Source organism: Solanum lycopersicum, chromosome 10, assembly GCF_036512215.1.
Source record: "Solanum lycopersicum chromosome 10, SLM_r2.1".
Classification (NCBI taxonomy): domain Eukaryota; kingdom Viridiplantae; phylum Streptophyta; class Magnoliopsida; order Solanales; family Solanaceae; genus Solanum; species Solanum lycopersicum.
In genome coordinates, this window is record NC_090809.1 from 12,536,430 (window position 1) to 12,608,518 (window position 72,089).

General features: G+C 34.1%; 1 pseudogene; it reads left to right on the top strand.

Annotated features, from left to right (window-relative positions):
* Positions 1 to 25,766: 25,766 nt before the first annotated feature.
* On the top strand, positions 25,767 to 36,360 carry LOC101268520 (grpE protein homolog 2, mitochondrial-like; annotated as a pseudogene).
* Positions 36,361 to 72,089: the final 35,729 nt, after the last annotated feature.

The window sequence follows — 72,089 nt, forward strand, 5'->3', positions numbered from 1 at the left end:
TCTATCGTAGAGGAGAAATTGGATATTGGAAGATTTTTTTTACCACAAAATTGAGTGATAAACTCAATCATACCATAGAAGAAATGTTTCAAGAAGATGGATTAAAGTTTTCATATGTCTGATTAGGAATTAATATGCTATAATGTCAATTGAATACAAATATTTATTTTGAAAATCAATGTTGCAGTAGTTGTTTGAAAGTAATATAACAAGAACAAACAACAAAAGTCCTATTGTTGTAATACTATTTTGACTATTTAATACTCAAACTTATTGAAAATTAGTATTAAATTCATATTCTTTCTTATATTTTTTGTACCAGTAGTCATGTTTTTCTAGAACTACGGGGTGTCAATGAGGTTAGAGGCATTTGTTTTTTATTTTGAGATTATTTAACTCCCAATGCCAAGTAAATGATCAAAATTGATCAAAATGATTTATAGAGAAATACTAACGGAAGAGTGACTTTTCTATGATAAAATAATTATGACTTTATTACATAATTTAAAACAATTGAATGACTATTCAAGTAACAAAATCATTTTAAGTACTCGTATATGTGATAATCATTATAATTTATGACAGTTAATTATGACATTAATAGTAAAATAATGACAATTATCATCATCATTATATTTGTCTCACAATTCTCTCTCATTTTCTTTTACCTTTGATGACAAAAAGTGCTTCTTTGTTCCTAAAAATTTTTCAATTTCATTTTCACGTTTATTGGATCACTAATTATTAATATCATATTAATCTCTTTGTTTCATATCATAATGTGATATTATTTGGTTAAGTATAAAATTTTAGTAAAAGAAATATAAAAGCATAAAACAAATTATAAAATTATATAAAGTTACATATACATCTCTTATAAGGATAAATCAAAAAATTTAAAATTAGTTTATTCTTTCAGATATAAAAGCATCATTCTGTTTCTTAGATGGACCGATATATGTATACCAATCGTGTTGGTTGTCTAGTATAAATGGACTCATAAGTCCATATTTTGGGGTCAACTTAATTTTTATCCTCATATATGATAAGTATTAGTTTTTATCCATCTTTTTAAGTAAAAGGTATATGATCAAATATATCTTTGAAACCAAATAACAACAAATAAAAAAAAATATTCGGTATAAGTTTCTAGTTTTCTATCATAATCTACCACAAGGTACACCCTAAAAAAATATAACAAGTTGTATTGTAATGCATAACTCAATTCCTAATAGCAAAGCGAGATAAACATTCAAATTCAGAATCCACGAGTTATGTATTAAGAAACATATACCTTAATTTTTATCGAACTTATTTTGAGAAAGGAAAAAAATTTGATTTAAGAACCCACAATTTATGTCGCAAGAAACATAACTTATTCTCTATAAAACTTATGTCAAGTGAGCCAAAAGTTCTATGAGCTTTTGTCGAGTAAATTATAACCTAAAAAATACTACATAATTTATATTGAATAAATTAATCTTTGACTCCGCCACTACACTCTATTAGTATGTTGATACCAATTTCTCAAATTTAAATGATTTTTAACCAATGATATAGAACAAAGAGAGTCCGCATATATGAAACAGATAAATATATGTTTTAATTTAAATGATTTTTAACCAATGATATAGAACAAAGAGAGTCCGCATATATGCAACAGATAAATATATGTTTTTCTTTTAAACTACATAACTTATATTACTACGCGGTAATCTATGACCTCATTAAGATTATGAATGATCATTTATTGTCACATATATTAAGAAGTTGAAAGATTCTAAAATTGTTACTCTTTAATGGAGTTTATCTTGTACATATTTGCAATTATAATATTTGTTCTTTGATACAATTGACTTCCCAATATTGAATGATTTTTCATAGATTAATCAATTATCACTTTGTGTATTGTTTAATACATCTGCAATGAAGTATAAGATACTCAATATGATGGTATGCTATTCAATCTTTAGCTAGTAGCAACCAGGTTTCCTTCCATGTCATTTTCCATAAATATCCCTAAATATACCATAATATATTTATCATGTGAATGATATCAACCTCTCATATTCTCAAATGTGTGTTTCTTGATTATCCTAAACCTAGTAAATCATTAAAAAAATATGATTATGGTTTCAAAATATTTTAAATATATTTCAAAACAAAAAAAAATTGAAATACATTATTATTGTTTTTTTTTTAAAAAAAGAACGACTAAAGAATTATGAAAAACGAAGTCACATGTTTGTAACTTTGGCGAGGATCCACTGGAAAAATATAGAAAATAAAACAATTACAACTAATTAGGAGAATCAAGAAAAGTTACAAGTAGAATAGCTTTAATAATTGGGATTCTTCAACCATTTCTTGAATTAGTTATTAAAGTGAAAACTACAATAATATACTACTTAAGATTTTACTGAACAATATATACACACACTTCTATTTAGTCACAATATAGTTTTAAAATTACATACATTCCAGATTAATTAATTTTTTAATTTATTATTTTTAGTTTATTTTCTCCTACTTTTTGGATAATGTGCCTCTTTCTGTCTAGATAATAATTATGGTATAAAATTTTGTCAATTTTGATCTCACCTGGTACAGTTCAAACTATATATTTCTTACTTTTTATTCTCTCACCTTTTACGTTAAATCCTTAAACTTTATCAGATTACTTTCTTCCTTTCTGATACAATCTATACAAAAGTAAAACTTTTTATGTTACCAACAAGTTGTCCATAGTTACTCCCTATGTGGTTTATAGTTTCTATGTAATTAACTTTTTCTCTTCCCTTCCATCAAACTAATTCCTCACCTTTCATCTTCTTCCGTCCGAATTGTTAGGATAGAATTCACGCACACGCACTAGATGAATGAAGAACACAAGAATTTTCAAGAGAAAAAGATGAGAGATCTAGAGAGAGAAAGAGAAAATCCAATAATTCGTGGTAACACCCCGTGAGTAAACTTCCACGGCGGTGAGGTATATTTATATTAATAAATTAGAGTATTTTTGGTTACAGAGAATAAATAAAGAATAAATAGGAAATCCTAAAATAGAGAATAAATAGGAAAGCCTAAAATTCATCAGACTCCACTACCTAACAATTCTCCACTTGGAGACTGACTCAGTCATCCAAAAAATACATTCTAAAAAAAAAAATCTCTTCATCAACAACATCTTTACCGCACCGCAACATCTGTAGCAACAACTATAGAAGACAAACCGAGGTTTTACATAACCTCAGTTTACAACATCAACACATTTCGTCAACATGTCTGCCGGGTTCTTTGCACCCTCTATCTTCTCCAAGCACATATCACCATCCTCCACTGCCCTGCGAGTGAAATGGTATCGCCTTCTGATGTGCTTTATCTTCAAATGATAGATTGGATTTTTCACCAACTGTATGACACTCTGGCTATCTGAGTAAAGAATCTTCTCGCTCTTCTTCTTGCCCAATTCATCAAGATAATCTGCAAGCCATATCATCTCTTTCCCAGCTTCAGCTATTGCCACATACTTAGCTTCAGTCAATGAAATAGAAACACACTTCTGAAGCCTGGACATCCAACTCACTGATGTTCCACCTATGGTGTAAATGTACCCGGATGTACTCTTGATCGAGTCAACATCCCCACCAAGATCAGCATCCACAAAACCCTGTAGAGTCACCTTGCCTTTGCCAAAATAAAGTGAAGTACTGGATGTACCTCTCAGAAATCTCAGAAGCCACTTCAAAGCTTCCCAATGCACCTTCCCAGGGTTCGCCATGTACCTGCTAACAACTCCCACTGCATATGGTATATAAGGTCTAGTGAAGACCATAGCATACATCAAACTACCAACTGCTGAAGCATATGAAACAAGTGCCATGTGATCATGCTCCTCGGTAGTCTTGGGTGACTGCTCCTTTGACAATTTAAAGTCATTTGCCAATAGAGTAGTCCTGGGTTTAGCATCATTAACCCTGAATCTGCTCAGCACCTTCTTAATGTACAACTCCTGAGATAGATTTAAAGTGCCAGCAGATCTATATCGAGAAATCTTCATCCTCTAAATTTGTTTGCTGGACCCAAATCTTTCATCTCAAATGCTGCAGACAACCTTGTCTTCAGATTGTTAATTTCCCTCATACTAGATCCTGCAATCAACATATCATCCATATACAAGAGTAGAAAGACATATGAATCAGTGTATTTCTTGAAGTACAACAAGGATCCTTTTCAGCTTTGCAGAATCCACTCTTGGTCATGAAGGAGTCAAACTTCTTGTACCACTGCCTTGGTGCTTGCTTTAGTCCATACAAGCTCCTGGTGAGCTTGCACACCATGTGTTCTTTTCCTGGAACCACAAATTCTTCCGATTGCTGCATATAGATCTCTTTGTCCAGATCTCCATGTAAAAATGCTGTTTTTACATCCATTTGCTCTAGATGCAAATTCTCCGATGCAACAACACTCAACAGAATTCGAATAGAGGTTAACTTCAGAACAGGAGATAATATTTGAGCATAATCAATACCTTTCCTTTGTGAATATCCTTTAACCTCTAAACGAGCCTTGAACCTTCTTTTGCCATATGGTTCAGTCTTGATTCTGAACACCCACTTGTTCAGCAATGCTGTCTTCCCTGCAGGTAGCTCAGTCAACACCCATGTGTCGTTCTTCTCAAGTGACCTCATCTCATCATCCATGGATTGCTCCCACTTGATCGAATCCTCCACCTGTAGGTCCTCATCAAAAGACTCTGGTTCCCCCTCATCAGTCGGCAATAGATAGTGTAATGAAGGTGAATACCTATCTGGTGCCCTGATGGATCTGGATGATCTCCTTAGCACCTGCTCAGGTGTAACTTGCTCCACTTTAGATTTTTCAGTAGGAGTTGGTTGAGTATCTTCTTCGACATCTCTGGGGTTACTCTTCTCCAACTCAACCTCAACTCCCACTTGCTTTGTAATCTCTATAACCTTCTGCTCTCTATCCTTGCAAAGGACACACTCATCAAATGTCACGTCACAATGTCTCAGGATCTTTCTGTTCTTGTCATCCCAAAACCTATAACCAAATAGATCAAAACTATAGTCTATGAAGTAACACTTCACAGCCTTGGCATCAAGCTTGTCTCTCTTTTCTGGATCAACATGAACATAAGTAGTGTAACCAAAAGTCCTCAAGTGTGAGTACTTGAGTTCTTTTCCTGTCCACACCTCCAATGGAATGTTAAACCCTAAAGGAACTGATGGTCCCCTGTTGATCAAGTATGCAGTTATGCTCACAGTATCCGCCCAAAGTGTTTTGGGAAGCCCACAGTGTATCCTCATACTCCTTGCACGCTCATTCAATGTTCTGTTTATCCTCTCAGCAATTCCATTTTGCCTTGCCAGGAACTTTTCTCATCAATCCGATTCCCTCAGCTGCACAGAATGCCTTGAACTCTGATTTGTCATACTCTCCTCCATTGTAAGACCTTAGACATTTGACTTTCAAACTGGTCTGATTCTCAACTTCAACTTTCAACTTCTTGAAAGTTGCAAACACATCTGACTTATGCTTCAAGAAGTAAACCCATACCTTCCTGCTGAAATCATCAATGAAGGTAACATAGAATCTGGATCCTCCAAGTGATGATACTGGAGATGGTCCCCAAACATGTATGGACCATTTCAAATCGCACTTTTTTTGGCTCTCTAGGAGTCTTTGTGAAGCTTACTCTTTTTTGTTTGACCATAACACAACTGTCGCAAAGACCCATATCATCAGACTTCAGACCCTCTAATGCTTCTTTTGCAACCAACATCTTCATTCCTTTAGTACTCATGTGTCCAAGTCTGTTATGCCACAGACATGAACCGAAATCACCTTCAGCAACAACGGCCATGTTTATACACCCTGCAGTGGTGTACAAGGTTCCAGATTTGGTGCCACGAGCTACTACCATTGCACCTTTCACGATCTTCTACGAACCTTTCCCAAACTCTGCTGCATATCCCGTGCTATCCAACTGACCAACAGAGATCAAACTTTTCTTGATCTCGAGAATTTATCTGATATCCTCCAATGTCCATTGGTTTCCCGAGGTGGTCATTATGCAAACATCCCCTTTCCTTCAATCTCTAAGGCTTTATTGTCAGCAAGATATACTTTTCCAAAATTTCCAGATTTGAAGTTTTGGAACAACTCCTTGCTTGAAGACGAATGGAAAGATGCACCAGAATAAAAAATCCATGATTCAACTGGGTTGTTCGCACTAAGGATTAGAGCATCCCTAATGTCCTCTGCTGAATTTACAAAATCATTGTCATCTCCAAATTTCTGGTTCTGTTTCTTCTTTGGCTTTGTATAGTTCGTTCGAAAGTGCCCTTTTTCTCCACAGTTCCAACAAGTCACATTTGATCTATTCAGTGATTTTTCTCGATTCTTTGATTTTGATCGACCATGTTGATTTTGGCCTTTCGTCTTACTTCTCCCCCTTCGATCAACGCTGAGAGCACTGCCCGATGAATCTCCCACTTCTCATTTGCGAATACTTTCGCTAAGAACAATATCACAGATTTCATCAAACTTCAGTTTCTCAGAACCACGGGAACTGCTAATCGTAGCAACAGCAGTATCCCAAGACTCGGGCAGAGATGACATCAAAATCAATGCCTTAATTTCATCTTCAATATTAATTTTTACATAATTGAGTTGACTCACAATCATATTGAACTCATTTATATGATCAGAAACGAATCCAGCTTCAGACATCTGTAAATTGAACAATCTACGCATCAAATATACCTGGTTCATAGCCGATGGTTTTTCATACATAAGTGACAGTGCCTTCAACAGACTGGACGTAGTCTTCTCTTTCACGATGTTGAACGCCATATTTCTTGACAAAGTCAACCGGATCAACCCTAGAGACTCATGATCCTTGAGTTTCCACTTCTCCTCCGTCATGGATTCCGACTTCACCCCGGTCAACGGTTCGTGAATATCTTTCTGGTGCAGATATTCTTCGATCTACATCTTCAAGAAACTGAAATCGGATCCATCAAAGTTCTCGATTCAAGGCTTTGAACTATCCATCTTCTGTGATTGTGTTGAATCTCCTTAGCTCTGATACCAGCTGTTAGGGTCGAATTTACGCACACACACTAGATGAATGGAGAACAAAAGAACTTTCAAGAGAAAGAGATGAGAGATCTAGAGAGAGAAAGAGAAAACCCAATATTTCATGGTAACACCCCGTGAGTAAACTTCCACGGCGGTGAGGTATATTTATATTAATAAATTAGAGTATTTTTGGTTACAGAGAATAAATAGAGAATAAATAGGAAAGCCTAAAATATAGAATAAATAGAAAAGCCTAAAATTAATCAGGCTCCACTACCTAACTCGAATTGCCTCTTGCACCCAGTGGCGTAGCAACATGGGGTTAGGGTGTCCATTCGGAAACCATTCGCCGGAAAAACATATAACATATGCAAGTAAAATGATACATAAAATGATTAAATAAAATATTTTGGGCACCCTTAACACAACAAGCTATTGTATCCAAGTGATTTCACATCCTTGAAATGAGGTAGTGATTATTTGTTCAAATTTCATTAGTTTTACCTTTTAAAAAGAACTTTTATCGTCTTATTTCTTGACACCATTTTTGAAATTCCTGGCTATGCCCCTGCTTGCACCAAAATCTTAACTCAAGTTCATATTTCACCATTTTTTACCCTTTATTGATTAAATAAATCAGCTGTAGTGCTTGATAGTCCGTCCATTATATGTTCAAGACCTTTCTTTGAGTTTAATATGTTCACTCAATCGCATGCCAACAAGGTATAAAGGACAACAACAAATTTGTTAAATGATTCAATGAATATGTTGCCATTAATTATTCTTCAACCAATAAGGTTCAAGAAAAAATGGATACTATGGTTAATAATAATAGGAAGGGTAAAAGAAAGGGGTTGAAAAATCTAGGTCAAAAAACTTTACTCGAATAGTTTTAATATATTTATTTTAACTGAAAATCATATGGTCAAATTGTTGTGTATTATATTGGTGGTAAACAATTCATATTGTCATAATGTTGTGATTTATTATGTTGGTAATCTGTCATTTCGTGTTATTGTAATGACCCAAACCGTCATTTTTAGGAAGGATATATCCGCAAAAAACTTGGTCCACTGTCCCATCGAAGCAGGCCAGATGACGATGGAGCAACAACACCACAACGGGGTAGTCGACACCAGAGCAGGATTAGTGAGGCAGAACGTAATAACAAGAAATCATATTTTCTCCATCTCCCAAAAATACCTAAATAAGTGGTAAATTACCCTAGAACCTCCAGAAAAATTTCTCTAAGATTGGGAATGGAAGAGAAGGAGATTTGTATAATAGGGAATGAAAAGACTCACGGATTCTTGGGCAAATCTACCATCAAGAACCTAGAAGAACTTAAATCAAAGTTAAAACTCCATTCAATTGTATGGCACCCAGGTAGACTAGGTTTTTACAATTGAGTAGTTATAAATATGTGTTTACTTTGTGATATATGTAAGTCAATTGTAAGGATTATGCGTTGACCTTCAAATACCGAGTAAATTCAACAAATAATCCATAGAATTCAATGTATGTAGATTTTATGCCTAGTGTAAGAATTGGTGAATTATTTGGAGCCTTAGATGATGAACTAGGGTTATGTCACGATCCAAAAGTACCCCCTAGAAATAATACGAAGTACTTGGCCTTTCGTAGTTCTTGTACAAGTCTCTTAGCTTTCATCACATAGGTATGAAAAGTAGTGTGGAATTAAAACTTTTCACAATATTGTCAATAAGAAAATCTTTTATAAAAACTAAGAAGAACTAAGTCTTATCATTACAAGTCATCTTAGAGACATCTTGTTATCATAGGGTCAATACCCTTACGTAGAAAAGAAACTCATGTCTAATACAAAGTATTTCATCGAAAGGAAACAAAGAATAACATCTATGTCCTCAAACATATGAGGACGTACGAAGAGTCTTGAGAGAAAAATCTACTTACCAAGCTTGAACTCTAAGATCCTCACTTCCTTCCACCTAAAATTGTAGAAATAGAGAAAAATACGGAGTTAGTACAATTAAGCACTAAGTATGGCAATATGCAAGAACATGCTTCAAAGAGGACATTTTAGTTTAGATATGCGTTCCATGCTATTTTGGGAAAACTTCATGAATCAAGTGTACAAGACATCATTCAAGTCATCATTTAACTTACAATGTAATACTTCCATACTTCTCAACATATAGACATATTCATTAGGTAACCCATAAATCATTTAGACCCTCTATACAAAGTTATCCTAAGACCTACCTAGGTAAGATATGAAGTCACTGCCCATACAACCTCTTCAATACATATCTAAGTATTCAATAAGACTACTAAGGATAAAGATACTTCCTTTTCATCAAAACACAACAAGTCAACATTCATTACTAGAGATACAAGAGGAAATATTCATGCATCTAAAAGCTTCACATAAGGACCACCCACTAAGATAACTCAAAGTTACACTTGTGTAATGTGAAAGTAGCATCCATCCTACTACTCCCACTTAGTGCTCCTTAGAAACCACCTAAACTAGGCACATCACATTCAATCATTTACATAGCCTTCATCAACATTAGACACGTTAGAAACATGCATGCTTCATTAACATTAGACACAATACCAAAATATTTCATTAAAATTAGACATAATACAAACATGCTTCATTAACATTTGACATAAAGTCAACTTACTTCATTAACATCATAAAGTAACCCATTAATTCATTAACATGACCATGACACACCAAGACTCCCTCCAAATGCCTACTTGTGCAATGCATAGATGTCGTACCATTCCACCGCCTACCCTAAGAAGTACACCTTTAGGAAGACCTAGTTTATTGAATTCATTTGTGGGGGCTATATTTAACCACCATAGACAATGAGATCTTAACATGGAATGAAGGTATTAACCCCTACCTGATGAGGTATCCCCACTTGCCTAAGGTAGGGTCATTCTTTTAGCCTTTACGTGGAACACTACTAGCTAGTCCTATGCGGGCGCATAGTTAAGGGATAAGGAGATTGCTTATAAGTACTACATCTCAACTAACGAAGAGTACCTATCTCAAAAGCAGTACACCCTTAGGATGACCTAGTTTATAGAAATCATTTGTGGGGGCTATCTTTAACCGCCATAGACCATGAGAGCTTAACATGGAATGCAGGTATTAACCCCTACATGATGAGGGATCCCCACTTGCCTAAGGTAGGGTCATTCTTTTAGACTTTACGTGGAACACCACTAGCTAGTCCTATGCGGGCGCATAGTTAAGGGATAAGGAGATTGCATATAAGTACTACATCTCAACTAACGAAGAGTTCCCATCTCAAAAGGAAACATGTTGATACTAAATATCTACTTACGAAGAGTATCTACCCCTTTGTCAAATCCTCTCGGTGCTAAGCATTAATCCCCATAGAGTTTTAGACTTCCATTACATTCATTAGCTACAGGTTAAGAGATTTCTTCTAAGTACTACATCTCAACAGGTTATTTTTGGATACTATATCTCTACTCACGAACAGTATCCACCCCTTACCTATCATTCATTCATTTGAAATCTCTTAGGAATATTGAGGTTGATACTAGACACTACATCTCAACTCACGAAGAGTGTCCCCCGAAAATACCCCCCTTTTTTTAATTCATTACAGTTCTATTGAGAAAACCTTCCAATAGACTCTCATCCATTACATTTTCATTAGCTTCATTCATTCATTCATTCATTGTGTGTATATGTGAGACAAACTTTCATATAGACACCATCATTCATGAAATTGTCTTCTAAACATGATCATACTAGATTCATCATAATCCACACACAATCATCATTCACCTTCACACCATACTTGAATTAGTCATAGTATCTTCAAGACATGCATTCATAACTTCATACGACATCTCTATAAATATACACCATAACATCACTTTACTTCATATTGAATGCCTTCAAGATCATAATCACAATTCACATATATCTTCATATACATTAACTAAACACCGCCACCATAAGTGAACCATACTCCACAAGATAAATTCAATAAGAACTAGGACACTTTAGGTCAACTTACCCTTTATCGAAGCCTTAATAAACTTTTCAAAATTCTCCAACAATTCGTCATAATTAGTAATAATTTATAGTATATAAAGATAACATTACATCATCTAAACACAATTCTAACAATATCCAATCAAATTCATCAAACACACTTCATAAGTCAAAATTAGAGAATTAGGATGTTCATGGATCCATCGAGTTTATGATCATAAAACCATAAATTAACATAGAAAATATCATAATTCATCCATTAAAACCTTTATATGAAAGAACCCATGCTTATAATTTGAAATAGGAATTTTAGGATTTTGAGATCTTTTGAAAAAGCCTTTGGATTGGCTTCTTGAATGATAGAAGCATCAAGGATGAAATAACCATACCTTATTAGTCAAAATACCATGATAATTGATTAAGTAAAGAATGAAAATATCAATCCTAGTTTCATTTTTTATTCAAGCTCCCATGGAGTCTTGAGAGAACTTTATTTGGGAGAGGGATTTTGATTTTGAAAACTGAAGTCTAATTCTAGGTATAGGTGTTAAAAATAACTTAAAATAAATTAAAACACCTAAAATAAATTTCTATAACTTAATTAAAATTTGGTGAAGTTGGTCGAGACCGTACAAAAAATTACAGGTGTCAATAGACGGACACCATTGACGGGGCGTCAACTTGACGACAAGCCGTCCTGCTGCTCCATCATTTTGTTCAAAGACTCGCCATTTGTGGGATAATCTCCCACAAGTCAATGTGGAGACAATCCACTTTTGACGGGGTGCTCATTGATCTATGAGGCGTCAAGTTGGTCCGTCAATGAGGCTATCTTGGCAGCTTCTTTGCAAACATTTTTGTCCTCCTCAAGGTCCCTTAGGATGGTCCTTGGGGAGTCGTACTCAGATGGTTTGACCCTAAACATGACCATCTAGATTCTAGGGTCCCTTCAACTCATTTTACACTCTAAATGACACATCAAAACACATAAAACATGCTAAAACATTGTAGAACACACAAGACTAGTTTCTGAAGGTGTTGCTCGTCCTTTGATGTTTGACTTCCAAACTCTTTAGAATTGGATTCTAAAGCTATAATTAATAATTATAACACATTATTAACTAAAGAAACACATGTGAAGATATATCTTGTCCTATTTCATTTTGAGGGTTGTCGTAGGTTAAGCATGACTTAATTTTAAATGAATGACGGGAACTGTGGAGTAACTAGTAGGTGATGGTTGTGATTCTATGAACGGGTGATGTAAATATGTTCTGGCGTCATTATGATAGTTGTATATGTATTCATGTTACAATGTTGATCTCGCATGTTGTAAATGAGATATAAAAATTATCAGTGCCATGAAATCATGACTTAAATGTACGATCTTGATGATCTGTTTGTGCTTGTGATTGTGGTATGTGAATTAGATCAGATTGGCACATTGCTATATATTTATAGGATCTGATTATCAAGTTCTGGCATAAATATTTAATCAACTTACATGTTCTGACATTAATATGGGATCGACTTCCACGTTCTGACATAAATATTGGATTGGATTGCCATGTTTTGGCAAGCTAACTAGTTACGTTTTGTCACATAAGAGAACGAATGATGTGATAAAAAATGTGAAATGTGTCTTTGTTTGTAAGTTGATAATATTGTACATGTTTGATATTCACTAGTTAGTATAGTTTTGCACAAACTTATATATGTTGTACTAGTGGATACTTGTCGGGTGATTGATACTTTGTTGTGCATGAGTTATCACAGTGAGAGTAGAGATAGTGTATACGAGGAATTAATTTAGGTGGATTTCACCTTGGGGTAATATATTGGGGTAGTGCTAAGGAATCTTGAGTTAATATCTTAGACTACGATAGGTAAGATGGCTAAGAAGCAAGGGTAATACATGTATGGTTAGTTAAAGGGAAGTAGTTGTACTTGAGAATTTTCTATGTTGTTAGAATGGTTAAGCTATAATTTAAGAAACCGGTAAGTGGGATTGATCCAGAAAGGGGTTATTACTTAGGGTTCTAGTATGTGATTGGGGCATAACCAAGAGAGAACAATGGCGGAGAAGCCAGTGGTTTATACCATGATTCGTTCTAGTTGATTTGTTATGTTATGTGGTGAGAGTCGGGTTAACCAATGATGTCTACTAGTACGCGTGTTTATACTGATACTACTCTTGGTATGTCTTTTTGACATAGTTTAAATGCTAGATTGGTAATTTTTTATTAGGTGGGAACGAAGTACGTCCCCATCAACTTCTATTTTTTCTTTCGCATAGTGGGAATTGTGTCTTTTTATTTTGTTGTCCAGTTGTACTCTTAGTATCTCTTATTCCTTTTTAGACTATATCCATGGGAGTTGTTTCAACTATTTTTCGAATTGTATTAAAAAGTGTGCCTAGAAGTATTATATTATTTCAATTTCTTTAAATTTTCGTAGATTTAAGTATTGAGATATGAGGGTTCCCCTACTTATGTTTTAGAGTGGATGCCTGCACGGTCCAGTGGGTTGTGTTGTGACTAATTGGTATCAAAGCCTAGGTTACCAATATCTTTGTATAAGAGCATAAGGTGAAATAGACTCGTGTTGATTGGTGTGTTGACGTCCACATTTAATATACAAGGGGATAGGGAGCATTGTAGGATGTCATTCCACTCATTCTCTTCCTTCGTGTTAGGGGTCACTTGTATTATGAGTTGAGTCCAATTGGTATCTCAACGAAGTGAACAAGGCGTTGTTAATACGAACGAAGGGACACCAACAAGTTAATTGGAACTGTAAGGTCCAATTCGTATCTAGCCTGAGGGGCTATAAGTAGCATCGATGACCAATAATGGTCATTTATGGAACAATCTAACTAATAAATTTAAATTGTTTGGGGATTGTATTTTTTATGTATTATTTATTTATTTGTTTTTGGAAATAGTGAATGTGTGCTTTTTGTTGCCTTAATTAACTGAGGTGGTGTGATTCTTGTTGTTGAACTCACTACAAATGTGTGTTGTTTGTTGAGTGAAGTAAATGTCAATGGAAGTACTGTTTGGTTGTCTGATTTTCTGAGGAGGTGAGGACATTTGGTCAGTGCAACCAGAGACATCATATGGGGTGTTCTGACAATTGTAAGTAAAATTCTAGTCGAACTGATTGTAAGTATAATTCCTTGAATATCATGTAATCCGTTGAGATAAAGTATGACTTGGAATCATGTGAGTGTCTTGAGGTATCTTGGGAATGTGTGGTGGTATCCTCTGATTAATAAAAACTTGCATAGTACCGTCTCATTAGGATTAATTTAGAGTAGTCAAAAATTTCCTAGCTTGGAGATTTAGCTTAGATTGATCGGTTAAGCTGGAACCTTAGGAAATTTTGGGAAATGAAAAGAACCCAAAAATTATCTGTATGGGCTTTGGACCCATCCTGACTAGAGGCGTCGAGAAATCTAATGAAGCGCAAGTGTTCATAATTTTGTCATACTATTTAGAAGACTGCAATAAGTGAACATAACTTAGAACATTATAGGACCATTATTTAAGGCAGAAAATTAAGAAAGAGAAAATTTGGGTGTTAGGGGCAGGCCACTAGTCTGGAAAATCCCACCACAACGGCAATCGTCCCTCAAACTGCGATGATGAAGCTTGCCACAGTGGGCTAAAGGGCGCCACATCAGACTTCATCTGGGATGAAGTCCAGGTGCGACAATTGCATATTTTGTCCTAAAATCCATGTTTTCATCAAATTTTTTGGAAATAAGAGTACATCAACTACCTAGAATCAATTTATGCATTTAATTTAACAAAATAACCTCTAAATATTGCCCCATTTTGGTTTTTATGTCAACACAACTTTTCAACTTCCTCCACCAATTTTGTATCAATTGACCTATATATATATCAAAATTCAAGAAACCTAGTTCATTTTCTAATATAACAACCCAATACCCTTTATAAGAGATTAAACAATAGTATGAAATTATTATTAGCATGGTAATGAAGAGGTGTAAGGAATGCACAAAATACCAGAGTTTTGATGTTCAAAGCGAAGTGATTCAAGAGAGTATTTGGAGAGTTGAGTTTGAAAATGAGGAGAATCTAGAAAAACTTTTCTATTGCTGACGTCCTACTGCACAAGGAGAATCTTCTCCAAAGTGGGAGGGGTGCTGCCCTGGCATGCCCAGTTCCGTAGTTTGAAATGCTTTCGATTTCCGGGTGTTGCATCAGAATCTCTTATAGCCAAGGAGTATAGTATATTTTGGTATGTTAATTATCTTAAAGGTCACGACTTGTCATGACTTTTTTGTTTGATCATTTTTGTAGTTAGGGGTGTCTGAGTCTTTAATGTGTGATAACCATGCACTAGTCGTTCGGGGAAGAACAAGGAATAAATTTGTATTTCTTGTAATGAACCGAACAATCAATATGTAGAAAGGGAAGTATCTGCGAAAAACTTAGGCAACTATCCATCTAGAGCGGGCCAGATGCCGATGGAGCGACAACGCCACTACGACGTAAGTTTGCGCCAGATCAGGATTAGCGAGGAACAACGTAATTACGAGAAATTATATTTTCTATATTTCCAAAATGCCTATTTAATTCATACATTACCCTAGAAACTTCAGAAAATTTGCTCTAAGCTTGAAAATGAAAAAGAAGGATATTTCTTGATATAGGATGGAAAAATCTCGCAAATTCTTGGGAAAATCTACTATCACAAACCTTGAAGAACTCAAATCAAGTGAAAACTCTTCCATCGAGTGGCGACAAGGTAGGCTAGGTTTTTAAAATAGAGTAGATATAAATCAGTGCTTACTGCCTGATATATGTAAATCAATGGTAAAGGCTATGTGTAGACCTATCGTGGACTGATTTGATTGAACAAATAATCCTTAGAATTCGATATATGTGGGTTTTATGCCTAGTGAGAAGATTTTTTTAATTTTTTAAGAGCCTTAGATGATCAACTAGGGTTAAGCATGGCCTAATTTTGAATGAATTAAGGGATTTTGGAGTAACTAGTAGGTGATTGTTCTGATTTTATGCATATGTGATGTGTTCTTGTTCTTGTGTCATTATAATACTTGCTATGTATGCATGTTGTAATATTGATCACACTTGTTGTAAATGAGATATATGAATTATCATTTCCATGGAATCATGAATTAAATGTATGATTTAGATAATGTGATTGTGGTGGGTGAATGGAATCGGATTGCCACATTCCGACATACTTATTGGATAGGATTGAAATATTCTAGTATAAATATGGGATCATCCTTCACATTTCGACATAAATATAAGGTTGGCTAACACGTTTTGGCATAAATATGATATCACCTGCCACGTTTCGGCATAAATATGGGATAGGTTACAACGTTTCGGCAAGCTAACTGTTTGGATTTGGGTCCCATGAGAGGAGCAATGATGTGATATAAAATGTCAAATGTGTAGTTGTTTGTAAATTGATAATATTGTACATGTTTGATATTCACTTGTTAGTATAGTGTTGCATAGAATTATATATATTGTACGAGTGAATTCTTGTTGCCAATTGGTACTTGGTTGTGTATTAGTTATAATAGCTAGATTAGAGTTCGTGTATGCGAGGAGTTATACTTAGGTGGATTTTACCTTGGGGTAAGAGATTGGGCTAGTGCTAAGGAAGCTTGTTTTAATGTATCCTATCGCTACGATGGGTAAGGTGATGAGGAAGCTAACCAGGACTCACTTAAACTCATTCTTAATGAGCAGTGCAGCAGAAACAAAATTATTCCTAATAGTAGGGACATGTAGAACGTTGTTCAAAGTCAACACCTTGTCGGATGTCATTATCAACATTACTTTTCCATTTCTTGCAATTCTTGTTGTTGTATTTCCCATTGTTAAATTTCCATTGATCTTAGTAGAAGTGTAAGTTGATAAGGCTTCTTTTGCAGAGAAAATATGTCTAGTGACACCTGAGTCGAGAAACCACTCCTTGGGATTTCCAACCAAGTTACACACTAAGATTATTGCACACAGGTCATATGCATCTTCCATCTCTTCCACTATGTTTGCTTGACTTTTGCTTTTGCCTTTGTCTTTATCTTTATACTTTCTTAGAAAATAACAGTCAGAAGACTTATGACCAGCCTTACCACAAGTGTTACAATTGCTCTTGCATTTCTTTTTCGCCTGTTCTGAGTACTATTCGTTGGACTTCTTTCTCTTCTTGTCTTTGGTAGGAGCTTTTTGAACAATATTAACTCTAATTGCTGTCGAACTTTTATGAGACTTCTTTTTGATGGTTTTGTTATCTTAATAAATCTTAAGCCCAATCATAAGATCTTCAAGCTTCATTTTCGACGCTTGTGCTTTACATAATTCTTGAAGTCGATATTAAAATGAGGTAACTTCTCGATCATTGCAGGCATTTGAAAAACTTCAATTACTACTATATCTTTAATAATCATATCATGGAAAATAAGTTGAATTTCCTTCACTTGTGATCCAACACTATATGACATTTTATAGTAAAAAAACTTCGCGATCATAAAATTTTTTAAGCATGCATCTTTTGCCTTGTATTTCTTCTCAAGTGCATCCCACAATTATTTTGAAGTTTTCATTGCACTATAGACATTATATATGTCATCCTTTAAATCATTTAGAATGTAGCATGTACGTAGAAAATCTGTATGTTTCTATGCTTCAATAATTATGATTTTTCTCCATCTAGCTTTACATATCTCTATTTTCTACAAAGCTAAGCACTGACATCAACACATACACCAAACAATTCATCCTATGTGATTCCATGTGCTCGGTCCCCCGCCTTGAAACTCCAATTTCTTGTTTTCACCCATTTCCCTCTAAAACGTAAAAGAACAAAGAAAACCCTCCTTCCTCATTTTCATCTCTTCTCCATTTCTGGTGATCATAAAATGATTTTGCCATCATCAAACGATTTAGCTGTGTATTGTAAACTTCATTTTGTAGTTTATCAACAAATGATTTTTCCATCATCGAAAGGTTAGTTCTTTATCCCGTAATTTTGAGTTTGTGATTTATCCCTTGTAGTTGCTGTTGATTTATGAAATTTCGAGCATTATTGTGTGAAATCTTATGTGTTGCTTACAAATATTGTCTAAGGTGTTCATTTACACCATAATATACCAATTTTTTCATGAAATTTAGTTCTTCCCATGCTCGTCTATGTCACATAAGTTTTGTATTTAGTTCATCTTAGTATTATGTTCATTGAGTGTTCTATTTATATACTATTTTTACTATTATGTCCATACAGAAGATGCTAGTTTGCTGTTGCGCTGTATTTATTTTCATAGATTATGTTCATAGAGAAGCTAAATATTTTGTTGTATTCAGTTTGGTTGCTACTGTTTTGTATTCTATTCGTTCTTAAGTACTATTCTATTTTTTGGATTGCGCTCAAGTTAGAGTATGTCAGTAATTACTATTCTGCTTTTTTATTACCTTCAGGTAATAGATGAGTCGGTTTTCTTTGATAATTCTAAGGTGTTACCACGGTGGCGTGGTGTATTTAAGTAGTGTGGAACCAATATATAATGGTGGAAAAGTTATATAATTTCTGGATATTGATGTCGATAAAATGTTATATTTTAAGTTGAAAGACTATATTAGAGAATTTAGACATAGTACAACTTGCACTTTTACTATTAAAGCAACTAAAATTGGCATTTTGGTAGATATTGATAATGATAAAGATATTTAAGACACGATGTGTGTTTTGGAAGATAGGATGAAGTGGAGGTAATTGTTAGGCATTTGGTTTATGAGACAATTGTGGGGCCCATCTTAATAGAAAAAGGTAGTTATGTGGATATGGGAGAATTTTGTTCATCTTTTATTACAAGGCCTAGTGAAAGTGAAAACCTTAACTTTAGGGTAGGTGAAGACCACTTAAATAGTGAGGACCCTATTGCTACTTTTTCAACCACACCTCCTTTCACTACCACACCTCCTTTCAATACGTCTACTGTAGATTGTGCTAGTGCAGATGGTGAAATAGATGTTTGTATTGTTGGACCTTATTTCTTGGATGAAAGAAGTAGCGGATTCTAATTATTCAACTGAGGATAGTGTTACGTCTAAAGCTTAATTAGTTGGAGATTATAATGGAGAAGAGTATGGTAGTGATGTACATGAGAAGGTTAGGGAGTTGAGGGTTGAAAAAAGGAGATTTTAAAGGAGGAAAAGAAGGAAAAGAGTAGCAGCTGACAATGAAGAAGTATTAGTAGGTTAAGTTGGACTAGATTTATGTTTTGATGAAATTGGAACAGGTAAAGTAATTCATAAAGGAAGGGTAGGAGTTGATGAGTCTTACTTTACATGTTCTGATTAGGGTAGTTTTGAGTTAGATGAAGATGAATGTTGTAATAATGATGAACATGAATCTGGTAGATCCATTGGGGTAAAGTTTTCAAGAAAGAGGAGTTCAAGACCTCAAAAAATCATTCATGATCCTACAACAAAGAAATTTGTGTGGCAGTTGGGAATGGTTTTTAAAGATGTAAAAGATTTTAGACAAGCAGTAACTAAATATGTAGTTAAAAGGAGGATTCAATTGCAGAAGTGGGTGAATAAGCAAAAGAAAGTTAGAGTTAGATGTAAAGATGGTTGCCCAGGGATTTTGTATGGATGTCTTGATAAGACGACAAATAATTTCATGATAAGAACTTACAATCCAAAGCATACTTGGAACAAGACAACTAGAAATTACTTATGCAATGCAGAGTTTGTTTTGATGCTTTAACGAAGGCATTGATTCATCCAAGGAAGTGCATTGGATTAGATTATTGTTTCCTAAAAGGTATTAGTAAAGGCCAATTTTTAGTTGTTGTGTCCAGGCATGGTAACAATCAGATGGTGCTGCCACTTTCTTGGGCAGTAGTTCAAAAGGAGAACAAACACACATGGACCATGTTTCTCAAGTTCATAAGGGATTATTTGGGGCTTGGAGATCGTGAAGGTCACACCTTGATTACAAAAATACAAAAAGTGAATTTATTTTGCAATTTTCAATTTATATATGTAATTGTGGCCTAATAGTCATTTATTGCAGGGAGTATCTTTAGCAATTACAAATGTATTACCTAAGTGTGAACATAGAATGTGGTATAGGCACATATTAGCTAACTGGGCCAAGGATTGGAGGGTCTTCAAGGAAGATAAGAATTTTGAAATATAGCTAAGAGTAAAATTGACTCTCAATTAAGGAACAATATATATAGAGAAAATGAAGTTGTTAGGCCTAGAAATAAATGATAGATGACTTAATGTACTACAACATCAATTTTTGGTGCAAAGTTTACTTGGGATAAGGCATAAATACCCTCTTAGACTAGAACTGAAATCTCAGAGACACACTTAAACTTAACTAAGATCCTATTGCCCGAAACTCATTTTATTCGTATTTTGTGCACTTTTTTGCTGATGTGGCACGTTCAACCACCCAAGTTTGTTCTTTTTGTATACACTCGCCCGCCACGTGTGTATATGTTATTTTTTATTATTTTTTTTTAAAATAAATATTTTTATTTAATTTTAAAATATGGTATTTAAATTAATTAATACACATTTTTTTACCTTGTATCAAAACTTTTTTTTGTTACCTACGTTCATTATTTTTTCTCTTTTATTTATCTATTGATTTTATTTTATTGTCTTTGATTTTGATTTGATTTCAAATGTCTTATATTTAGAATAAGTTAATTTTGAAATGTTATCAAAATAAGAGAATAAAATAAAAAAAACATATAAAATTCAAATGTTAAAAATAGAGGAAACTTTTTCAATTAACTTTTTTTTCAAGAAAATACACGTAATTTGTTAAGTATAATTAAAAGTGAAAAAATAATAAAATAATTAGAAAAAGTTTAAAGTGAAAAGATATTAAAAAATATATTCCACAAATAAATATATAAAAATAATTAAATTTATATATACGTTTTATTGTCAGTAAATATGTACTAACTAATTATAAAGTTACCATTAAAAAATGACATGTCTCAAATTTGTGCACTCATCACTTGCCTTCACTAGAATGTGCACACTCTCTATGGTGTATTAATTACATTTTAAACTAGTTTGGTGGTGGTGGTGGTGGTGGTGGGGTAATGAGACCCTAGATAAGTTTATGTGTGTCTCTACGATTTCGATCATAGTTTGGGGGTACGCATGCATTATCTCAAGTTTGTTTCAATATTGAAGTAAAATTTGACTTAGTAGAGAACAAAATGTCTTAGTGTTTTAATGCATTGATCTTGGATGCTAAATAGAAAAACATCATTACTATGCTTCAAGAAATAAGAGTGAAGATGATGACAAGAATAAGCAATTTAAGGGAGTCCTCAAGTACATAGAAGTGTAGTTTCTCTCCAATGGCTCTGAAGGATTTAAAGGAGAACATTAGTAGGTCTATAGACTATACCACTGAGTTTAACAGAGCTGCTGGATTTGAAGTGAAATAAGGGCATTGTCAACACAAAGCGGATATTGCTAGGAGAACTTTTAGTTGTAGGGTGAGGTAGTTAAGGGGCATACCATGTGCAGATGCAGTGGCTACATTATAATTTAAGAAGTTTTCTCTTTATGACTGTATAGACAACTGCTACTGTAAGGAAAGTAACTTGAGGACTGATGCCAACGTTATTTAACCACTGAAAAATATGGGGATGTGGTAAGTTTCTACAAACTCCACAATTGAGTCACTAAAAATCACAAACGTTCTTGGTAGGCCACTTAAGGCTAGAAGTAAATAAGCTAGAGAAACTAAAAAGTTTGGGAAGCTTCCTAGGACAAGACTTGCAATGACATGCAATATATGCCATGTTAGATTCCATAACAAGAGAGGGTTTCCTCAAAGAGAAGGTGTTGAATCATAAACAAGACAGAGTGCACCATTACCTAATGCATTAGTAAGGACAGAATACACATGTTCAGGCAAGGGAAGAGGCAAACCAAGGGTAATATTTGAACTTCTTTTACTTTTTCTTACTTTATGACTTAATTTTTCTCTTATATGTATAAAAAACATCAGCACCATCAGAAGGTGAGCCTCCACTAAAAGAAGGGAAGAGGAAGACCAACTAATACATCATTAGAAGCACCTAGTGCATCTCCCCTACCTACTGCACCTACTGATTTTCCTACATCCTCTTCTTCTCCTAACACTTATCTACATCATCTTCAATAGCTGGTACTACTAAAATAGGAAGAGGTAGGGGAAACACATCTCCAAAGAAAAGACGAAGAGTCATGGGAATGGGTGTTTTCCAAACTGCAAATAGCTTCAAAGTCATGAATACGAGTCTTTGATTTATGCTAACAACTTAAAAATAAAATTATAATACTAATTTCATTTTATTAAACAACTTAAATATTAATATAATCCTAATTTTACTGTAGCCTGGCATGCCAAGTAGTAAGATCTAGACTAGACAAGCAAAAGTGACAAGATTGTCTTATGTCACTGGTGACATTGGTTATATATCAAGTAATACAACTAAGTTGAAATGGAATGGTAAAATATCTTTCTCAACAAAAAAGCTCCATGAACTTAGAGAGAAGCAAAGAAAGAATACAATGAGAAATAGTTCAAGTAAAAATTACACTTCTTCACTATCAAAGAAGCCATCTAAATTGTAGTGATGTTGATGTATTTATGAACTTTTAAGTTGGCCCATGCAAATTGCATAAATGACTTGCTTTTTTGAATTTTGTTTGTTGGTCAATTTTTCCTTATGTGAGGCCTCATGAATATGACTTTATTTTTGTAAATTCTGCCTTGTTTGAGGCGTTATTTTTGTAAATTTTGCCTTATGTCAGGCGTTTTCAATGAATGATGATGATGTGTTTTCTAACGAATTGTATTGGCTATTCAAGTGTGCTTACATATGTTATGTTGGTTATGTGTTTTTCAAATGGTGTTGTGTTGTCTATGTTGAAATAGGAATGGATGGCTAGGTTGTTGGTTGTGATGAAGTGTTGCATATTAGTAAAAGCTTCAATAGATATCAGAGATACAAAATGAGACACATACATTGACAATTTTAATTAAACATAACAACAACAACAAAAATCAAACAAATACCCAAATATGCAACACATGAACAACTGGTTGCTTATGAATACAACAACACAAGTCAAAATACACAAAAGTATTTTCCTATTGAACCTACACCATTTCAACCATCTATTGAGTTTACTCTCCAATAAAAAATTAGAGTTCCTCAAGTTGTCAATATGAACACGTCCAATACGTAATTTTTGCTTCAACATATTGATTTTGTTCACAAATCTTGGAAGGATAAAATTTGATGTTGGATCAACTTTTTCTTTGTCCATCCATCGAAACAATTTGTAATTTTTAGACTAAAAATGATCCAAAATAGTACATTACATTAGTATCGTTCAAAATAAAGTGTTACAAGAATACAAGAAAAACCGTATACACCATAGCATGCAATGGCGGACCAAGGATTTCCATCCAGGGGTTTCAAAAATAGAAGTATAAATGTGTATATAAGTCATCAAAACAAAATTTGAAGGAACTAGTAGTATATAATTTTAGTGGCGGACCCTTCAAATTTTTTTGGTTTAAAACCACCCTTTTAGCATGTTTTATAAAATAAAAAACTAAAGAAAAAAAGATGTCTGAAGCTAAGACTTAAAAAAATTGAAACGGAAATAGTAAAAACAATCGCTAACACAAGAATTTTAACCGTAGATATGAAGGTTAATTTCACCGGAATCTTCGTTTGGGATGTCTGTTTCAATTTGTTATTAGGGGGTTCAAATTGCATATATACATATAAGTACAGGAGATTACCTTATATATACCGCGTAATGTTTTGCCGAGAGGGTTCAATTGAACCCCCTAGAACCCATGTGGGTCTTTCCCTGATAGGATAGGCAAGACCAAAATCTTCTTCTTGGATTTAATTTAGACCAAAAAGTTTGCTGAATCAGAAAAATTCCTTGTTTGCATTTAACTACAACGTAGAGCATTGGGTCTAAGTCATCCATACAAAGCTTATTCATGTTTTCATTTTCCTTTTTCGATGAATTTTGAGAAAATTCAAATCAAATTAAAGACCTTACTAAGAAATTAGAGAAGCTTACAAATCCTAAATTCAAGATTTAAAGTAGAAATGAATATTAACAACTAAATCCTACTTAATTTTGAGAATAAATCGTGTTTTTTTAAATAAAAGGAACTAGGGTTAATGGTGGGGAAGAAGATACAACACTTTATTTAATGTTGGGGAAGATGACCATTGGAGAAGGCGGAATTTTTTGTCAAATTTTGCCTTCTAACGCACCTAGAGGCGGCGAGAACACCTCCAATGATAGGTCAGGATTTAGGTGTCGAAAATCGAGAAATATAAAGTTCAAGTGGGTAATACGACATATTTGAAGTTGGAGTGTGTAGTGAGATTTTCCGTATAACTTTGGGGGGGGGGGGGGTTAGACCATTTTCTCTCAATTAATTAATTGAAAAGTTTTGGTCATTTAATTTAATTTAATTAATTATAAAAATAATTGACTAAATAATTAAAACAAACATTGTCGAAAAAATAATCTCTCGATCATTTTCCGTAGTCAAAGTTGAGTGATGACGCCGATGACGCAAGGGGGGTGGGCTCCCTCTTTCAAATCCTTTTAGCAATTAATAGAATTGTTTCTCTATCTAAACTTTTCTATTTTTCTTTCTACCACTAATGAGGGAGAAATTCCTTTTTAGTAAAGTATAAGAGGACTTTTCAAGTTCCCTACTTTTCAATTTTCTCTGTTTCTCATCTTTCCTCCATTTCCCATTTACTCTTGCTATGTACCCACGATACAGATTGTAAGAAAAAGACAAATTCCCAAAATAATAAATCATAAGATAATGATCATGAAAAAAATCTAAATATATTTTATAAAACAATTAAGGTTATCACGAAAAAAATTACAATTCAATCGTGACTTTGTTCAAATACCTGAAGCGTACCATCATCCGCTGTGTTGAATTTGGATTAAGAAATTGTTGATACCCATGTTTGAAGTAAATTGTGGTATGTAAAACAATCGGTGATAATCATGGAATATGAGAAAATCGTGCTTACTTGATTTTTCGTTACAACATCAATAATTTGTCATATTGACTCTGAAATTTTGTGTTACATTCTTGCAATCATTTTTACCCTGCTCTGCACACATTAAATCAGCTTGCATGCATATACTGTTGATTCTCTACCTTAATTGGATGCTAGCAGCTTACGTAATTTTAGAAACAACTACTTTGAGATAGTTTGCAATATTTGCTTGTTCCTGGGATGATTGGTATTGAGTGGGTTTTGGAGTTGTAGTCTGTTTATCAGTTGGATTGCCTCTGTCAGGTTTCAAAGGGACATCCAGACCTACATAATTTGAAAAATAGTTACCTGTCAGGTTCCACTAGTTTGATGCCTTGAGAAATTATGTATGAGTTACTCTGTACTTCTGAAAAGAAGAAATGTTCAATTTTCATATGCACCTTAATATTGCTGGTTCTGCTAATAGTGAATAAGGTTACTCTATTCCATGATCATGTCTTGTAACGGTTCGAAATTTTATCCTCTGCATCCCCCCAGTATAATGAAAAAGAAACATCTCAATCCCAAAGCAAACAAGGAAGCACAAAAGAGAATGGAGAAGTGATTTGAAAAAAATAAAGCTTCAGTTTCTGGTGATTCTCAGGGTCAAGATGAGAATGATGACTCGGGTCCTAATTTAGCATCCAAAGATAACACAGATAAAAATGTAAAACGAAGAATAAGACGTACTAAACAACCTGTATCTTCTGATTCTGATTGTGATTCTGATTTAGATACAGAGGATCTTTCTAGGGATGACTTAGTGAAACTAGTGGCTGAGAAGGAAAAACTCTTAAAGATAAAAGATTATGAGTTTCAGAAAATGAAGAAAAACGTTGTCATTTAAGTTTAGTGTTTCTAGGCACATGCTTTACCAGATGCTCCTGCATTCTCTTATTAGTATACGTTATGCTTGTGATTTTCTTTTATCTTCGTCATAAATGCTATTGCATAATTTTTTGAAATCTCTTCAAGATGTTGCTGATAATATGGAACGAGTTTCTTCTGTTATAAAGAGAGCTTCTCCAAAATTGATGAATCTAAGGATACTATTTGTGCTGTGCCACTTCTAAGACACTTCTGGAAGGTGTTGAAATGACTGATAAACAAATTTCCAAGGTACACCTTTTCACCTAAATATAGTTCATGACCTATGTTCTTTCTTACTGTTGGTAGACTCTGAATTCATCTATGTAACACTTCAACCTTTTTTAACAACATAATATATAAACAGCTTTAGGTCTTTAAGGGTGAATTCTGGAAGACTATAGTTGTAAATCTCAACAACTACTCCTTAAGGCAGTGTAAAATCCTACAGATTTAGGCCCTAAAACCCATTGCTGCTCAATAACTTGTTGGGTATGTAGCAAGAGTTGATGAGAAATAGAGGAACTTGGAAAGTTGAGAACTTGAAGAGTTGGGAAATTGAAAAGTCCTTTTATGCTTTAATGAAAAGGCATTTGTCCCTCATCGGTGGTAGAAATAAAAATAGAAGAGTTTAAATATTGAAACACTCCTATTAATTGTTAAAAGGGTCGAAAAGAGGGATCCCCTCGCGCCGTTGTCGCTCGCTAGTCTCGGTTTCGGCTTATCGAGAAATTATTTTCTGGACAAATTTTATTTTAATTATTTATTTATTTAATTAATTAATTATCCAAAATGTTTTCAATTATTTAGTTGATAACAGAAACGTTTTAGTTTTTTAGTTGAAATTAACTGAAACGTTTCAACTTTTTAGTTGAATAACTCGACCCCACTCGGATCCGCGCGCGTTGTTTGATTTAAAAAACTTTTCTATTTTATTTAAAATTCCCACCATTTTTTGAAAGGACTGTTGTGAAAGTTTTCAACTTTCACGAAAAGCCATTATCATTAGAAAGGATGCAAACTTTCATTGATGTTCGTGTGATTTTTGAAAAGACTGCAACCATTCGGAACTTGTTCCTCTTGCCTATAAATTCCATTCACTCTTCAGAATTTTCTTTACTAAATTTTTTTGAGCACTTCTTCTTCTTCTGCACAATAAATTACTTCGTGTATTTTGCTGTTATTGCCTGGTTCGCTGACACCAGAGTTTTTTTGTATCTACTACTCTATTGATTGAGATCATTTTTACCCTGATTGATCATATTCCAAATTAAACCTCAGATATTAGAGGAAAATAATTTCCTTAAGGCGACACTGTGAGTTCAGTGAACTTGATCTTTTTCTTGTTAAAATATTTTAGATTCTGGTACGTGTTTTACAGAATTTTAGTTTTTTTAAATAAAATTTTGTTCTTCTTTCTTACAAATTCACTAAATTTTTGATTCTTCCTATTTCAGCAAAATTTATCAAAATCAATCATTCTGGTTGTTTCTAACACATACTGGCAACACTACTTTTGCTAAATGACCCACCCAGCTAATGAAACGAAGGAGAAGCAAAGAAGATTTGCAGTTTGCTTTATATATACATGCTGCTGGAAGACCAGATCCAAACATTTCTATTTGATATTGGAAAAATACTAGTAAAATGCTTACTGTTGCTCCAATTTTAATGTAAGGTTCAATAACTTCAAGGGGTTGAATTTGGAATCCTTCCTGTTTCCTTCTGATATATGTTATCGATACTTCTTCGTCTTAAATGTCTTTATAAGACCTCCACGAGGAGGTCTCCATTATATATTTCTTAGTGCGGGTTTTTGCTTACATCTCGTTACTTTTTAGGTATTCAAAAAAATTTTGTGTGGGAAAATATGTGATATTATTGGTGTTTAGATAATCCTCTTGAATGGAGGGACCTGGTCCCTGACTGATTTTGATTGTCCAGGTTCTATAATGGTGTAAAACTGTAAAGCTGTCATGTCAGAGGTTGGTGAGGCGTCAACATAATACACTAATCAGAACGGACAAAGTTATTTTTCCAACACTCAATAACTCTTTATGTTTGAGTTAGTCAACATGACAAACAACACATTAGTTCATTCAAAAGGAAAGTGAGCCAGAACGTTTCTCAAGATGCTACTAAGAAAAGTTTGCAACCAATCTGGTCTCTGCAAGACTGCAATATGAAAAGGTGAGAAGATAGATTTTAGAAAAGTTGTCACCTTTGATGTGGTAGGTGCACAACTTTTCTAAACAGCAAGATCTTAGCAAATGAGTGGTCTCGACGAGTTTGTGTTGATTTTATATAGTCTCTTCTCCAAAACACAAAATTAAGATTTGTCAAATAAAAACTTGGATGTTTTTGTGAAAATTTGAAAGCTTGAAAAGAAGGTCATCATCAAGGAAGAATAGTACTCAAACTCAACAAAAGGATCTGATAGAGTGTTTAAGTATATTTGTTGAGTTTGAGTTTTGTTTCTATCATTTTATAAGTTTGTGCAAGTTTAAAATTCTCAAGAACACTTGCAAAGACCTACTTTAAAGAAGAAGAATCCTCAAGAGCAACAAGTACATGATAGAGATGAAAGTAGTCTAATTGTCTTAGGATAATATCTTTCATGCTTAGATTGCAAATTTGTTCCTAATCTGTAAAGTATTCAGATATTTTATTGGGTTTTAAAAATATTAAATCGGTTAGAGTTAACTGATTTAGTGGGAACTATTGTATCTGTTTAGTCATGTTCTAAGCTATCTAGAGTTAGGTAGATTAGTGGGATGTGTGGTATCTCCTTAGTTACTTTCTTTGTAGTTGAGTTACTACATTTTGGGGGGAAGGGATTTCGAGGTACATTCCTACGTTGAAAGTACTTTTAATCAGAATCATTGCTCTGTATGAGTGAAATGAAGTTTGGGTTGAAAATCTTGAGAGGACAGGTCGTGATTTTCACCACTCTTGAGAAAGAGGATTTCCACGTAAAATACTTTTGCAGATCTTACATCCAACTGTTTATTTTCTGCTTATATTTTAGTTAATTTACTTTCTAAATCAAGGGAATTGGTCTTTGACAGATAAGTGGGCACAAACATTCCAACAATCGGTATCATAGCTTGGGCTTTCTATTTGGTTAACACCGAGAGAGAGAATCCTGTGAAGAATTGCTTTGCCATGAACCATGCAATAAGGTCAGTCTCCAACGAAGCTACCTCTATTTAATGGTCTGTACTATTTATGGTGAAAAAGGAGCATGTTTGACTCTATAATGGCTAAATATTGTGAGTTGTCGGATGTTATTTGTGAGGGTGTCGTTCTCAAAACCCGACGAATATACGTTGACTTTGACAAAAGGGATGTTGAGAAAAATAACTAGGCTAGGAAGCACTGAATGTGTGGAATCGGAGCAAATGAATATGATCTAATTTTATCTAGTGAATCAGACAAGGAAATCTAGAATTCTTTGAAAATAATGTACGAAGGTACTGAATAAACAAAGAAATCTAAATTAGATCTCTTCACTACTATGTTTTAAAGCTTCACAATGGAAGAAGGTGAATTTATTCAAGAAACGCGTACTATATTTCGTACCATCACAAATGAGCTCATGATTATAAGAGAACCTGTCACTATGTGGAAGCAGGTCATAAAGATACTTGAGATTCTTCCCAGATCTTGGACTGATGAAGTTGATATTGTCTATGAAGCCAGGAATCCTGAAGTACTATCATTTAATGCTCTATTTGAATATCTTCAAGTTTAAAAGATGCATAGAAGAAAGTACTGTCTCACTTTTAAAGACAAAAACGAAAGAAGGGACCAGGTCCATGACAATTCAAGCAGAACCGAATCTGTTGACTGTGTTATGAAGAAGGATCTTTTGCCTAGGGTGGTTCTTAAAGTGTCTCACGAGTGTAAGAACATCTTAAATATGCATCCATGCTTGTAATCAAAGATGATGAAGATTTGTTTGATGCCATGGTTGCTTTTATGGCAAAATTTGATGATTAAGAAGCCAAACACAGGTAACCCTCTCTGATCTAAAACAAAACTTGCTAGTTTACTCTTTTAAGACGTTGAGGAATCTAGCCACTATTTTGATTGACTCGTTCATTGAGTTTACAACTGAAGACGATCTGATGAACAACAACATAAGTATACTTTAATAAGAAAAAGTAGACTTGGTTAACCAAATAACTGTTGTGGAACAACAATTAGTAGTTCTAGAAGTTGAAAATCTAGAACATAGGGAAAATTAGATTTGCTGAGTGAGAATGTGGCAGAGGTAAGGGGGAGGCAAACAACGTGCAAGTCGAGCTAGAAAATAGTTTTAATACCTCTGAATAAAACTTGTTATGGCCTTGGAGAGAACGAATCATTTATGGAGGGACTTGGTCCATGTTAAAGAAGAACTTGACAAAACATCTCAAATGGACCACCTCTTAAAAATTGCTTGCCAATCTTACTAGTCACGGTCAAAATGATAAGAAGGGGTTAATAAATTCAAGCAAAAGTCTATCTTACAATTTCTGCAGAAAATATGTGGCCGTGTCTAACAACTTTGTTTGCTTTTATTCTGGTCGTGATGGTCATTAGAGGAAACATTGTGCATCTTGGAAAATGAATGAAGATAATGTCTCAAACTATTCCAAATAGAGGAACAAGAAGAAGATGGGACCTATTTATCACATGAACAGACATAAGAAGGGAAGTGGTCCTGCTTTTTCTCCAGAGTTGAAGAAAACCATCCTACCTTATTGGACAAAGAATTCACTCATCACTCAGTTATATGCTTACTGGAACTCTATCTCAAATGGGCTCCGAAGGCTAACTAGATATTTGCTATGCAAATGAGAGGAGGTAGCATCAATCATTGATGGTTTATGAATAGTGATTGCTCAAAACAGATGACTGGGAAAACTGAAATACTTCCTCTCTTTCAAGACACTTCAAGGTGGAGCTGTCTCATCCGACGATAGAAATAAAGGGTATATTTTTTGGGGGCAGACATGTTTGGGAAATCTATGGAACACACTTTTAAGAATGTATACTATGTCAATGGTTGACGTACAATATTTTACGTGTTTAATAGATTTGTGATGAATGAAATAAAGGTAAGTTCTTATCAAAAAGAACGTGTGGTCACAAACTTTCTCTCTTAAGAGATGCAAGAGCGTCTGTATTATTGTTCTTATTACTAATCATTGTGATATTCCCACTTGCTTTAGTGCTCAAATTGAGAATATTGAGGTATGACATGAGAGACATGCCCTTGTAAACGTTTCTCTACTACACAAACTTCTGTCAAGGGACCTAGTCCTAGTCTACACAAAATGAAATTTGTAGATAACAAAGGTTGTGAAATTGGTAATAAAGAGAAGCAAATCAAACTATCCTTCATGTGAAATATGAAGGTTTATAATCTTTCAAAGATCCTTCGGACTGAAAAGATGAGTTACATATTTTGTGGTCAAAATAATGATATTGAGAAGCTCAATATCAATTAGGTTTGATAGAGTATGTATAGGATATTCATCCTTCAACAATGCTTATTTGGTGTATAAAAATTATGCATTGTTAAAGATGTTCATATGATTTTTGATAAACCTAGAAGAATGGAGAACTAAGTTGCAAAACAAAGAACATTTTGAGATTGAAGACATGCTTCAAATTCAGAGAGGTAGTCTAAATAGTGTTCTTGCTGAAGAACATCTTCTTTATGAATCATACAATCTCAAGGAAGTTGATGTAAATTATGAACCTGATGAGGGGCCCAGTCTTGTGGACACTATTGAACAAAGCTGATGGAGTTCACACTCAAATGTGAATCATGGAGATGAGAATGGAGAATTTAATAAAGCCCAGTTTGAAAGAGTCAAAGTATGACACTTGTTTCCCAACCCGGTGACAGGTTGTCCAAGCTCCTATCAACAATGGTGTCAAAAGAGGTATAATTGAAAAAATCCCCCTTTTTGAAATCACAAGTCAATGAATTGCTTATCATTCAAGTGTATATCAACGATGTTATCTTTGAAGAAACCTTTTCAGTTGTTGTCTGAAGATTTTGCCGCATTCATAGGCTGTGATTTCTAAATGAGCACGATGGGAGACTTCTTCTTAGAACTACAATTTCAACAAACCTCTAAAGGTACCGTTGTTTGTCAAGAAAAGTTCATCAAGGAGATGATCAAAGGGTTAAATTAGTTGATGTCAAGACAATGCTAAAAAGGAGTAATGTCATCATGAAGGGTTGCTAAGATAGGAACGTGGTCCCAACTAAGAGAAGTTGTTGAAGGAGTTTCATATTATGAATGTCAAGTCAATTGATACTCTCATGGGGACCAAATGAAACCTGGATGTGGGATGAATATGGTCTAGATGTAAATTATGCAAGTGTAAGAATTTATGCAAATTTTGAACATTATCCACCAGAATTACATTTGAAGGCAACTCTGAAAATCCTAAGATAGTTGAAGAAGACATGGACATGTTTCTATTCTGCTCATCATGAGTTTTTTTTATTTTGAGAGATGTGGTAATATTGATCATAATGCATATCCAGTTAGCAAAAAGAGTACTTCATTAATGTCTTATGATTAAGGATGATCTCTCATTCATGGGTAACTAAAAGACAAGATTCAGTTGCTGTTTTAACAACCGAGGCAGACTATGCAGAAGGTGCAGCTTGATAGGTTCAATCTTGTGGATCAAGCAACAACTTGAAGCTATTATAAGACCTTGCCAAGATATTAAAACTGAAAATTGGAATGCTGAAACATTTTTGAATGGATCATGCCTGAAATAATCAGTTCTCTCATGACTATGCAAAGGGCACAAATATCCTTGTTTTTCAGTTATGTATGTTTCAGCAAGTTCAGTCTCATACCTTTTATTGGCATACAAACATCGCAAAAGTGCCAAAGGAAAATGGAGGTCAAGATAGATCAGGACTATCACATAGAGAGGGACTTAGTCCGTTTTCGAAGGTTAGCACTCTTAACATTGCATTTTGAATTATGGATGATAATCGTTGCATTGCCACATGTCTGTCATTCAGGTGTCTTACCACTGGACCATCTTTTAAAAACCAAATGACACCTCGTTGAACATGATAAACCCTTTTAACTTTTTTATATTCCATATTTCTTTCATTTCTCGATAAAATTAAATTTCATTTCCAAATATAAGAGTTTTTCCAAACCCTCTTTTCTCCTGTCTCAAAAACACTTCAAATTGTTAAATTCTTTGTTCTTACTAGAGATCTTTTTGATGAAGATGTTTTTGAGTGTGAAGAGGGACTAGATCCATCAAGCAAAAAGAAGAAGTGGAAAAGATGATGCTCAAAAAGGAAGGAAGTTGATACTCTGATAACTTAAAGTATTTAGAATAGGAGGGTGTTTAGTTAAAAAAAAACTAAAAAATGAAATGTAATATTTTTGGTTCTCAATATTTAATTAATTCTTCTCGTAGGCCTTGAGTAAGTTTGATTTACAAATATTTTTGTTATGAGAAACTATGACTGGTGTTGGAAGGTATGACAATTGCACTTGCTAAACGGAAAACTGAAATTGTTTGCCTAAAGGCTCAGCTTCTGGCATAACACTATCGTAGGGACCTGGTGGAAAAAAAAGGCAGCCTGGAAGGTTCCACATGATGCCAGGACAACAAAGAATATGAACTTCAAAAGAGGCTTCTGAAAATACGCTAAGGATATTGTCATTGATTATGTTCTTTAAATCCCCTGTCTCTAAGTCATCTCTTCTCTTCTTAACTTCTAATTCATTCCCCATTCCTCATTTTCTATCTAAATTGAGTGGGCATTGTTTTGGTTCTAATTTGTAATAATATGTGCAATGCTTTTATTGCTAATCTTTTTTTATGAACAAGAAATATCTTATTTCTACTTAGTTGTCTCATTACTTTATGAATTTTTACCCATGTTTAGTGTTACCCGAGTGTCCATGAATTTGCTTGAACTCCACTTCTGTCTGATTGGTTTACTGCTTGGACCTTTTTTTATGATGTCAAAAGCGGGGAAATTGTTAAGGTATGAGATCAATGATGTTAGCTACTTTGAAGAAGACATGTCCATATCGATATGAAGAATCAATGCTAGCTACTTGAAAAGGACATGGTCATGCTGATAAGGGGAAGAATTGTTTGTCATCATTAAAAAGGGGAAATGCTTTTTTGATTATTTGACAAACTTTAGGGATGATAAACTTTAGCGAAGAGTTCTTGTTGATAGGGGGAACTGGTGAAAAAGTCTATTATCATTAAAAAGGGGGAATATGTCAATTTGGGGTTGATGATAAGTTTTGCTGATTTAACAAATTTATAGATCTAACAAGGAACCAGATACTTATAATTGGGACTAATCACAGTGAGACGAACGAACGAAGTTATTGTCAGGAATATCTGTATGTAATTATCAAAAAAAGGGGGAAATGTTATATTCTAGGTGTTTTTATAATGGTCACAGATGCATGGGCCTGTCCCTAAATGAGTTCTCTCGTCTAGATCTATAATGGGATACAATTGTAAAGTTGTCGTGTCAGAGGTTGGTGACACGCAACATACTACACCAACTAGAGTGGACAAAGTTGTTAGTTCAACGGTTAATAACTCTTTATGGTTGACATAGTCAACATGACAAACATCAAATTAATTCATTCAAAAGGAGAGTGAGCCATCACATCTTCTCAAGAAGCTACTAAGAAAACTTTGGAAGAGTACTGCGATATGAAAAGGTGACACTACAACAAAAATGATCTTTGGCGACAATTAATTCTTAATTGCAATAAATAAGTATTTTAGTGGTAATTGACACTCTTTGTGTATGTCCCTAAACACTTTAGCTACATTAGTTATAATGACACTTATCTAATGTCGGTGAAGAGTTTAATACTTTTTATTAATATCTATATTTAATGCCGCTAAAAGTTATTTTTGTTGTAGTGTGATGAGACAACTGCAAGAAAACTGTCATCTCTGATGTGGTAAGTGCATAAATTTTCTAAACAACAAGCTTTCACCCAATGAGCAGTCCCTACGAGTTTGTGTTAGAGTTTATATAGTCTCTTCCCCAAAACACAAACTTAAGATTTGACAAACAAAAACATTGGGATTTTTTATGAGAATTCATAATCTTGAAAAGAAGGTCATGTTCATGGAAGAACAATGCTTATACTGAACAAAAGGATTTGATAGAGTGTTGAAGCATCTTTGTTGAGCTTCAGTTTTTTGCCTATCATTATATAGGTTTTTGCAACTTGAAAATTCTCAGGAGAACTTGCAAATACCTACTTTCAAGAAGAAGCATCCTCAAAAGAAACAAGGACCTGATAGAGCTATAAAGCTGTCTAGTTGACTTAGGATTATATATTTCGTGCTTACATTGTAAATCTTCTCCTGATGTATAAAGGATTCGTATATTTTGTTTGGTTTGTTAAATTCAAAATCGGTTAGAGTTAATTTTTTTAGTGGGTAGTATTGTATCTGCTTAGAAAATTCTATGTTATGTAGAGTTAGGTAATTTAGTGGGCAGTGTGGTATCTGCTTAGTTGCTTTCTTTGTATCAGAGTTACTACATTGATGGGGAAGGAATTTAGAGGTAAATTCCTAGGTGGAAAGAAGTTGTAATTTTAATCGTTAATCCGTTTGAGTGAATTGGATTTTGGGTTGAAAAGCCTGTAAGGACATGTCATGGTTTTCACCGCCCTTAACAAGGGGGTTTCCATGTAAACAACTTATCCAGATCTTCCTTCCAGTTGTTTACTTTCAGCATATATTTTAGTTATTGTTCTTGATGAGTCAAGGGACCTTGTCCTTGACTAATAAGTGGACATATACATTCCAACAAAATATGATCCTACAAATGAAGAATTTAATCCAAATAAGAATAATGCAGTGTTTCAAGTACCAGATCCTAAAAAGTCTCCTGGCATGGTTGTTGTCTGGCTCAAGGTATCTGTTTTAAATTTCTTCTCCAACATTTGTGTGTTTTATTTTCTATTTCAATCGTCATGCTCTTTATAATTAATGATTATTGAAAATCAAGAATGTACTTAGACATCCCTTTTCATTGAAGTTGAATGACTAACAAACATGACTTTGCGTCTTGTTGCAGTCGGGGTACACCTTGCATGACCGAATCATTCCGCCAGCTGAAGTTGGAGTGACGGTATCCATGGAGAGTACCAAGGCAGATTGAAGAACTGAAGCTTAAACAGGTTTATAATGAACCAAGATTTTGGATCTTGAAAAAAAATATTTTCTCACTTATGAAAAGGAGTTTAGTTCCATATAATCCCGTGGACCTGTCTGTTCAAAGAGTTGTTATAGTTTTTTCTAGTATTTACAATTGTTTTTTAAAGTGTTAAGTAACGCCTGTAAATAATGACAGCTTTATGGTGGGGAGGTTTACTTCTTTGTCCTTTCATTCAACTTATCCAAATAGAGTTTTAACTCAACCATTTTCGCTCTATTTAGACTTATCCCCATCTGCAGATATTACAGTGATAGATTTTTATAGAAATTGAACAATCTTATTTTGTCAAATTCCTAATGATGTTTCTTCCATTACAATATTTCTGAACAAGTTTTTGGATAATTATCATAAACATTTTCTTCTTGGCGTGATCGATAGTGATGATATTGAAATGTCACTATGAAAAGGAAGATAACTAGCAAGTCCTCAAAAGAAACCAGAGAGATTATATTTACAATTATTTATATATTATAGTCTAAGTTGGCACTGAAACTAGAGGGATTATATATGCAATCATTTATACTTTAGATTCTACGTTGGCACTGAAACTAGAGGGATTATATTTACAAACATTTATACTTTAGATTCTAAGTTGGCATAAAAAACTAGAGTGTAATATTTACAACAATTTAGACCTAAATACCACTACAATTTATGTTACTAAAAAACCAATCTTCTCCATTCCTCCGGGCCTCAATTACAACCTTCCAAGTACAAGTCATGATCCAGCTCACTTTCGGTCTTTATGGACTGATCTGTCCTTAAATCCTGAGGTTCACCAAAAAACCTTCATTAAACTCCGCCCAGTATCAACAAAAAAGTACAACAAAAAATAGAACTACATATTTTAGAAGGATGTGGGATCTAAACTGAACAAGTTTAGAAATTACCACGTTCAACTTACGTGCACGTAGCACATAAGATAACTGAGAGTATGTCGTCTGAGAAGATTTAGCTATGTCCTTAAATATATCCTTCAGTCCGTCCAAGTCATTATATGATAATGAAATTTTAAAGTTATAAAAGTTGATAGATAGATATAAAACTACATGGAAGGAAGTTATTTCAGCGAACTTAAAATCCTTCAGAGGTCTCATAAGAAGATGAATAAATAGCTAGAACAAAATTAAATGTGTCAACAAATGAATCTTATAGACGATAATTGATATTGAATTAATTAGAGGATATCATAAAATATTTTTTAAAAAAACAGTGCTAAGTGTTTTATAATCTGACCTCCCATTCTCATTCCAGTTAAGAAGAATATATATACATGAGACTGAATCTCCTACACCTAAAATAATTCTTAAAGATATTCTGAGAATATGTTATTCCTATAATGTGACTCATAATATGTCATAGAATATTTCTCACAAAACTAGATACAAAATCTTAAATTACTATACTTACACATAGCATTGCTTAATCCCCCCTACCCCCTCAAGTTGGTGCGTAAAGATTTTGAAGCCCAACTTGCAAAGATGGTAGTCAAATTGATTCGTTCCTAATGCTTTTGTGAAAGTATCAGCGATCTGCATATTCGAGGAAACATATGTCGGATGATTGTTTCCCTTTTTATTTATCTCATCACGGAGAAAATGACAATCTATTTTTATATGTTTCGTCCTTTCGTGAAATACTGGATTTCTTTGCTATATGCAGCGCTGACTGACTATCACATTATAGTCTTATCTGAGTTGGATGCGTCACCCCTAGAGTGGACAAAATTTCCTTTACCACTTTAATTCACAATTTTTGGTGGCCATAGATCTGTATTCAGCTTCTACAGATGACGTGGACATCGTTTGTTGCTTCCTAGATAGTCTTACAAGATTTTGGTGAATTGCCTAAGAAAAAAACAACCGAGTGAGAGATCTTCGTGTTAAAGGACAACCTTACCAAGCTGAATCATACCATTCATATAGCTTTAGATCACATGCACTACGCAATAAGATACATTGTCTAGGTTTTCCTTTCAAAAATCGAACAACCTGTAGCGCTGCTTCCCAGTGCTCTTCTTATGGGCAATGCATGAATTAGGATGGTACATGCACATAATAGGACAACTCTGGTCTAGTGAAGAACAAAAATATGAGGCGACCTACTAATATTCGATACCTCCCTGGATCAGCAAGTGGACTTCTTTCTAGTAAGGCTATCTTGTGGCTTTACTCTATAGAAACATTTGCAGGTTTCGCTCCTAGTGATCCAACTTCAGAAACATTATCCAATGCATACTTTTGGTTACATATAAAAATCCCTTATGAATTTCTTTCAACTTCGATTCTAAGAAAATACTCTAACGTGCCTAAATATTCATATGAAAAACAAACACCCAAATAACTCTTGAATTTTTGGATGGCACGATGATCATTTCCATAAATTATCAAGTCATCCACAGAAACAAGAACATTAAGTTGTATATAATTCTTGTGTAAAGTAAACAATGAGTAGTCAGAGTAGGAATTCTTGAAATCATACTCCTTCAAGGAAGTTGATAACTTTGCGAACCAACATCCTAGGCCTGCTTCAATCCATACAGTGAATTTTGCAGCCTAAAAACCATACCAGAATGCTTCAGTTTACAGCCTTGAGGTATTTTCATGTACAATTCTTCTTGTACATCTCCATGTAGAAAAGTGTTATGAACATACATTTAATGCAACTCTCATTGCTTAGGTGCAACTACAACTAAAAATTTCCACACTGCAACCATTTTGGCAACTAGACCAAATGTTTCATTATAGTCAATTCCCTCTTTTTGATGGTTACCATACAGAACCATGAGAATGATATTTTATTTTATAAATCCACTTGCACCCGAGTTCCTTATTAAAAGGTGGTAGTATTTGAATTACCCATGTCTCAATCTTTTCAAGAGCCTCAATTTGAATCAACATTTCTTGTCTCCTCGTTTAATCTTTCACTTCTTCTAAGAAGGATGATGGCTCATGTATGTAGTAATACCTGCAAGAAAATTCCGATATCACAAAGAAAATTTGTCATAATTCACATAATGTGTTATTGGGTAAGCCGTACCTAATTTAAGCATTGTAGAAGATGAACTAGTAGAAGGGCTCAATTTTTGGATGGTATTAGTAATATAATCGCATAGGCGAGCAAGCTGTTGTTTTATTCGATTTCCACGATCCAATTGAGGTTCATTATTTTGCTCTTATTGCCCTCTACATCATGGATACTAGACATGTCTTCTTCCCCCATTTCTTGAGCATCTTGCCCCTCATAATCATTGTTTGGTGTTTTTTCGGTCAACTCCAATATCTCTCTCAAAATCATCATAAAAAATCCATTATCAACAACTTTTTCGATATTGTCATAAGAATTGGGAACTTGCTGGATAAACAAGAATTTATTATCAAAAAGTACAACATCTCTAGAAAAAAAGTACTCATTTGTTTCAATATCATATATTTTCCAACCCTTTTCCCCGTATCGGTATCCAAAAAAAACATATTTGTGACTCATACTAGTAAATTTATCTCTTTTTCTTCCATGATTATGAGCATAACACACATGGACCAAAGATCCTCAAGTTCTCATAAGAAGGACGCTTTTCATGCAAATTTCACACAATGTTTTTCCATTTAAAATCAAAGGAGTTTATTTTATGAAGTAACTTAAACCAGCACACATTTTTCTCAAATATTAATTGGAAGACATCCCTGAAAGTGTAGTGCTCGTGCTATAGTAAAGACGTGTCTGTGTTTCCTTTACAACCTACCATTTTGTTAAGGGGGCTGGGGGGCGGTTTGGAGAATGTCCCTGAAAGCGTAGTGCCCGTGATGTATTTAAGATGTCTCTATGTTTCCTCTCCACCTACCATTTTTTTGTGGGGTTCCAACAGAAGAAACTTGAAAAACAATTCCCTGTTTAATAAAATAATTTTTCTTGCCAGTAAATTCCGCTTCATTTTCACTTTGAATAATTGTAACTTATTTATTATATTGTCTTTCCACCATGTCTAGAAAATTCAACATAATATGTGATACCTCCTTCTTATCTACTAATAGACTATTACAATTGTCAAAAAATATGAAGCACCACATGAAGATAGATTTTTGTATGGAAATGAACGAGTTCAAACTTGTCACAAGCTTTATTTTCACTTAAATTAAAGCTATATCTTGTTCGCTTAGCTCATTGAAAAACATCACAAGCTTTATTCACCATCTACGCACATTATTAGTTTTTATAACATTGGAAACTAACTTGGTAACCCTTAAAGAAGGATGTCCTAGAAGTTTGTGTCAAAGATGAAGTGAGTATACCTCATTCTTTATTCCCATAGCTTGTGGTACCATCCAAAAATAATATAGTACATACCTTCGTTCACCCACACCAATCAACATCCTCGAAGTGCAACCCTATATATAAACAATTTTTTAGTGAATTGAACAATACAATCGATTTTAGCTATCAATTGTGATATGGAAATTAAATTACATTCAAAACGAGGCATAGAGAGAACATTTCCAAGCTTGAAGTTCTCACTATGTTTTACAGATCCCTTTTTTGTAGCTATGTTGTCCATCTGGAAGTCCCACATGACATCCAACCACTTCAAGCAAGTCAGTCATGTGCTTCAAGTTTGCAGTCATATAGTTTGATGCTCATGTGTCAATTTTCCATGGGATTTTGTCATGTTACCTGAAATCCTCTCATCCCTACCAGTTTTATGGTTGTTCACCATATCACCCAGAATTAATCATTGTTTATTGCTCAAGCTAACACTGGTCACATCATTGACTTTATCAGTTGTTCCCGATCTTCCAGCACCTCCGCTAGTAATTTGAGAAGCATTAGCACATACTGCTACACCTCGACCACGTCCAATGCTTGACCCAGTTCATTGTTGTTGTGAAAGCCCCTTTCTGCTAGTCCATCCTTCTCCTCGAGGGTAATCACCTCAATTGGGTAGCCTATAAGCTGAAACCTAATATTTGCCTCATGTATAGAACGTTTACAATGTGTACAATTCATTGATCTGTCCTACACCTCTCAACATCGCCTTGTCCAACTCTTTGTTTGAAGTGCAAGTCCGATGACCTCACATATTTCTTCCTTTGCACGAGTGATGGTATTCACCCTCACCTGCTGGATTAAAATAGCGTAAACTCTGTTTAGAGTCTTCAATGGGTCTGCAGCGAGCATGTTATGGATTCACTTTTTCCTCCACCCTTTGATTTTCTAACTGTTATACTATGTTACACTTGAGTCCTACACATCTACACATATGAACTTGTTTATATTTTGCTAGTTCGTCCTATATAGCCTTCACCCTTCCATAGTATGCTATAATTGGCATACCACACTGCATACAATCTGCCTAACCAGATTTCAGCTGTTGTATCCGAGGTCCATTGGTAATTGAAAACTGTTTCATAATTTCTGTCTAGAGATCTATTGCGTTCTCCATTTGTTATACGGTTGAACACAAAGTTGGTTCAATGGTATTTCGAATCCATAATTCTATCATGTACTGAACTGTCCACCATTCCCCCAACTCAGAAGACCCTTCTACCGGTTGTGTGATTGTTCCGTCAACAAATCCCCATTTCCTTAGAGCAGGCAATGACGTACGCATTGCACGAGCCCATTTTTCATTATTTTCTCCTCGCACTTGTACTTGTGTGATGAAGTTTCCTGGATTTTCATTTTTAGTCAGACCATAAGTGACATTTTATTTTTGGTTGGTTCATTTCTTAATCATTCTTCATCCCCAGCCATTGCTCCGATACTATATAAAAATAGGTGTTAGTGTTTACGAATTTGAACTCCCATTCTCAATCAAGTAAAAAGGAATATATATATATATATATATATATATATATATATATATGCATGAGATTGAATCCCTACACCTGAATAGTTCCTAAAGATACTCTGAGAATATCTTATTCCTATAATATAACATAGAATATCTCATAGAATATATCTCACAAAGTTAGATACACAATCTAAATTTACTATATTTAAACAGATTATTGCTAAATATATTTTATGATTAGTCCTTGATTGGAGGTGGCACTTTCTATTATTATTGCATTAATTCCTAAAGTGAAGGTACTATTTTTACTAGATAAGTGGCAACATCCTAGCATAAGGAGAACATACGACAAATGTATTTTTCATTAGTTGAACCATTGTATTTTATAGTATGAAAGTCTGCCATTTTAGTATTTCTATAGATTGTTTAGTTTATCCTCATTCTCTAACAGATGTTAGGTCCATGCCCCCTAACCTTTTGTCACTTTTTTTGGATGTTATAGATATGGTAGGGGTCAATTCAAACCCCCCACATGGTTAAGGTGATGACTTAGATTTATATTATTTTTACTTTTTGAAAAGATACATATCAGTTGAGTTAAACAAACAGTACAAATCTATACTTTCACCAAAAAGGTAATTATCATACTACTTTAATGTCATATGGAGAAAGGTAACATTTCATGACCTAATTATCACAGAAGAGTGTAGCTTGCAGATCTGCCCATCTTGACAAATTTATGGGGGGGAAACAAATGAATAAACTCTAAAACATGTATACAAATATCCCAGTTTGATGCTCACAAATCTCATCTTGGTGCATTATATCTTTTTTACCTGCAGGCACTAAAGTATGTAACAATAGAATTAAACAAGTTAGTCATTGAGTTATAAACATTGCACAACCTATATCTTCCCTCTTTTAGCATCATCGTAATGTTTTTTAATCATTTGACAGATTAGCCAAAGCAATAAGTTAGACGATTCATAGTCACAAGTAGAAGCGAATTTTTCCATTTATCTACAAAATAGTGTTCTACAAAATATCTAAGCTAGTACTTGATAGACAAAACACAACAAAGACTTATAAAATATTCCATGAGAGTGAGGTCCATGTAAATGATCCCATTCTTCACTGAGAATATGTAGAATTCTGGATATATCCTCAGTAACTAGGTGTATAGCAATACCATGTACAGAAGTAGAAAAGAGTGATGCATATTTCATCCCGATTGGCATAAAATCAGTGACCTCAGGTCTTTTTTCTGAAATATTTCCTTGAAGAAATAGTTCAGTCTAGCCATTCATATCCAACTAACTAGAAAATAACCATTTTAGGGGCACCAAAACCCATTACAATCCTTCCTCGAACACTAGAGCTTAGGGATGTCATTGGAGCGGGGGCTGGTTGAGCTTAACCCGGAAAATTTTAAGTCCTACCCATCCCACATCGCATAACTTTATTAGTTAGTAGTTTTGAGTGTGATTCCATTTGTACTTGAAAAAGATATTTTTTTTATATGCATGCCCTGTGTAGTGAATTGTTCAATCATTCCTTGTGTTCACTTTTTGATTTGAGCTTAATGTCGTTTTCTTGGTAACCTCATTAAAAGCCTTAACAAATTTTAAAAAGAAATCCTCTTTTGTAACCTTCCTTCATTGAACTCAAAAATTGTGAAAGTTAGGCTAAAATCCCAAGTTTGGGTGTGTTGTTGAAAACCCACAAAGGAAATGCTTATCATATGAGGTCTCAATTTTGAGCAATAAAAAATTGAATTACGGTAGGGAATGGAGGAACAATTGTTAAAAAATGAAAAAAATAGAAAAATAAAGAAAGATAATAAAAGAAAATTGAATCCTCCTAGGTATGAAATTGTTGCATGTTGGGCATCTTGAGTGAAATGAGAAAAAGTATGTATTGGGTTGATAAATGAAGAAAAGTGGTAAAGTTGGATAATGAAAAATAGTATTTTCTAGCATTCAAGGAGGGTGTGGTCATTAAACCCAAATGTTATCTTAACCTTTCCTAAGCCTACATTGAAAGATTGATAAAGTCCTTTGTGATCTCCGACCGAATACCTTGAGCCAATGATGATTGAAAATAAGGTTAGGCCTATGGTGTGGTGTTTGTGTTCATGGGATTTTCTTTGGCAGTATGAGTTCTTGTGCCTATGTCCCATGTTTTGTGAATAATTTTTGAGTATCTTAAGAAGTTTTATCTTGCGAGGCCATGTAAATAGAGAAACGGTAATTTTGGAAAGTCCTAAGTTTGTCAAATGATCATGTGAAGAAACTAATTATTTCAAGTCACTTACTTGATATTGATTTGTTGTCACTTGATTATTAATGGTTCTTTAAATTGTGATGTAAGAATGAGGAGTTTTCTTTTTGTGAAGCTTTGCATGTAGTGACTATTTCTGTAGTACCACTGAAGTCATGTTTTTTATGCTTAAGGGATAATTGGTGTGTTTGACGCCAATAGATTCTTGATTCTTCGTTTCTAAATATTTTAAGGACAAGATGTCATGCCTCAAGCCTACACCCTGGACATGGTCAACATTCAAGAACCATCACTAGTCCCCAATTGAACGTTGGCCTGACTACTTAGAGTAAGACTTACTGAACTAAAATAGGAAATTCAAATGAAAAGATTAACTCATAAGGTCTCAACAATAACTTAAGTCAAAGAATGTTTGGGCAATACTCAAATAACCATAAGAAAACAACTTAAAGTCTCAAAACTCACAAAAGAAAATAGGGAGATACTCTTGACTTTCTAACTATATATGAAGGCTCTAAATATTATTACAGATGTTGGTACAAGACCCTCAACAACTTAAACAATAAAACAACCATAATTGAAGCTCTCTAGAAAGCAATGACGCTCAACAAAGCTGACTGGAGTGAAAATGGGATAACAAAGCGCGTGTTGAAGACCAAACACATTTACCCTTATCATAAATAAGATTCAGGTTGAATGACATCAGAACATTTAATATAGAAGCATGTAAGGGAAAACTGACACATATATAGCTGATCTTATATGAATGGAAAGACAATACTAACCTCTTCTAAACTCTAATATGAAAGCAACAATATGAGATACAATAATTAAAGCTTTTTAAAATAGTTATGTCAACTCAAAATGTATCAAAATACAATAACCAATTTCTTAATCTTATTGTAATAACTCACAAATTGATATAGCTAGGAAGAAGCATAAAAGTTAAAATAGTCATTTTTGGAAATATGACAAATTTGGAAAATTTGTTCAAGTTAAGAAAAAGTTGAGTTTTGGTAATTTTCAAATGGCCTTAACTCCTAGCTCATAAGGATTTATGTGTACTTCCATATATAATTGAAATGATCTTTCCAATGCCGCCAAGTTCGTGCATTTCCGAGTACATATGAGTGAGTTATGCCTTTTAGAAGCTGGGGTGTTTGAATAAGGAAAGTCTAAATTTGGATTTTTGAAGGGTAGTTTGGTATTTTCCTTAAACAACTTAATTGATTATTTTTTTAAAAATATTTTAGAGTATAACTTAATAGGATTCAGTTTACGCTTTTACCAATTAGAGTTAGGGTTTTTAGAGAAATAACGTAAGAGAAAAGAGGAAAAAAAGAAAGATTCTTCGTTTTCATAAGGAGTTGATTGCAAATTTCTTCATAGATTTGATTATATAAGGTATGTGAGCCTTTCATAATGTTGGATTTGTTCACCCACGTGCCAAACATGTTTGATTCAGTGTAAATTGATTCTGAAAAGATTGGAATATGAATGTTCTTGAAATATTTTTATTCTTGAACATGAGTTAAGATTTAGGAGTTTCTTTATAATTAAAGTATTGTTTCTTGAGTTATCTAAGTTAGATCCTTGTGTATATGAATAGGGTGCATAAAAATAAAGTGAATTTATGAAAAGAAATCAGGTTGAATCGACTTAAAATCAGAAAATGAGGCCAAAAGTTCGTTAGATTCTACCTGAAGGAACAGGTGGTACAACACGCCCCTATAGCGCCAGGCAGGTTGGGGTGGCGCATTTACAGTACGCTCAAAATGAGTCTTAGTAACAAAAGGGCTGGCTCGACGCGCCCAGATCTAGTTTTCACTGAGTTTTCATTTTTAAGTCTATTTAAGCCTTTCTAAAGTGTATTATCTCTTTATATTGATTCTAACTACTCTAAATGACTTTGAAACATCTATAAATCATCTAACAACATGAATGATGGCCTTGAATTCCATAACTTTAGCATCAAGGAAAGTTAAGAGCAAAATTTAGGAAGTTCTTACAGTTTTTTGAAGAAGTCTTTTGCAAACACTTTTAACTTTGTTTTAAGACTTAATGTTCAAGTTGAGTAAAGAGTAGAGAGTAAGGTTTTGAATTTAATTTCTTCAAAAGAAGTATATGGGGATGATGTATTCCGAATGTGATTTTAAAAATGTTTTCACATTAAATTGAAATTTCCAAAAAGCCTCTGGACTAGTTTTTAGAAAAAGAGTAATACCTTTTTTAAATGAAGCATGAAGGGACATCGAGATTTCCATGATAGAGTTTGAGTTATGTTTTTGATATTTTATCTCAAAATAGAGAAAGAATTTGTTTTTGAAATATATGAGCTAAGTATATTTCTAGGAGTAGTATTTAGCATCAATATGAGATCTGAGTATATATTAACTCAAATCTCCATAAACTATATAGCCGTAATGGGTATAACACAGTCATATTTTTTAGATGAATCCTTTTCGCATAGACTAGTGGATCCACTTAGTGAGTTTACCTATACCCCCGAAAACGTATGGGATGGTCCTTGACAGCGTGAGGTGAAGTGTTCTATTATCACTGTAGCTCTTACGTATTGGTTGTCGGTTAGAGAAACCCCCACAATAGTAATTGCATGGTTCCTCAATAGCAACTGCTTAGTATGAATGGTGGTATGGAACTTCATTCATCCTTTGTACAAGTTTACATTGAGAGGAATCATGATATGTATTTTAGTATGATTATCACTTGACATCGTGTTTTAAACAATTTTCCTTTTCCTAATATTTCACTTGTTTTAAATTTCTTTATAATGAAATGAGTTCAGTTAAGTATTCATGAGTGTAGAAGAGCCAATGTAAGCATTTATTGTAGAATCTCTTTCAAGCCTATTTTATTTTAGAATTTTAACTCACTCACTCTTACATTCAATCTACTAATGCGAATTAGTCTGCATTGTCTTATGATGCAGCCACAGGTAACTAGGATCGTCATTTTAGCGCATTATTGATCCAGTGAGCAGTTCTGGATTAGTCAGGGAGCCTCCTTACATTCTGAATGATCTTTGTTCATTTCTTTCCAATTAGTTGAATATGATGTTTGGGTTTTTCCAAACATCCATCCCTGTTATTAGAGGATTCATATATAATCAATCAGATGTTAGTTCATTCATCATTCTTTATGTTTAGTTTTGAGTTACCACTTGGCTAAGTTAAACTGTATTTTAAAAACATTTTGATTTCAGTTTTAGACAATTGGGTAGGTTAGCAGTTTAATCCTTCTATTGATGTTTTGAGTCTTCCATTAAGTTAAGTAAGCCAGACCAAGAGTTCACTTGGGGCCACCAATGGTTCTTGAGTGTCGTCCATGTCCAAGGTGTAGGCTCAGAGCTTGATCAAGTTTGTATCAGAGCCCATAGTTAAATAGCCTAGGGAGTTTATAAGTATGTGGCTGTAGAATCATAGTTATAGGTTTGAAGTGCGACATAGCTTTAATTAGGAAGCTGCAACATTTAGGATTTCCTTCACTTCTTTCATACTCATTTCGTGCGTTAGAGTTTGATCTCTAAAAAATTTCCTTCTAATTCGTTCTTGCGCGTATTTTCAGAGGATCATGTTGTCATGACCCAAAAGTACCCCCTAGAAGTTACGAGAACACTTGGGTTGGACCAATTGTGTACTTGACCTTCCGAAGGTCTTGTACTATCCTTCTTGCTATCATTCATTGCATAAGACATGAAAAATATTGGGGAATTAAATGTTTTCACAAAATAATAATAATAAGGAAAGATCCTTCATTAATACTAAAAGATAGTCTCCATGTAACAAGACAACTTAAAGACTCAACATAAATATATTAGGTTCATGTCCCTTTACATTGAAAAAAAATACAGAATAAGTCTTAAAGAAGAATTAAATAAATAAAGACTATGACCTCGAATATAGGAGGACATACTTGGTCTTGAGAGAGTTAAATTCCCAAGTTTGCCTTCTAACCTTCTACTGGCCTTCAACCTATACTCATAAAGTATAGAAAAGTATGAGGATACAAACATTGTACTAAGTATGACATATGCAAAAACATGCAAAAAAAAGGACATTTTAGTAGAAATAAGCCTTCATGTCAAGTAACTAAAACCTTCATCAATATAGAAGTAGAAAAACATATAAGCCCTCATCTAGCACATAGAAAAGAACTTCCATAATTTTAGCATAAAAAACCACTTTACATTAAACATAAGGAACAATACAATAAACCCAACACATTACAGTGAACTCAACCTTCAACTCACATTGAACTCATTTCCTTAAAACTTTCCCTATCCTAGGTTATACTAACATTCACTAAGGTAAGACATGAAGGAACCTCCCATAAAAGTCCTTCAAAACACACCTAAGTGATCCTCAAGACTACCCATTATCGGCTTACTTCGCACGGGTAACAAGTCAACACTTCATATCTAGTGATTTAAGAAACACACTTGCATTTAAAGACTTCACATATGTGCACTTACCCAAGTGGACTTACAAGTTACGCAAAGTGCAATGTGAAAGTTTCATCCCATACTACTAATTCCACAATGTGATCCTTGAGGATTCCATGAGCTTAGGCACACCACTTCCACGACCTGAGTCTAGACCCCAGACGATACCGATGTTGTTGACCTCTCAAACACGCCTACATACGCATCGTTACTCCATCCAAGTTAATTTTAGCGGAAAATTTAAACATCTTATTTTACTGTTTCATGTTAAAATTATTATACCTAACATCATAGGAATTCACAAATCAACCATCTAATATAGAAATAATCAAATGAAAGAAGCAGTTCATAATTACATAAAACATATCCATGCCAAAACGGCACCAAAACAAAATTTGAAATGGAACAAGAATCGAAACAGTAGTGGAACATACTCCACTAACTCAAACTTATATCTAATCTAGAATATAATGGTCAAGCGTCCTCAAAATCATGAGGGCATACAAAGTCCGGATGAATGTTCCACGTCCGGATAGATGCAACGTCGTACCATAAGCTCTAGCGTCCGCCTGTGCCTACACCTAAAAGTATAGAGTTGTATGAGATTAGTACACACTTGTACTAAGTATGGGTATATTCAAGCACACACCAATGACATGCATGATTAAGAAGACCTCTCTCCTAACAATATGAAGTATTGAAAATCAAGTCAGTGGACTTGCCAAATTTGTATTAGGAAAGTCATTGCACTTGCCAAATTTGGATTAGGAAAGTCACTGGAGTTGCCAAATTTTGATTAGCAAAGTCATGACATGAGAGTAACATGCATCATCATACTTGTCATTTTACAGGCAACACATAACATATTTCACATATCATATCACGTAATTCATATCATTCTTTCATATGCCATGAGACCTTGGAATCATGGACTTGACATTAGGACTTCCCAAAATGAGGGCTCAACAAATGGGACCTCAACTAGGGAGCCTTCTTTAACAAACATAGAGTCTTTTTCATTCATTCATACGTACTTCATTTTAATTCTATCATATACTAGTAAAGCCCCCAGTCATACCTAGGATGTAATTTAAGACTCTCATCGGATTCGTTGTGCAATGAACAAGAATAACCTAGTGTTGTTACTTAAGTCTAGCTCACCTCTTAGTTATCCTATCCTAACACCTTTGGTATCATTCATCTCATTGTGTGCATTTATTGAGGCTTGCCTCATTCTTTCTTTGGAAACTTTAACCTTAACTGACATAGGTCATGTAAGCATCATGAAATCCTGTGTTTAACCCCACACAGAATAGAGGTGGAATCACCTATAAAGTGACCCGAACATGATACCATATATAGGGAGTCAAACCCTGCTAGATCCCTATATTAGCAGTATAGGTTCAAAAACGAGGAGATATATGGAGAACAATGCCCGGCATGCCGGAAAGTCTCATCTCATGAGAGTTACGTGAACCTCCGCCCTTTCAAAGGAAGGAATCACCACTCATAGCTAGCCTTTCAGTGCTCAGTATAAAGTTCCATTGCATTCAACTCATACATCATGGAAGTTGGATTCTAGCATGAGGACATAATACCTCATTTGATTATTTCTCATCTTATCATTAGTATTAAGTATGCATTAACTTCAATACTTTCATTAGAGTGTTCATAGAGACTTGTCTCTTAATTAACTTTACACTCTCATAGGTGAGTACGTTTTGGTAACATTTACTCTTCATAATTACTCACCCATCTACATGTATGTTCCTTTCATCATATGTCAATGCAATTGGACTTTTAGTGTATTTCACTCTCATACTTAATCCTTTTGGGGTCTCATCATTCCTTACATTACATTTTAGATTCATTTTATAACGTATACTGGACTTATGAGTCCACACACAAAAGCCATGAGGCTTCAATAATAGTTCATTTAAGTGATTCCTGATGTCCAAGATTTTATGGTACAAGACTTATAAATCTTTTAAGTATATCAAAATCTCAATTTAATTCTTTTAGGAAACATTCGTTAATTGTTTAAGTCACCTAAGACTTATGTGTCAATACAAAATTTGGACAAAAGAATCCGGTTTCGAATCACTTGAACAACCCTTTGAAATTTTCCTTAATTTTGATTTTTGTGTCCTTTGGCTTGGGGATCTAGGTTCGCTCCCCAATGCTACCATAAGTATTTTTTTTCTTTGTTTGCTTCACTTTTAGTTTAGGGAGCTTGCTGAGAGCGTGAGATGAACTCCCCATGACCCCATATATTTTTTTAATTGTTACTCTCTCGTTTGCTCACAATTTTGCTACTGACCAAGGGGTAGTGGGATCGATCCCCCGCATCCCCCTTTTCTTTTGTTATTAATTTTCTTCTACAGTCGCTAAGGGGCGTGGGATAGATTCCATGTCGTGGGATCGAAACCCCGTGATAACATTTTGTTAATCCTCCTTTTTCCTTGCTAAATTCACCGAACCTAGCCCCCAGCTCGAGCCCCGCCTAGTGCATTTTTTTTTGTTTATTTATTAAGGTAAGACTTAGTAAGGTCTTGGGTTTGATCCCTGCAGACCGCACCTATTCTTTTTTAATTTTTAACGTCCCAAATTCCCAAAATCTATCTACAGCCTATTTCCAAGTTTGGGAAATTTATTCCACGATTTTACGCATCATTTTACGGGTCATTTGAGCATTTGTTTCTTAGCCATTTGTTAAGGTTTTTAAGATAAGTTAGACGAATGATTTGGTGATTTGTTTTAACTAGAATTGATAGCATTTCAACCATGTGAATATCACATCTTAGGAAAATCTAGTTGTACATAAAACACAAGTGATTCTATGTTATTAGCATGCTAAAACAGCGGCTCAAAGTCATGGTCACAACCTTGCACACATACATTCATGTCTACATTCATATTTTGAAAAAAAAACACAAAAACATAAGCACATAATTGCGAATACATACTCGAAACGAGATAACCACCATACAGACACAGTATCCGTAAATTCTACCAGCAAACATACCAACCTAAGATCATTGGGAGCTAGTGATAGGAACATGTAATGGGGAATAATCCTAGTTTCAGAATAGAATTATCTGAGTCTTAAAAGTCTCTAGGGAAAGGGACTATCAAAAAGAGAACCCATACCTGATTTTTACGTTATTCAACACTTGAACTTGCTGCCCAAACCCACCACCAATTCACGTTCACCAACAAATCTCACACCTTTCAAACTAGAAATTTCATCAACTTTCATTTTCTTAGATTAGCTTGTTCGTTTGTATTTTTGTAAGTTCTTCAAGTGTGAAGAACTATTGTTTTGTTTTCTGCTAAAGTAGAGAGAAACATGAAGTTGAGAGAGAGACAGACGTGACAGATAAATAGATAGGCGTGCAAGAGAGAGAGAGAGATGTGAGGTAGTATTCTCTTAGAACTAGGACTTTTAGGCAAGACTTAGTCAAATAAAATATCTTAATTAATAAATAATAATTAATAATAAAAATTTGATTTTCTTTTTCCTTAAATCAGCTATTAATTATTAATTAATTAAATAAATTTACCAATTTCAATAAATCAAATTACATCATTGCTCCCCTCTAGGTTCGAACCCTGGTGGAGCAAGATTTTTCAAAAAGGGCAATTTCAGCCCTCTCTCCCCCAAAAGTGCAGTTTACCCTTAGACCCTCCAAGTTAAGATTTGCCCTCTTTAAGTCCGGTAAAGACTCATCCGAGTAAATCTTCATATTCGGGAGCCCTAAATGATTGAACCCAACCTTTCCTAGATCAACTAACTCCCCAAGTTAGTTGGCTTGGATGTCACAAGGCTTCAGAGGTCTGGTTCTACGTGCATCAATCCGTGTGAACCCGGTCTAATCGTAGGAATTATATACACATTAGGAATTACTTAGCTTATCCATTTTTGTAGGGTTGTTACAACCACATTCACCGTTCAGAGATTTCATCATACAAGGCATACCTTTAACATGTGTTCTTAACATAAAAATTAAGTAACATAACTTTATTTATATCACATTATAACTCATTCATTAATTGCATATAAGACACACCAAGACTTACTTTTCAAGTGGTTACTCATGCAATGGATAGATAGCACCCCATACCACCATCATGCCTAAGAACTACACTTTTTAGAATACTTAATTCATCGCATTCTTTTGTGGGGGATAGCTTTAACCTATGTAGACCATGAGAACTAGACATGGAATTCCGATATTAACCCCTATCGATTGAGGGATCATCACTTACCTAGGGTAGGGCATTCTCCTAGCCTTTACATTGAATCTCCGATAACTATACCAATACGGATGTATAGTTAAGGGATACAAATATTTCTTCTAAGTAACTCATTCTCTACTAGGAGGAGTACTCATTTTAATAGGTACATTGGATACAACATCTCAACTCACAAAGTGTAACCACCCCTTCTTCATATCCTCTCGGTAATAAGCATAAATCCCTCATAGAGTCTTAAACGTTCATTATTCAAGGTTAGGGAATATATACTAGACACCACATATCAACTTACGAAGGGTATCCATCCTCCAAGCTATCTTAGAAAGCTCTTGGGAGATAGTGAGGTTGCTCCTAAACACTTCATATCACGAATAATGCTCACCAGAAACCTCCCCTTTTCATATATTAGTCTTTTAGGAAGCGTAGGTAATGGTATAGATACTTCATCTCTACTCACGAAGACTGTCCACCCCATAATCCCCCATTCACATTCAATAGCTTCATTCATTGATTTCAAGTGTGTGCCTGAGTTTATACAAGAGAGCACAACTTTTCAAATAATCACCATTCTCATGACATTGACTTCTAAATATGTTTACTTCTTCATTCATCACAGTTCACACACTAGCATGCTTAACATGAGCATTTTCTTCACTTAGATATAATATCATTAAGATGCCATTTCAATCTTCTAAGACATATAATTCATAACCATCATAATTATCTTTTCACTTTATTTCACTTTATATGCCTTCAAGGCCACATTCACAAAACATAAATTTGTAAAATATAACCATGAACTTCAAGTAAACACCGCCACATAGGGTGGACCATACCACTCAAGAGCATTTCATAATAAGAACTAGACAACATAAGCAACTACCATTCATCCAATCTTTCACAACCTATTCACAATTACTGCAATAATTCATCAAAAATAGACCTTAGGGAAATAGCTAAATCACAATATAACCATCAAGAAAACATAACCTTAAATCTCCTAATCAATCTCATTAAACCCATTTTGATAAGATAAAAGTTGATAAAAAACATAAAAATGGTTTCATTAATATTTTGACATTAAAATAATCATTTAACACTAAGAACAACTCATTTTAATCATTAAAACAATATAAAGAAAAGAACCATACTTAGAATCAAGGAATAAAGAAGTTGAAGTTTAAAACCCTTTTGTTGAAATCTCGTTACAGTGACTTCTTGAATGGAAGAAGGTTCAAGGATAAATACCTTCCTCAATGATAAGAAAACCAAGAAAATTTGATGAAGGAAACTTCCACAACCAGCCCTCTTATCTCTTCCTTGACTTCAAGTTTCTATGGAGTTTGGGAAAGTTCTTTCTTGAGAGAGGGTTTTGAATATTTGAAATGAGGGGTCTTGTCTTATGCTACGACTTAACACTAACTAAAAACACCTATAAACCTAAAATAATCAGCCATGGTTCATTAAAGTCTTGGGGTGACTTTACAAAAGCACCCCATGCTAGGTAGATTTTTGTGATAGCTTTTACAATGACCCATCGACGACCACTAGCAATGAGGCGTCGCCTGGTCGACGACCCGTCTTGCTAGAGAATCAATAGTGACTGAGGCTACATCATGTGGTTTAATATACAACCACTAAGGGTTGAGCTAAGCCCCCAAATGATGGGCCATCAACGGGACTACGGTTTGTTGGTTCTAAGGCATTGATTGGACCTGTCTTGTCAGCTATCTTGTAAAGTCTTGGGTCCTCTTCTAGGAACCCTTGTGGGTCCTAGGTGGAGTCGTACCTAGACATTGAACTCATAAACATATTAATATAGTTCTTACATCATCCCACTTCAATTTCAGCCACAACAAACACGTAAAACTTGTCAAAACACATAAGGACACACAAGCACATTCTAAGGCACAACTTCTGAACGTCATAGACGTTTGACCTCCAAACGTCACCAAACATTATACACTGACTAAGGATATCATTATAAATCATTTTAGGACTCTATAAACTCATCATAATGATGCTTGTTTCTATTTCTACCTAATTAATTATATGGTGTTACATTCTACCCTACTTGGAATAACATTCGTCCTCGAATGAGACTAAACATTTTAATGTCATCAAGGAATCAACTAGAAACATTTAACACATATCGTTAAGTTCAAAACACTCATATTTAATACACCAAGTTAGAATGGAAGACAACTACACATTGATAATCATTTGCTAGAAACATAGGTAACTTTTGGAACAAATTCCACTATTCAAAACACACTCTCATATCTTCATTTATGGAAGAACTAACTTTCCAACACTACGTATGATCATGATCATTATTTCTGCACAAAATAAAACCATTACTCATGAAAATAAAATTAAGTCAAATTTTTAAATTCTCTACATTAAATGCCAACATCCTAACAATGAAGCATGCTCAAAAATTAAAGAATTCATCTTTCAAGCAATCAAACATGAAGAAATGAAAATATGAGTTACAAGACCATAAAAACTCATATTATGACATAAACATAACCACCAAAAATAAATAAATCTTTGGGGATTCATTTCCGGATTAACTCCTTACTCAGTCCCAAGTGGAAAGAAACGATTCTATTTAGGAGCATTTGGATCTAGACCATGTTGAGGATATTGGTTGAAGTTTTTACCCTTTTCCTTGAGGTTAGGGAAGTCCCTCATCTTGTGACCCTTATTACCACACACAAAACAACCATCCGTTCTAGTAAAACACTTACCCAAGTGTTTCTTCCCACTAATAGCACACCTTAACCTCTCAAAAGTATGGCCACCTACTTGAGAACATTTGTTGGAAACTATATCCTTGTTCCCTATGGAATATTCATGATGATAAAACCTCTTCTTAGGTTTGGATTGACTAGGTTCATCCACCCTAGGCCTCTAACCATCCCTATTCCTCTTCCTATGTTTGAAATCTTCAATTTATTGGGCATACAACCATGATCCTAGAGATATCCATATCATAAGGGATCATCGTCGTACGACACTCTTTTTCCACAAAGCTAGATATCCCCATCACAAATTTGTTCATCCTAGACCTAAGGTTGACAACTATCGTTGGGGGCATACTTAGAGAGTTGGGTGAATTTGAAAGAGTACTCATTCACAGTCAATTCCCCTTGTAAGATTCATGAATTCTACCATCTTCTTTTCCCTCCACTCTAAGGGGAAAAACCTATCATGAAAATCCACTTTCAACACTTTCTCATCTACCGGACCTTAACCTTAAAGTCTTTCATCCTTCCTTTGCTCAAAAAACACTTGAGCTACATCATTGACTTGATAAGAGGCTAATTCTGCTTCCTCCTTAGGAGTCACACCCATAGCATCCACCACATTGAATACCTCATCCAAGAATATTTCAGGATCTTCATCCATCTTAGTGCCATGAAAAGTAGGATGATTCATACTCATGAAATATCGAATCCTTGAAGTGGGAGTACTTACATTAGGTTGAGGTCAACCTCCTTGGTAAGCTTTGGAAACTAAATGACAGCGATGATATGAGATTGAATCATCATGAGTGGGGTCATATTCATAGGGGCAACCCTTATCTCCGCTTTAGTAATATCCCCTTCAACTTTGCGAGCTTGAGGGACTTGGAAAATAGGAGGCATATAGTCACTTAAGGTCCTTGAGTTTATTGAGGTACTTGTGTTTCTTGAGGGGGAACCTCTTCATTCACTTCCTCTTGTTCAACTATCAGGACTTGATCACCACTGGAGAGATTCTCTCATTAGCTACACCTTCCTCCTTCCTTCTAGCGAGGGCCCTCCTTGTATTCATGCCCTATAAACACAAGAAAATAGTTTGATAAACACGTATTATATGAATCAACTCCAAGGCATGAAATTAGAATAATGAAGAAAGGGAAACTTCTACCGCCTTATCGCTTCTCACTCATGGGTGTTGTCGTGATTCACACCGATGATCAAGACTCTACTATATGTGGCATGTGAGACTTTTATACCCTAGTCTATTTCTCATAACTTGTGCTCTGACACCATGTTTATCACGACCCCAAAGTACTCCCTAGAAGTTATGACAACCCTTGGGTCGGAACAATTGCGTACTTGAACTTTCACAGGTCTTGTACTAGCCTTCTTGCTATCATTCATTACATAAGACATGAAAAGTAGTGCGGAATTAAAAATTTTCACGAAATCATAATAATAAGGAAGGATTTTTTTATCAATACTAAAAGGTAGTCTCATCGTCAAAAGCCAAATTAAAGAGTAAACATAGAAATCGTAGGGACACGACCCTTTAGACTGAAAGAAAATACATAATAAGTCTTACAGAAGAACTAAAGAAATAAAGACTATGCCCTTAAATAGAGGAGGACACACTTAGTCTTGGGAGAGTCAGTTCCCAAGCTTTCTATTTAACCTTCAACTTTCCTCCAACTTATACTAATAGAGTATTGAAAAGTATGGGGTTAGTACAACTATTGTACTAAGTATGACATATGCAAAAACAAGCGAAAAGAGGACATTTTAATAGAAATAAGCCTTCATGCAACGTAAGTGAATCCTTCATGAATATAGATGTAAAATAACATATAAACTCTCATCTAGCACATAGAAAAAAACTTCCATAATTTTAGCATAAAGAACAACTTTACAGTAAACTTAAGTAATATTATAGTAAACCCAACACTTTACAGTAAACTCAACCTTCAACTCACATTGAACTCATCCCCTTAGAAGTTTCCCTAACCAAGGTTATCCTAAGACTCACTAATGTAATACATCAATGAACCACCCATACAATTCCTTTAATGCACACCTAAGTGATGTTCAAGACTATTTATTATAGGCTTACTCTACACGGGTAACAAGTCCACACTTCATATCTATTGATTTAACAAACATACTTGCATTTAAATGCTTAACATAGGTTCCCTTAACCACTTGTACTGACAAGTTACACAAAGTGCAATGTGAAAGTAGCATCCCATACTACTACTCCCACAATGTGCTCCTTGAGGATCCCATGAGCTTAGGCACACCACATTAATCATTCATAGATTTCATCATACAAGACATAACTTTAACATTTTTTCTTAATATTAGATATTAAGTCACATAACTTTATTTACATCACATAATAACTCATTCATTCATTACATATAAGACACACCACGATTTCCCTTCCAAGTTGCTATTCGTGCAATGGATAGACAACGTCCCATACAACCACCATCCCTAAGTAGTACACTCTTTAAGACTTAGTTCATACATTATTTTGTGGCGGATAGCTTAAACAGATATAGACCATGAGATCTCGATATGGTATCCTGATATTAATCCCTATCGAATAAGGGATCCCCACTTGCCTAGGTTAGGGTCATTCTCCTAGCCTTTACATTAAATCTTCAATTGCTATACAGGTATATATTTAAGGCATAAGGATATTTACTCTATGTAAATCATCCTCTACTAACAAGGAGTAATCATCTAAAAAGGTATATTGAATACAACATCTCAACTCACGAAGTGTAACCACCCCATCTTCATATCCTCTCGGTGATAAGCATAACTCCCCCATAGAGTCTTAAACATTCATTACTAAAGGTTAGGGAATAACTACTAGAAACAACATCTCAAATCACTAAGGGTGTCCATCCTCCAACCTATATTATAAATCTCTTGGGAAATAGTGAGGTTTCTACTAAACGCTTCATCTTAATTAACCAAGAGTGTTCACCACAAACCTCCCCTTTTCATTCGTTAGTTTTTTTATCAAGATTAGGGAATAGTATAGACACATCATATCTACTCACTAAGAGAGTCTACCCCCAATCCCCCATTCACATTCATTAGGTTCATTCGTTCATTTCAAGTGTGTGTGTAAGTGTGTACAAGAGAGAACACCTTACACATAATAACCATTCTCATGACATTGACTTCTAACCATGTTTACTTATTTTTTCATCACATTTCATACACAAGCATGCTTAACATGAACATATTCTTCACTTAGACATAATATCATTAAGATGCACATTTCAATCTTCTAAGACATATCATGCATAACCATCATACTCATCATTTCAATTCACATTATATTCCTTCAAGGCCACATTCACAATACACACACTTGTACAATATAATAATGAACTTCAAGTAAAAACCGCCACCAAAGATGGATCATAACACTCAAGAGCTTTCATAATAAGAACTAGAAAACATAACCAACTTACCATTAATCCAAGCTTTCACCACCTATTCAGAATTACTCCAATAATTCATCACAAAATAGCCCTTAGGGCAGTAGATAAATCACAATATAACCATTATGAAAATAAAACTGTAACATCTCCTAACCATTCTCATTAAACCCATTTCATAAGCTAAAAGTTGATAAAAAGGCATAAACATGGTTTCATTGAAGTTTTGACATTAAACTCATTATTTAACACTAATAAAAACTTATTCTAATCATTAAAAAATTATTATGCAGTGACCCGTACATAGAGTTAAGGAATACATAAGTTGAAGTCTGAAACCTTTTTCTTGAAATCTCTTTATAGTGATTCCTTTAAAGTATATAGGTTAAAGGATTACTAACATATCTAAATGATAAGAAATCCAAGAAAATTTCATGAAGGAAACGTCCACTACCAGACCTCCTAGATCTTCCTTGAGTTCAAGCTTCTATGGAGTTTAGGAGAATTCTTTCTTGAGAGAGGGTTTTGAATATTTGAAATGAGGGGTATTTTCTAGGTTTAGGACTTAAAACTTTACTAAAACACCTATAAACCCTAAAAATAATCATCCATGGTTCATAAAAGTCTTGGGGTAAATATAAATCAACACCCCAAGCTATGCAAATTTTTGTGACAACTTTTTACAGTGACCCATCGACGGCCAATAGCTATAGGGAGTCGCCACTACTAGGGCATCGATTGGGACTGAGGATATATCATGGGGGTTGATCTCCCACAACTAAGGGTGCAGCTACGTCCCCAAACGAAGGCATGTTAGTAGGATTACGGTCTATTGGTGCTACGGCATCGATTGGACTTGTCTTGGCATCTTTGTTGTCAAGTCTTGGGTCATCTTCTAGCACCCCTTATGGGTCCTAGGTGGAGTCGTACCTGTACATTGAACCCTTAAGCATAGTCATCTATGTTTTAATCATCCCACTTCAACCAAAACGAACAAGTAATACTTTCCAAAACACAAAAGGATACACAAGCATATTCTAAGGGACACCTTTCGAATGTCATGGACGTTCTTGGACGTTTTACCTCCAAATGTAATCAAACTTTATAAACTGCCTAAGGAAATCATTATAAATCATTTAATTACATTATAAACTCATAAAACTCATGCTTTGATCTAGTTCAACCTAATTCATTTCAGGCTGTTACACATGCCTCCACAAAGAGCAGTAAAAGTTCATCCAACTAGGAGGAATGTTGAAGAACATGAGTTACCAAATGAACCTAAAATGCAATATCAAGGTAAAGTAACTAATGTTGAATTTATAGAAGCAATAAGGATGTCGAGCAGAGATGTGACCAATCAAGTTGGGCAATAGAGAGGAGATCGAAAGAAGGGGATGACACTTTAAAGATTCCTGAGTCATTGAGAATGAACCCTCCAAGTCTCACTAGTTCAAGAACAACTAAGGATCCAGAGAAATTTATCGAGGATCTCAAGAAGGTATTTTATTTTATGCATGTTGTTGATGCTTAATGAGTTGAACTAGTTGTATATGAACTGAAGAATTTTGCTAGGACTTTGTTTGACTAGTGGAAGGGGGTAGAGCTGATGATGCACCACCTGCGAGTTGGGCATGTTTTGAGAAAGCTTTCTTAGGGATTTTATTTCCTTGGGAACTGAAAGAGGCGAAGTTACATGAATTGCTCACACTTAAGCAAGTTTCTTTTAGTATCTAATAATATGGGTTGAGCTTTATCTAACTATCCCATTATCCTTCGAAAATGGTTGGAGACATGAGAAGTAGGAAGAAACTGTTTGTTGCTTTGTTTCTCATTTATCAAGTAAAGAAGGTCGGGCACAAATGCTTATTAGGGACATGGACATTTCGAGGTTGATGATCTATGTGAATAATGTATAGGAAGAGAATCTTAGAGATAGAGTGGAGTTCAAGAACAAGGAGGATAATACATGAAATGAGTTCGGGCGGCATAAGAGTAATTCCAATCAGTCATCTTTCCAACACAAACAAAATGGACCGGCTACATCGTCTCTACTAAACCTGAAACTAGGTATAAAGGTGTGTCTATAGGCCAGGATTAACTTAACTTCAAATCTAGACCTGTATAGTTTCAGGGTAGTGTGGAACAAAGAGGTAATTGGTCTCCTGTATATGCTAGGTGGGGTAAAATCCTACAAGGAAATTGTCAGCAGGGCCAAACATTTGGCTTCAAGTGTGGACAAGAGGGTCACTTCAAAAAAGTGTGTCCAAAGAACATGCAGGGAAATAGTATGGAGGATCAAACCGCTTATATGTTATAAACAATAGCCAAGAGCGCAAGAAGATTTTCCAAATGTTGTCACTATTAATTTGGGTATTTAACTCTAATGTTTATGCTTAAATAAAACCAAGAGGGAGTTTAGATTTTGTAAATCGATATGTTGTTATGTATTTTGATTTTATTCCTAAACAACTTAGTGAAACTTTCGGTGTTTCTTCTCCTTTTGGTGAGTCTATTCTAGGTGAGTGAGTTTATCATGTTTGTCCCGTTACCATTAACCATAAGTACCATGGATGATTTAATTATGTTAAACATGATAGATTTCGATGTCATTCTTGTTATGGACTAGCTTCATGCCTTCTATGCATAAAGAAATTTTAGAACTCAAGTTGTCAAGTTTTAGTTTTCGAATGAGCAAGTCTTACAGTGGAAAAACAGTTTAGCAGTGCCTAAGGGTCGTTTCAAGTCATACCTTAAAGCAAGGAAATAATTTTCTAAGGGGTGTGTCTATCACTTAGTCGAAGTGAATGACTCTAGTGTTGAGATACCTCCTATTCAGTTAGTTTTAGTTTTAGTAGTAAAAGAGTTTCCAGAAGTCTTTCTAGATGATCTATCGGAATCCCTCCTGAGAGAGAAATAGACTTAGACATATACATAATTTCATGTATTCATCCTATCTCTATTTAACCATATAGAATGTCACTAGTAGAGTTCAAAGAGTTTAAAGAACATGTAACACCCAACCATTGATGAGGCGGATAAGTACCTTATGAACCGATGTTTTACAAGAAATCTATGATGAGAAAGTAAACTACTGTGCAGATTACTGATGAGAAGCTTCATATACAACACATTTTGACTAGCTGAACTTCTACATGTGACAAGTGAAAATACAAATACAAATGCTAACCTTACAATGTCTACAAACATTCTATTCCAATCCATGAAAGTGTGTCATGCCTAGAGCTACCCACGAGACATGGACACGGGACCTAGCACCAGAAGTGATCCCAAGCTAACCCTGCTTGCATGATCATGAACATACTAAAGATAATAACTTAATGCGTAATTTATATCATAATGTAAATTGAAAAGATGGGGAATACCCATATTCTATAACTGAGATATCTGAAAACTAATGAGTTTAATAAAAACAAAATATTAACTCAATACTAATCTAAAACTAACTATGTCTGAAATAAGCCTCAAAGTAACTAGAAATGTTAGGACAAGGCCCAATCTATGTCTAGGGATACTAAAACTAAAAGACCAAAACACTAAAAGAAACTCATGAATATTGTCCTTGGAGAATGAGGAATCATCATTGATTGTACTGAACTGGAGATCGAAAATTTATCTAAGAGTCATCTGGATGTTGAGAACTTGAACCTACATCACGAGAAGATAAAGCCCACGTATACGTCAGTTCTTGAAAGTTACTGAGCATGTAGGATAGAGTAAATCTAATATAAAACATATCCGAACAAGCACAAAAGTAAGTATAATATTTTGGACATGATATACTGAATTATGATCTAACTAGATGCAAATGACAAAATTTATAGCATGCTGAGGCTAAATAATAACTGAACTGTAAATATGGTTAATGCAATAGAGTCTGACAGAACTGTGGGACCTACTAATAACCGATAATAAAACCACAAAAGCTAAATGTGGATTCCGATGTATACGCCCCATCGAGAGGACCCAATATACCTTGCCAGAGGTACAAAGGCATGTTGTCCTAATCACTAAACTGATGCCCACATAGGGGACTTACAACCTAATTGGCTAGTAGTTCTGGGTCTCATTGGATACGCTGAAACCTAGTCAAACTCGCTGTTGTGATACCCCCAATAAATAAAGTGATCAATACATTATGACTGAATTTATGTAAATACTAGATAGCTCAAAACTGAACATACAAACTGAGAATGCAACATTAACATGATAATGATGCATTAATAACTCAGGCATGTATATCTGAAATAACTGAAATATCTAACCTAGTATGTATAATTCAAGAACTAAAGAAATACATAGCTAGAGTTATGAAATTTATGCGATAAATTGAATAATAACTTTATAATTTGATTTGGAATGTGATGATCTGTTGTAACTATAGAAATCCTAGGTAAATCATGATATGAGAATTAAGAAATGAAAAACTAGGGATATAATGGGTAAAGGAACCCACTAGTGAAATCTCACATACATGGTGATGAAATCCATATAGAAATATCTAGATTTCGGGCCTAGAACTAAGGGAACCTTGCTCCATTCTTAAACTAGGCTTCTTGATGTTTTTCTCATTTCTTGCTTCTAATTTTCTAAATTTTTATTCAAATATTTGACTTGGTTAAGTTTTGATTATGTTTCTAGGCTTAAACTAACTAAAATTTGATTATTTAGGGTCAAAACGAAGTATCTTAGGGTTTAAACAAAGTGGGAAAAGACAAAAAGACCCCTGAGTTAATTGTTTTCGGACCAAAGGATGATATGGACAGACAGGCCATTGTTCAATTGACTGTTCATCATTTTGCTCCGTAGTTTGTGCCCTTTTCGGAAGGCCATTACTAAAACAGGCATAACTTTTCACATGGAGGTCTGATTTTAGAAAACTTGATGACTATGGAAAAATAATGTAATTATCTATCATTTCATAGGTCATGGGACAGGTAATTAATTTTTTGTAAGAGTTATAATCATTTGAATTGAACCGAACAACATTTTCCCCCTAACTGTCTGCAAATTTTTAACTACGATCCATAGATCCATCTACGGACAATAATGATCAATCGTGGTTCATGTCAGAGGCTGGATAAATGGGCACTTGATCGATGGGCACAGACTATAGACTTGCATGATCGATCTTAACGGTATTTTTGATGACCACCTTCCTCTTATTGAGTTATATTACAATAATAGCTACTATTCAAGCATTCAGATGGCCACTTATGAGGCACTGTATGGGCGAAGATGTAGATCTCTTGTTGGTTTGTTTGAAGTAGGAGAAATAGCTTTGATAAGACAAGATTCAGTCATTCATGCTATGGAGAAAGAGAAACTCATTAGAGATAGACATAAGACAACCCAGAGTCATTAGAAATCTTATGCAGATGTAAGGAGAAGGGAACTAGAGTTCTGTGTTGATGATTGAGTTTTCCATAAAGTGTAACCTTTTAAAGGGGTGATGAGATTTGGCAATAAAGAGAAGCTCAGACCTATATTTGTAGGCCCGTACAAGATATAGAAAAGGGTTGTCAAGGTGTCATATAAGTAAGAGTTGCCAGTAGAACTAGTAGCAGTGCATCCAGTCTTCCACATCACGCTCTTGAAGAAGTGTGTGGGTGACCCAACCTCTATAATTTCATTAGAGAGTGTGGTTGTGAAAGATGGTCTGTCTTATGAAGATGTACCAGTTGAGATTGTTTGTTAGAATGTTTAGAAACAAAGAAGTCGCATCAGTCATGATTTTGTAGAGGAGTAGGTCCATAGAAGGAGCTACATAGGAAGCAGAAGAAACCGTGAAAGCCAAATAACCTCACCTCTTTCCTTTTGATTCTTCTCCTGCTTGAGTAATAGTTCCCCTTCAGTTTTTAGTTATTCATGCTTGAATTAAGCCTTAAAATCATGTTTCCTCAGTTTAAACTTGCATTTTCAGCGTATTTGCATGTTCTTAGAACTTAATCCAATCCCAAACTTAGTTTTTCAGTGTTTTATAGTAGGGACTACCACTCTCTCCCTGTATTTCAACTAGTTTAGTCTTCATTCGAGGACGAATGTTCCCAAGGGAGAGATAATGTAAGCCCTGTAGCTAAAGCAAACCAGAAATCAGCTTTCAGAAATTTGCAAGTGCAATCAAAGATCACTATCGACGTAATGTTGTCTGATCTACGACCCATATTACACATCCGTTGTTTGTGACTGAAACTCTCCCATGATAGAGCCCTAAGAAATTTACCAAGTGTCGATCCACGGATAGCCCTACGGTTCGTAAGTCAGACTACGGTTCGTAAGTCAGACTACGGTCCGTAGTTTGTGTCCATCGATCGTTACTTAGTCAATTTTTCTGGGCTGCATCATGGGACAGTTTCATTCGCAAACACGGATCTGCAGTACGGGCCATAAAGCAGACTACGGTCAATCGATAATGATCGTCAATTGCAACTTCACATTTTTATATAGCCTATTTCTGGTTTGGTTTAGATACGAGGTGTTACAATGTGCAAGTATCAAAAGTACGCATAGTAAAGACTCGGAAAAGACCCTAATCAACGTGGAGATCGCCAACAACCGTTGAGTATCATGTTCTTCTATTTGGGAGATCTACTTTTGAGTACTTGTACCTGTTGAATGAAATGCAGCGCCTCTAATAACTCGTTAGTATGAAAGAATGTACTGAATATGACAACACATGTAAAATGAGAGCTCAAGAGAAATTAAATACCAATAGATAAACTTTGCTTGTACTTATGGAATCGTGCATGTTACATTCTTTTCATTACGTTATTGTACTGTATAATCTTTAAAATATATATGATACGAATGACCAGCTGATTAGCGGTAGAAAAGGATGATCTATGCTATGCATTTTACCCCTGAAATGCTTTATTCATAATAAAACATATTGGGATCAGCCAATACTATGTTTTCACCCCTGATATGCCACAATCTTAGACCAATTGAGATCGGCCCATGTAGGATTTCTCCCCCGAGCTGCCACCCTCTTATACCAATTGAGATCGGCCAATGCTAGGCTTTGTCCCCTGAGCTGCCACCCATATTTATACATATTGTTTCTCTTAGATGATTTAATCATTGAGATTGTTGATTTGATGTTCATAACACGTTTGTGATTTCTGTTTTGGTTGTCATAATCCATATTTATTTGGAACTCCAGATCCGTAGTAGAACACATATTTAATAATGACTTACAATAATAACAATGACATGGGAAGCAAATATGACATGAATGTGTAATACTAGAATCTTATATAACTTAGTATTCATTTTGATATCTCAAATTGAAGAACATATAAAGTTAAGGCATTTAATATTCAACAAAGAGATTTGAACTAGATATGATAGCCAAATACTAACTAACTATTACAAAATACAAGGTATACATGAAAGTGGAACCAAGGGAGAATGTGGATAGATTTAACTTAATGACATATACATATTCCAAGTAAGTACATATAAACGTACAATAGAGCATGTAGTGATCCTATGAGTAAACATAAATAGTCTAACACAATGGGAGTAATAAACACGAAAGGGAAAATATTAACATGTGACACAAAGACATATCTATAAGAAATTGGAGATAATTGGCATGATATAGGCAGATTGTACCATGTGTAATCTAGGATTATTTTGATTTATATAAAGGGAAATCCGTGCTAGGATATTTTGATGGTGAAACAAGATTAAGACTATGCTTGGTATAGTAAGCATGTCAATTTAGTAATATACTCATATTAGAGTACTCACTTCAATGCTCTAGGGAGTACGAACTACAAATGTGGATGAGTCACTACCAAGGGAACTTAAAAAGCTTACTTTTGTAATGCAAGTGTTGGATTCATGCCAAAGAAATAAGAAATCAAATAGTCTGACATGCCTTGTTATACAATTCAAAAAGAGTGAATTAAGATCTTTCTCTACAAATTAATAATCAACAATAAAATAAGTTATCAGATTATTATTACTAAATAATCATTCAATTTGAGCTACTTGATTTCGCCAAAATAGTAGCCAAGTAGTAGGGATGCAATTTATCTAGCCAACATTTTATTTCTTTACCTTCCCCTTAGATCACGTCTCTATACTGTACAACCTTCATATCTGGTCATCCCTAATACTCCCTACAATATTTAAGTTTTTTAAAGTCTCCTTAAGTTCTCCACTCATCCAGTCACCCCCCTTATCATTACATACATAAAACAATCCTTATAACCTTATTTTATGTAAAAAAAAAAAAACCAATATGAATCATGGTTTCTGATCACTAGCAGTTGAAGAGCTAAGATTACTTTTAAAACACTTAAACAATTCATAACTAAATTTAAAGAGGACTCCTCTCCATGGCTGTCCCAACAAGCACTAATTACCAGAATATCCTCCCCAATATTATACAATGTAAAAGTAACAACTTCCAACTCCCTAACACATACCAAGTGTCCAAATTAATTCAAGCACAAGAGGGAGAAAATTGCAGTATCTTACATTGTCGGATTGAACTACCACGACTTATTCTTCAAGGAAAATGTTGTACACTTTATTTTGTTGTAAACTATACCTTCCAATAGCTTGAACTCCACATATTCAACAACAGTAATGGTATTTAATGGTTGATGTATGAAGCTACAACATAGAAAAGAGAAAGCTCTAGAAATTAGTTTATTGTCAAAGTAAAAATGGTTGAAAAATCTGACATCAAGCCCTTTTAAATGGACATTCTTTGGCTTACTTTCTCACTCATTTTGGGCCATAATTTGTCAAGTAGGTTACCCACCTACTTGGAATTTTTACTTGGGCCATTTTTACATGAGAACATTGGGCGTTTTGCCACCTTACTTGTACTTAATTTGCAGCCAGCATGTATCTTTAATTTAGACCATAGATCTAAGTAGGTGATGCACCTAGTTTTACATTAAAATTATGGAAAAATTACTTAACTACACAATCATTCTTTTCATAATTTCTAAAATTCCGTATCATTTTAATGTATTTCAAAATCCCTCTTTTCCTCTTTTTTCTCTTATTTTGCAGATACATTATTTACCTCCCTTCCAGTCCAATGTTTTGGTTCCTATTTTTACATCTAAAAGTACTCTCATAAATGAACAGTTATATCAATCACTCAATTTATGTGATTTCAAATTTATTCTCTCTCAAGTTCATCAATTTCAAGTTCCTAAAAAAGTAGAACTATTTCTTCATTAATTTTTTATTTTCAGTTCTTTAGATTTCATTTTTTATTAAAAATATAATGTTTTTAATTTACAATTTTCTTCGACATATGAATTCTGCTTCGTGTTTTTAGCATGGTACCTTGTGTATTTTATTTTGATGATGAAAACTTTCATGAAAATAGATCTAATCAACTGATTATGATTTCGATTATGATGATTGGGATTAAAATAGATCCTAAATCTTGTAGATCCATTAACAATGAAGAATGATAATATTTAGCGATGAAGTCAAAGAAGGATGAAACTTCATCTTTTAAAGCAAATGTGAAAGAACCCCCAGAAAAGGATAGAATTGTCGCTATTGTGTTATCTTTGAAGAAAATTATCTAGGATTGACAATCTTAAGAGGTTGATTTATGGATAAATGGTTATTTCTCTAAAAAAAATTATTTTAAATATAAATTTTAATGTATTTTAATTTTGATCTCAGTATGTATATTTTTCTTTATTTTTGTTTATAATTATAGTTCTTGTGGTATACAATACAAAATAGGATACTTTGAAAAATTATCTGATAAAAATAATTTTTATAAATTTAAGTATCAAACAATTTTATCATTTAAGAGATTTATTTATTAAGTTAAAGATACACTTTATATCTAACCACGACAATGTATACCTCAACATGTACCAATTAAATAAATTAATGTATCAAATATATTATTTTATCTTTCCTTTCTATGTGATATTTAACTTAAAGTTACAGTAAATATGGTTGTTCACAATCTTGATGTTTCAAATACAATATTAATAAAACAAAAAAATATTATATAAGTATTTTACCAGATTATAAAATTTAATAGTTTAACAGTATAATGAAATTATTTTCCAGCAGAACTATACACAAAGTCGAACAAATTTCTATTTATTAATATTTAATTATAACTCCTCATTATATTGGAAATTGAATGTATTTTTATAAAAAAAATTTATCACTTTTCTTTGGGTAAGAAAGTACAAGATCGCGTCTTGTGATTTTCATGTCTATAACGTCCACAACTATTTCTGGTCGTAGTTGGCTTATCACTTCAGTTCTTTTTCTTTATTTTCGTGACCGTCCAAGCATTCTTTTGTATCGAGATGACAAGACAATTTCTTATCTGGTAATGCAAGCATTGAATCTTTAAAAATTGCTTATTTACCTTCCAAAGTAAATAATAATGTTTCATCAGTTGGCTTATTATTTCTATTAAGTATTGTTTCTAAAAAGTATCAATTTGACTGATTTATAATCAGTAGTTAGAATTATGTACCAAGTACAATTTTATGTATCATATTAAATCTAATTGTATCTATTCAGTATCAATTTGATTGATTTATAATAGTTAGAATTATTTATCAAGTACAATTTCACATTTTTATGTATCATATTAAAGCTTATTATTTTTATTAAGTATCAACATCATTTTTTTCAACTGCAGAATATCCGATACTTTATTATTAGTAGACAAAAATTTATTTAAAAAATATTATATATCCGATACTTTATTAATAGTACACAAAAATTTAGAAAAAAGATATTATATATCTGATATATCATTGCTTCAAATGATACCTTGTTTATATATCGTTTCTTATTACTTTGGCACATATGCAACTATTGATACTATTATTCTATCCAATACATACAAACAACTAAGTATCACACACACAACAATGCATACCAAACTAACTTTATAAAAAATAAAAAATAAAAAAAGTTAACCAGAATTGAAAATATAACAAATTTCATTTTTCGCATCTCAAAATAGTAACCTAAAAGTACTTCATAAAGTACCTATTTTGATAATTATTAGACATTTAGCATAAAAATACTTCTAAAAAGCAAGTATCAAGAATCTTTCATGAAGAAAGTACATGTTTGCGTCCCTTTTTCACCTTCAACACACACTTCGCCTGTTATTGCATAAAAATTTTGTGTCTCTCATCACTATTATCCGATGTGTCAATGCATAGTGAATACATATTGAATCTTATAACAGATGTTTCATCATTCATATGTACAATTTCACCCCCATATCATTCTGAATACACAATGGAGACAAATAACTTTCAACAATATATCCGATCTCAATGTTTTTATTTCAATTAATCAATACCCAATTCAACTGCAATTGTTGAAATAAGATTTACGAACGAAATATTTTCTCCAACTACTATCATATAACTTCTACATCACTCAATTCTAACATCACTTTTCCATAGTCCAAAATGCCTTAACTAGATCAAAATATTCATTTCGAATCTTCACCAATGGTGGGGATGGAAGCGTAAAGAGAGAGTATTCAGAAAGATGAGAGATATAAGGATGAAGGTGTGTTTTATTTATGAGGAAAGCTCCTCTATTTATACACAAAATTTACAAACTTTTGGCCAAAAGTGGCCGACACATACTTTACACTTGGCCTTTCTATATTCGGCCGACACAAGAAAACAAAATACTTACTATAACTACTTTACATAATTGGCCGACAAACTTTTTACATGATGGGCCTACGACTTTTATACAATTTGGCTTTTTATAGCCGACGCAACACGACAAAAATAAAATTATTTCTTTGTACATATGGCTGATATTCAGCCGACACAAAATTTTAACAAAATACAAAATACAAAATACAAATACTTTTTTTTATTCGATTTGAACGTCTGGTATGACATTATCTTCTCCTTGACATTTTGAACATATATGGTCGGGGTATTTTTGTCCAATAATTTTGCAATATCTGGTCAATAATTCTTCCGAAATAAACCCTTTCCTTAATGCTCTTGTTGTTGGTTTTTGCTCTGGCTTGAGTAGACTAAGTATCCATTGGCGTATCTCTTCCATATCTTGTTCTATGGTTTCTTTAGAATTTGAATATATCATAACTTGCTCTCGTACATAATAGCTCCATACTGAGTTTCCGTTTAAATAATTGTTAGTTAGTTCATTTAGGATAGTTGCTATTCCTATAACTCTTTTGTTGGCGTAGAATTCTGGTATCTCAATCTTTTGTATTTCTTGTTGTATTCCGATATCTTCTGGAATTATCATATCTCTGGTCAAACCAATTTTTATAACTTGTATAATTGGTTTTATCTCATCAAATAATATCTCTGCTTGTGCTGAATAAAACTTTATATAAAACAATGTTCCTTTAGTAATTCTTTTATAGTTCATAAAGGCTTTGTATAGCTCTGGTATGGTAGATATTTCATCTCCTGTTTGGGTATAAGCTGTATTAAGTAATCCATAACTATAACATGTTTTTACTAGATTTGCATTGGTGCCCGGTTGTGCTATTAACTTATTATATCCTTGTAGCTTTTGGGTTATAAAATCAGTATTAGGGTCTTTGGTAGTTAGAGATCTAGGTGTTGAGTTTAAATAATTTTGGATTTTATAAAGGTTTTCAATATATGAGCGGGTTATGT